Here is a 72,089-nt window from a genome sequence, read left to right on the forward strand (position 1 = left end):
TAAGTTAGGGTATACTTTAAACAAAAGAGTAGAACTGGAATGTTCCTAACACAAAGGAATGTTAAATGTCTGAGGTGATGGATACCCCAATTACCCTCATTTGATTAATTCACATTGTATGCCTGTATCTAAATAACGCATGTACCCTATAAAGGTATATAACAATTATATATCCATAGTAATAAAAAATTTAACAAAATATGTTTATCACATTTTATTCTTTGCATCATACCTTTGCTACTCATGTTTTTTTCTTTAACTTTAGAAGAGTATTTTGGCCAAGAGAACAGGTAGACCGACTCCTTCCTCAGTGACTGTTCATTTTCTGTTTACTTTGATATTTAAATTCTATCAGAGAAATGTACATTTTCTTTTAATTCATTTTTTTATATATAACACATTTCTGAAAGTTAATGGAACGACCCATTTATCCTATGTGAAAATGTATTTTAGAATCTATAATAGACTTTATTGAGAAATACTCTAATTACCCTAATCAATTTTACTTGGACAAATCTGAATTTGCTAAAATAAATATTACATTATCTTTTCACTACTGCACCATTATCATCCTCAAAAGCTTATATTAAAATATATTTCCAGATAACCTAGTTGTGGTTGCTATATATAAAATTTGATTAGACATAATTACTGGCTATTAATGAAAAACTATGATTAGAATGTACAGGAAGTCAGAAATTTTGTATTGAAGTTTTTCCATGGTTTATCAATATGGGCAGATCATTTAGACCAAATCACTCATCCTCACATATGAAAACCAAATTTAAATAAATTTTTAAATCTTTAAATTTATATTCTTACTTCACATTTAACAAAAATAATCCAGCCTCTAATCTATAAATAATTAGAGTGCCAGAGTTCATTTACCTCTCATTTATATATTTTCATATATAAAAATGTTTTTATAGAAATAGAAGATTAATATTAGATTATGCCAGTGTGGGTGGATTTTTAATTTAGATCTAATGTTCTACATTAGTTCCTTCATTTTAATATGTTTCTACAAATCCTCGGCCATTAATTTCACTTATAGAATTTCAGATCAGAGATTTCAAAATTAGCAAAGCAATAGTATAAATTCTTTTCCCTGAAAACTACTGAGCGCGTGAGAAATAATACAGAATGAGGAATATAAATAAAGCCCAAGGTGGAGAAAGATTTTTAAATGAACATGAACTCAGAGAGAGGTAGCAATTTGATACAAATGCTGTGAACCCCCAGAGGGAAAAAGCAATGTGGAATTACCATTAGGTTTCTGAGAATGTGGAAACTTTATTTCACATGCCAGGGTATGTGAAGCAAAGACAAGTTCCCAAATGTGAAACTGTCTGGCAGGCACGGAGTTTTATTTTTAAAAATATTACAACTCTTGGTTAAAACTTTAGCCATTTCAAGACACAAGATGGATTTTTTTTAAAAAAAATCCTATAATAAAAATATTGATTTGTATTCATTCAAAGTTTGATTCTATCCAGAAAAGTTAAAGAAAAACAAATAGCTAGATAATTCAGGAAAACACATTTGCTTTTGACAGACAAACAATAAAAACCATTTCAGTTTTAAATTTAAGTATATTGCAAGGCTCTTACTGACTGAGGAACAGAATGGCATTCTCAGAATGAGAATGGGGTGGAAGAGGGGACAAATGCCTCAACAAAACATAAAATACCAGGGAACAACTGTGGCTGGAAATGTGCCATCTCTTTGAATGAATGTGCTAGTCTCCTTTTTTCCCGTACAACAATGTGGTTTTTCCATTATAAAAATAAAAAATAAAAATACTTTCAAGTGAACTGAAACATTACTCTGATGGAAACATAATTTTCAGCTTTCTCCATCATATTAAAAAATGGATGTGAAACAATGTTTTAAAGTAATATCCTGCTCATATGATCATTTCATTTTTATGTTTTAAAAAACATCACATTAATTGCAATGATATTTTTACTGATTTTTAACTCATTCTTATTTTTCCATTGTTGTGTTCAGTTGTATTCATCATTTCTATTTTTACCCCGCATTCAAATTTTAAATCTCAAATATACTAGCTACTAGCAATATAACTAATATGTATTAAAATAACTATCGGTATGGGAACTTCAGATCTGTGCTAATGACTAATAGAAGATTGTATTGACAAATCAAGGAACAAAACAAGATGCACATAATATTTAGAAATTGTAGAGAATTTTGATCTTGAAACTACTTATTTTTTGCATGTATGATTTTATTTTAATGTCTATATTTGGTCTTTAGAGTTGAAAGAATCATAGCTAATAAAGCTGGCATAGTAGAGCATTTATGCAATTGATAATCTCATGCTCTTATAAGTCACACATCAAGTCACTAAGGAACAGAAAATTGTGTTTCTCCCAAGATACGGAAATTCTGTGAAACAAACATACAGAAACATCTTCCCATAAGTGCTGTGTGGTTGCCAAGGGACCTGGCATTCTGTCTCATCTTCTGAATTTTACATGGGTCTCTTTTATTCCTATCTTGAACTCTCTCAAACATTGATACTACTTTTAACTTTTTCAATATGGCCTATTTTTTTGTTTGTTTTATTTTATTTTTTTCTTCACATCTTCATTTACCTCTAGCTCTGAATTTTCTTTCATTCTTTTTATTTTTTAAGTTCTCATTTGGGATGTTGACTTTTATTTTAAATACAGCCCTCTGTTCTGTAAACCTTGACTTTGTAATTCACCATAGTAGATGTATGCTCTCTGGATTTGATGCTTTTTTACCAACTGGCACGTGAACACATTCCCCATCATGATCAAATTCCCCATCATGATCACATTCCCCATCATAATCACCCTGCTAGAACCCTTGCTCTACCTACTTACTGGTATCCCTCAATTCCCACCTATGGGCTTTGCTAGTGCCAACCTTGTTCTGACATTCACAGACAAGACTTTAAAGTTTTATCCCCATGACATCATGAGCTAATCTCTTCTCTCCAGATTAAATATGCAACACAGATTTAAAAATAAAATATTTCTGCAGCATTCTTAAGACCTACACAGCATGAAAAATAATAACATTGCTTTTCAGATCTTTTTTCTCTGTTGACCAACAAAGCTCAATTGAGAGGCGATATATGAATGTTAATATCCACAGTTATGGGCCAGGTACAGTGGCTCATGACTGTAATCCCAGCACTTCTTTGGGAAGCCAAGATGGGAGGATTGCTTGAGGACAGGAGTTCAAAATCAGTCTGGGCATGATAGCAAGACCGCATCTCTTAAAAAAAAACAAAAAAGCCAGGTGTGGTGTGGGGCATGGTGGTGTAAGGGTGCAAGCCTGTAGTCCCAGATACTACTCAGGAGGCTGAGGTAAGAGAATCACTTGAGCCCAGGAATTTGATGAGGTGTAGTGAGCTATGATCAGGCCACTGCACTCTAGCCTGGGTGATGGAGCAAGACCTTGTCTCTTAAAAAAGTAATATATATACATTAATATATAATATCCAAATGTGTTTATATACACACATACATGTACATATATATACATATATACACACACATATATTTATATATTCCCCCCACAGTTATGATATTTGGGAATTCTCCTTAAGTATTAGACTTTGTATAAAATTAATCAGAAAGATTAAGAGCCTTGGTAAATAACATATTGTAATTTATCCTTTTATCACAGGACTTCTCACTTGTGAATAAGCAGGCCATGTTAACATTTATCTCCAAGTTGTAATACTCTAAATGTTCCACTGCACATCTCCAGGATATGCAGTGTATTACAATGAACTGTTCCTTAAATGTTCCAAGGATCCAGGATGCAATTTCATTGTCCACAGACCTGGTCAGTTTATGGTTCCACCACACTGGACACAGCTCAGGCCTGACCCGTCCACCAAGATACTGCAATTGGTGTTGCAGTTGGCATTCCACCTCTTTATTCTCTGAATTAAGAGGAAAGTGTTATTATCCTTGATGGAATAAGGAAGAAGATCTCATAACAAAGCTGTTCAAGCCTCAGAAATTTATAGTGGTGAGTGCTACAGGTTTTGCCCTCTCCACTATGGCCAGCTGAAATGTCTTTCAAAGCCTGGGCTTCAAAAAACACTTTCTCACAGAGATTTTGCCATAAAAAATTACAATTCTATCAGGTCATTATTGTCAGAGACTTCTCACTACCATTATTACTGCTGCCACTTCAGATATAACAGGAGATCCTCTGAAATTACAATTGAGGATGCAACCTCTGGCAGGAGTTTGCTGTGTGGAGCATACTCCAGTTTCACCTGCCTTTCATTTGTCCAGTGTTTGTAATTATTACCCGTGGCGAGATAGGTGAAGGGAAGATACGCTGTCATTATTGAAAAAGAATATAATATAATATTTTGAACCCTCCTTCCCATTATCCTGTCATACACACTCAATGGCTGTGCCATATTCTAGCTTATTGTGGGAAAATTCTTTTACACCTAACAGTTTTCTACAGATCCAAGATTTGCTTCCAAAAAATGTTTATGTAAAGTAGTCTCAATCTCTCCTTTACTTTTACAATTCTATGTTATTTCTGTTCATACGTTCTTTACATCTCATTGATTTTCACAGCTAGCTGCATTCTTCCACTATTAAGAGCTGTCCAAGTCTCCTTCTTTCATGGTGTCAGACTAGCATCATGTTGTGAAGGCTCTTTCCACCACTCCTGAGCCCTCTCCCTTTCACTTTTGCAGGCATTTACCACAATAATACTCTTTTAGATCTAATAATATCTTGATAGCTTCTAGGATGACATGAAAAATGTTGGTACTGAGAGTGGTTCAAGAAAGAAGTCAAAAGATGGATTTGGGAACTGGCTTACTTGCCGCAAGGAGAATCCAATCCTGAGTAAAATATGGGGTACAGGTAGTCCTTGGTAAAAGTGATGACTCAGTTGCTTAATATTTCACTGGTAGTGTGTTAGTGGGGGAATAACTTTGTTGGTATGGATGTTGGCTACATTGCAACTATGTTTGGGGAGGGAGTTGAATGTGGAGAAGGAAAATCTGATGGGCAAATCTGCAAATGGTGCTCCCATCACACTTTTTGTGGAAGCAAAAGTAGTCCTAAGTGAGACTGTATACAGATTCTTGTGCAGCGCCTATGACCTTATCAGCTGGTCAGGGTCAGCTGGAAGGAAAAAAAAAAAAAAACCTGTAAGATTGGATATGAGGATGTCTGGCATAGATACAAGTGAGTAGAATCATGGGAGTGACCACAGAAGTGGAAATATTTTTGTATCTCACATTAATACCTATCAGAATGCAACTATCATGAAAAAGCTACCAAAAAAACCAAAGAGGAAAAATGACTTACCCAGTAGATGTTAAGATTTTGTTCAGTATACGACCCCCAGAACCAGCTCAATAGGCACATGAATAGCGTGGACAGGGTGGCAGAAATGGAGGGTACACATGGCCCAACATGTTCTCCTATGGACCAACACTGATTTAATCACTATCACCTCTGAATTTCCTGACAGTAAGAGAGACTAAAGCAGAGCCCTGAATGTGGCATTATTTCTCAAGAAAAGCAACTTACCAGTCAGTGCTAAGTTAACTATGTTGGACCCCTTCCGTCCCAGAAAGGCCAGTGATCCATCCTCACTGGGTACAGGTTTTATATTCTTGCCTATAGACACTAAGCCACTACCGGTAACTGGGGGGTGATGGAATACCTGATCTATGACTGTGTAGAACCCTGTAGAGCAAGGGCTTTCTGTTGGGCTTCTTAGCCTCTTTCTTGCCAGTGTCAAAATTCAGCAAATGCTTACAAAGTGAAAACAGCAACAATAGTGTAGGGCTCACTTCACTGTGTCTGCCCTCTTTCTAGGACCTCGAAGCCTGTCTGCCTTGGCAGCACTGAACACAAATTTTTATCTCCAGGCAACTTGGTGCTTCCAATTGTTCTGCTAGTTTCTCTGCTCCTTGTTGATGGCCCTTTGCCTTTTTTTTTTTTTTTTTTTTCCCCTTCTCACACAGAAACAGACATTGCCAAATGCCCTAAAAATAAAAGTGGCTTGTAGAATGACGACTGTTGCTTTGTGGTTCCCTCCTCTCTGGAATCTTGGCCCCTCTAGTCCTGGTCATCTCAGTAGCTTCCAAATTCTTTCGAACAGAATTTTTCTGACAGTTTATCTATACTTCTGTTTTATCTCAGTGGTGGCAGTGGGGCATTAGAGAGCCACAAGATAAATCTTCCTAGATGAAAATAGGAGCACCCCATATGGACTTAAATAAAACTCTAAGGACCAGATGTCAATAGTTGCTTTACAAATTATTCATTTAGAAATGACATTTGTAATTTTTGCAATAACCTAATATCAATGTCCAATTTTCTATGTAATACTTCTTTGAATCATCTTACTTTTTATTTCCATGAATAGAAAACCAATGTCCCTTGACAGAAACATGAAGTAATAAGACAAAAAATTAATTCATTAATTAACACTTTTGAGCTCACAATATGTGACAGAAAATGTGTTTGAAATTCTTAATGAATAAATGTTATATCATTAAGGTCTAATAACCCTCAAAAGTAAGTATCATTACTTACTAAGAAAACTAGAGCACAGACAGGTTAAGAAACTTATCTTGGTTAGCTGAGGTTACCAAACTAATCAGTATTAATAGTAGAGCCAAGAATTAAACCAAAGTGGTCTGGTTTTAAAGCTCAAAGACTTAACAACTATTAATATATTTTATTACAACAGTGTAAATATTTCAGTGATATTACATTTTTGTTAAATTCTATTTCCTACCAAGAGATAATGGAAAGTCTTAGAACAATGTTAAAACATACCAGCAACAAACTGATATTTTATCCATGGTGCATTAAAAAAGATTGAAGGAAAATTGGAAAAGAAATAGTTGTTTTATACGATTCATGATACTTAGTGCTAAGCCTGCCTGCTAGCTTATATCATCTTATGTATACATACGTACCTCAGAAAACACTTTTGTAACCAATTAGTTTTAGCAAAACTGCTTATATTATTTGACTTGCCTAAACAAATCAAGAGAAACATATGCTTTGCACACAAAAAAAGAAAATGTTAAAGTTCCATCAGAAACACTCCAGTAAAATTTCCACTAAGATTTCGATTTTACTTCTTATGTACTAAAAACAATAGAATACTGACTTTCCCCTTTAAACATCTTTTTGGTTATTTGGTATAAATAAACAAATTCTCATCTTTGTGGTTTTTCAGGATAATGGGATTTGCTAGTATAGGATAAAATTAATACAAAATTTTAAAATGTATCTAAATAATGGTGGGAAAATGGCTTTAAAAAAAGATGCTACAACTCCACAGTTATTAGAATGGGCAAAATCCAAAACACTAACACCAAATGCTAATGAGGATGTGGAGCAACAGGGACTCTCACTCATTGCTGGTGGGAATGCAAAATGGTACACCACCTTAGAAGATGGTTTGGCTGTTTTTATAAAGTTAAACATGTTTTTAACATATGATCCAGATATCAAACTCCTTGATATCTATCCAAAGGAGTTGAAAACATGTTCACATAAAAACCTACATGCATATGTTTATAGCAACTTTATTTATAATTGCCAAAACTTGGAAGCAATCAAGATGTCCTTCAGTGAGTGAATGGATAAATAAACTGTGGTACATCTAGACAAGGAATATTATTCAGGACTAAAAATAAATGCATTATCAGGCCATGAAAAAACGTGGAAGAGTCTTACGTGCATATGACGAAGTAAAAAATGTCAATCTGAAAAGGCTACATACTACATGAGCCCAAACATACGACATTTTAGAAAAGGCAAAACATCATAGTCATTAAAAAGATCAGTGATTGCTAGGAGTTAAGGAGGGAGGGTGAGATGAACAGGCAGAGCACAGAAAATTTTGAGAGCAGTTAAACTACTTCGTATGATACTGTAATGGTAGACACTTGTCATTACACATTGGTCCAAAGCCACAGAATATGCAACACCAAGAGTGAAACCAAATGTAAACTTTGTACTCTGGATAATAATGATGTGTCAATGTAGATTCATCAATTGTAACAAACGTGCCACTCTGATGGAGGATGTTGATAATGGGGAGGATACGCTTTGTACGGCAACAGGGTAGGTGGCATGTGGGAAATCTTTGTATTTTCCCCTCAATTTTGCTGTGCACCTAAAACTTTTCAAAAACAATAAAGTTTATTTCAAAAGATTTTTTTGTATTTATTTCAGTTTAATTATCTAGGATGGCTATAGTAATTGAATTAATCACACAATTTATCAGATTTTGCCCTAATTTTTTTTTTTTTATTTCATCTTATTGTTATGGGGGATACAGAATTGCAGGTTACATACGTTGCCTATGTACCGCTTTTCCCCCCAAGTCAGAGCTCCAGGTGTGTCTGTTCCCCAGGTAGTGCACGTTGCACCCATCATGTAGGTATATATCCCTCCCTTCCCCACCCCCCCTTCCCGAGTCAGCACCTTCAAGCGTTACCATTCCCCAAACGGTGCGCAATGCACTCATTATGTAGGCATACACCCATCCCCTCCCCCCACCCCCACCTCAGTCTGATATCCGATTGGTGTCGTTCCCAGATGTGTATTTAGGTGATGATCAGGGAAACCAATTTTCTGGTGAGTACATGTGATGCTTGTTTTTCCATTCTTGGGATACTTCACTTAATATAATGGGTTCCAACTCTCTCCAGGAGAACCATAGAGATGTCGTATCTTCATTATTTCTTATAGCTGAGTAATATTCCATGGTATACATATACCACAGCTTACTAATCCAATCATGTATTGATGGGCATTTGGGTTGTCTCCACATCTTTGCTATTGTGAATTGTGCTGCTATAAACATTCGGGTTTTCATTCCCTCCAAAAAACTAAGACCATATTGGTCGAGTGCTACTAAAGGCTGGTTAAGAACATCAATTAGTTAATACATCTTCATGACAGATATTAGCTGACGTATCATTAGCTTTTTATTCATTTTCAGTGAGAGCAAATGATTGGAAATTGCCTGGTTTGAAATAAGTTTTCTGAGAATCATTTATTTTCAATTTCTATTAGCTACTCCAAAAAAGGCTTTACCCAAACATATCATATAACTATTATTCATGCCTATTTCTCTTTTATTCAGAAGCACCATTTTTATCCAGACACAGTTTGAGAGGTTTGAGAAAATTAAAATATCATTAATTTAATTTTTTTATAAAATGCTTCTATAATGTGATGGGGCTGATGTTTGGATCATTCAATTTATGGGAAAATGTCTGATATATACCCTGATTTCCAAAGCTCAACCTGCTGTCAAACAAAACAGTAATAGCATAGTTCCTGTCAGACAAAGCCTGACTTCATTTTCCAATTCAAATAAATATATCAATATGCATCCCATGAGAATAATTTCAATTCTAAATTCTAATTCTGTGATACAGAGATAATTAGATTATAGCTGGATAGATGATAAGTACATGGACAGATAATGCCTGGGGCCTTGCTGGGAGTTCAATGACTAATAGCATAATGATCTGTTGCTTTCTTACTCAGGAACAATGCACGATTTGAGTGGAACTGAGCAAAGGACAAGTCAAGGTCATCAAATGAAAATTATTGCTACAAAATTCAGAATTCAGAATAAGTTTATCTTTCTTTTGTAAAGTGAGAAGATGGCAATTATGAAAGGGAGGTGAGAAAGGAGACCTTGCATGATGATCTCATCTATCGGGGGTTCGGGATGTCCCCGATAAAGATAGGGTCCCCAGGCAGAATGTGTTGCAAGAGATGAAAGAAACACAGACACAGACACAGAAATAATATTTAAAAGAGTGGGCAAATCAGGGGACCACCAGCACTCTGGTGCCAAGGTGGCAGTGACTGAAACCCAGCACTAGCTTTTTATTCTCTTTGCCATGCTGCAAAATACAATGATCTCATGAGAAAAAATCATGGGATACAATGATCAAAGGTCTCAGGGCTCCCCCCAAAATCACAAGGTGTTCTAGCTAATTTCCTTCTCCTTTCTAGAAGTGAAAAACACATAATTCTTCAGTAGGTACAACTCTTTTGATCAAGGTAAACTAATTTTATCCCAAGCTCAAGCTATGTACATGGATATAAATCTTTAACTTCAGTAGCTGCGACTCATTTGATGAAGAAACAAAGGAACTACATGCTTTCCACTGGGAGATTGGTTTTACATTAACTGAGGCATCGTGGACAGAAACGGAGAGAAGGAATTTGGCCCAGTGTTCTAACAATGGAAGCCTTAAGACCCTTCTCCCGGGCTGACATATTGCAATCTACCTCTATAGCCATGAGAAGTTTTCATGTCAGGCCGCTCCATGGCTTTTCAGGCATGAGATCCCTTAGGCTCTGAGGTTGGAGAATGCTTTGCTGTACTCCCAGATTGCTGACATATGTCCCCCAACTAGGCAATTAACATCTGCCCTTATTTCAGGCTCCTGCTCAGGCAATTCCTTCACCTCCTATCCTCTCATAGCCACAGACATAGCATCCCTGAGTCCCAGTGGTCTTAATCCCATCACTCATCCATATGAAAAGGTACATATGGAGGTTGAAAATCTAGAAACTGACATCATTAAAACTATCTGTGCCCCTTTCTCATTTGAGAAGTCTTCCTGAACCCTTAAGGCGACTCATACTCCAGTGCAATTATCGTTGCTATAAATATATTTTATATGATTTGTTTATACTTAAATTCTTTTGAGTGGTTTATATTAATCTAATTATTGGGGGGTATTAAACACCACATCCTATCATCGGGTATTATTTTTCACTTAAAGTTTAAAGTTGACTAAATCTTCAGTTACCCTAAAAACATTATTTAAGTTTAATACAACATAAAAGATACTTATAGGTATTTAAATGAGAAACCTACTAGCCATTAACAGTAGCTCCCTCTTCCCCAACTTACACTGGCTTTAAATTTCAATTCATTTCAAATTAGAATATTTCCTTGGTATAGTTAACATGACATATCATATATAATCAGATCTATTTATAGATCAATAGAACAAAGTATGACCTACTGTCACTCAAAATTTGATAAATAATTTTATTTTATGTAATAAAGCATAACATAGAAGAGGTAGGATAATTTATAATTTAAATGGTGTTTGGAGTATCACTACACATGCCCAGAAGATTTTTAAATGCACAGCAAATAACTGTTTTATACTTTTTCTTTAAAGATTCCAAAGAGAAAACATGTCCATTGGAGTATTTAAAATATAATAGGTCTTTCTGAAGAAGCTATTTAGTTTGACTCATAATAGGAAGGAAATATTCTAGATTAATGTTCTACTTGGAATAGGCTATGTGTATTGTTTCTGAAGGCCAAATGGACTTTTGGGAAATGTTACCAATAATGGGATGGAATGGTAATGGAGAAAACAAGAGATAGAAAACTTATAGACAGTCACGAGCAGCTGAATCCTACGTATTTGATGTTATAGCTGGGAGCACCGTTTTTAGCTATGGTAAAGCTTTCCACACCATAGAGAATAATAATAGCAGTGTTTGCAAGCCCATTATAATGAAGTGGAATTTTAAAGAAATTCTTTCTGGCTCTTATTTTAACAAGAACTTTCTATAGGCATTCAAGAAATAGAAATTAAAATAATTTCCCCTAACAGGTTTCAGGTGTATTGAACACTATTTCAATGTTGCTGACTACTTTCAGTGTGGCTTTGAATAATTCATGTCCAGATCATTGTTTTTTTTTCAAGGAAGCAGACTTGGTAAAGAAGCCTGTCCTATTCCATTGCTGACTCACTCTAGACCTTCTTCCTTCGCACCTGACAAGTTTGTTTCTAATTGAAATGCATAGTAAAGTTTGTCTGCCCAGGAAAAGAAATGAAAAAAAATAGTTTTAGATAATCTTATTTCAGTTTGACTGCTTAAAATCAAAATAAAATCCTCCTGAAGTTTGAATAAAGAAAAAAGAATAAAAGTCACATTTGTCAAGCAATGTATAATATAGACTTATTTATAGCAAGAAACAGGTTACTATTTTCTAAAATAACTGCTCTTTATAATAGCACAGTTTGTTTTACATCCCAGATGGATGGGTGCAAGAGCAATACATTCAGTACAGAATGTTAATAAAACCATATTGAGCATACTAAAATGCTAACAAAATCTCATATACCTCTTCATTATTCACAATGTAAACATTGAAAAGTTGGAACAAATTTATCAAAACTCATTGTCAAGGGGTACAGGCTTTCGGAGTGTTTAATATTACTCATAGCTTAATGGACTGCTCCTAACACTACACAGCTTTCCTCTGTCAGTTGGCTTCTCCATTAGCAGGTAATCATCTTCACTTCCAAGACAATCTCTTCCTTAACATATCTATTACTATCCATGGTCCCATTGGGCTCCCAGTTACTGGGTCTCAAATCTTGGTATCGTTTTTAACAACTATTTGGTTTTTGCCACTCACATGCAATAAGAAATCAATGCTAACTATTCCATTTCTATCATTTTCTTAAAGATACCCCTTCTTTTCCATTTTTACTGCCATCAATCCAGTTTAGACTTTTACTAACTTTCACCGACCAAACTATGGCCAAGCCAAATCAGGTCCACCACCTGTTGTGTAAATAAATTTTTACTGGTACATAGCCGTGCTCATCTGTCAGCATGTTTTTCACTTTTCAACAATACAGTTGAGTAGTTGTGACAAAGACCATATGACCCACAAAGCCCAAAATATTTACTACATGTCCTCTTCTAGAAACATTTGTCATCCTCTGAACTAGAATATCAGTATGAGCATTCTAACTGGTCTCCTCATCCTCAGACTCTTCTAAAGTAAAGCCTCATGTTATACAGTCAGTGGAATCTCTTTTAAGCATCAACATTCATGATAAGTCTCTTGCTCTAATCCCTGAAAGCCTCATACTTACTGATGCATCAAAACGTAATTCTGAGCCTGCTATTAAAAGCCCTACCTGTGTCCCACATATACTAAGATTAACTTTGTTTTCTTTGTATACATGGCCTTGTACTTCCCAGTTTTGTCTGAAATACCTATTTTTTTTCCCATAGAAATACTCTTTGATGGCAACTACAACCCCAGCTAAAGTAATACCTACTCCAGGAATCTTTTCCCAATTCATCTCATCATGTACAAACTTGCATATTTTCCTCAGAAGATTTTCCTTAATTTTCTTTTCTTTTTTTTTTTTACTTTTTTCTTTTGTTGTAGCCATTTGTCTTCCATCCTCACTAAACTGCAGGTTTAGTGAGGAATCCACTACTTCTCCTTCATCTGCTGTTTGTCTCGGTTTGCTTTCTTGCATTTGTTTATTTACTTAACAGGCATCCGTTTTGCAACTTATATTTCAAGCATCATGCTAGTAAAGAAGGATTCAAAGAAAAGAACAGGTAGTCTCTGCTCTTAAGGAGTTTACTTGTTAGTGTCAGTTTCTAAAAAGTAAACAATAATGTGTAATGAATTTAAAGTAAAGATTTGCTCAAAAGGAAGATAAGACTTCTACCTAAGTCAGACTGGAAGATAAGGGAAGAAGTCTCAGTGAATTTGGCAACTCAGTGGTCTGGAATAGGAACTACCTAAGTACAAAATGATGGAGGAGCATTTTGAGCAGAGAGAAATATCTTGTAAAATAGCATGAGGGAAATTCAGGAAAGAGGGAACGGTTCCACAAATCTGTATTCCAACATGTGTTGGGTATGAGGTATTATAAGGTTTGAAGCCATAAAGGGAAGAAGGAAACAGGTTCTAAAAGTAGACCCCTGAAAGCCGTATTGGGGGATTTAGACTTTATGCTGTAGGCAACAATCAAAAAGCACTTTCTAAAGAACATTAGTGTTGAAAGATGTTAGTAATTTTTAAGAGGAGAAAAAAAGGAGATGATGGTCAAGTATCTTAGGGAATACCTAATGTAATGAAAGTAATTAAAGTCTTTTCTGCAGGATTCGTGCAGCTAACCACCAAGGGGGGATAGATTGTGGAGTGCCTCCCTAATTTATGAAGTGATCATGAAATCATTTTTTGTCAAAACGTCTCCAGGGACTGATATACTTTATGAAACTTTAAAAAACACTACTTTATGTTACAGAACAACATTTTGTCATTTTCCTTCAGGTACAAGGAGAAGATGTATTTGTGGAAACAGAGGAGAGGAAGGAAAATGATATAAGACATTGTTGCAGTAATTCAGGTAAGAATGAGGAGGACATGACAAAGAAAGTGGAGGACAAAGTCGAGGAATATTTAAAAGTAAGTAGAACTCCTGGCCTCAAGGGATCCTCTGGTCTCAATCTCTCAGAGTCATTCTATAATAAAGACATCTGCACTCAAATGTTTATAGCAGCACAGTTCACAACTGCAAAGATGTGGAAACAACCCAAGTGCCCATCAATCCATGAGTGGATTAATAAAATGTGGTATAAGTATATCATGGAGTTCTACTCAGCCACAAAAAACAATGGTGATCTTGTATTATGCTGGATAGAGCTGGAACCCATTCTACTAAGTGAAATATCACAAGAATGGAAAAACAAGCACCACATGTACTCACCATCAAATTAGTATTAATTGATAAACACTTAAGTGCACATATGGTAATAACATTTATCGGGTGTCAGACAGGTGGGAGGGGGAAGGAAGGGATGGGTATATTCACACCTAATGGATGTGGTGCACACCGTCTGGGGGATGGACATGCTTGTAGCTCTGACTCGGGTGGGGCAAAGGCAATATATGTAACCTAAATATTTGTACCCCCATAATATTCTGAAATTAAAGAATAAATATAAATAAATAAATATTGAGATAGGATTTGCTAACTAGATATGAAGACTAAAAATACCCTACACATTTGTTATATTACTTCCTTGCCTAAAACCCATAAAGAGTTTACCATTTCTCACAGAACCATTAAAAGTTCTATAAGGACCATGTATGTCCTGCTTTTTTCTTCTCCTTCATCTCATCTATCATCTCACTTCTCCACTTTTCCCTTCAGCAACCATGGTCTTGTTTGAGCTGCTCTCACTTGCTATGCTTTCTCTGACCTTACTGGCTTTATGTGTGCAATTCCTCACCCTTTTCTACCTTATAAACCAGTTAACTCAATACTCCTACTTCAGATCTTCGCTCAAGTTTCCCTTCCTCTGAAAAGCCCTCCCTGATTTCCCTGATTAAGGTGAACATCCCTTTAAATTCTGTTCTGCAACCAAGTACCTCTCATTCTGAGCTCTTAACATAGCTTCATTTTCATGTTGTGTGTGTGTGTGTTTTTTTTTTATTATTATTTGTTTAATATCTGTCTGAACACCTAGAGTAAAATCTCCAGGAAGACATGGAGTGTTATCAATGCGTCCTCAGTGCAGAGAACAGCTGTTGGTACATACAAAGCTCTATCATGTTTATTTAATAGAATAATGAATTATCTGTAATAAATTAATAAATGGAAGAGGAAGAAGTCAAAGTTATCTCTAAGATTTATTGCTAGGCAACTGAGCACACAGCTGCGTGTTTATTGAGTAGGAAACAGAAGCATAGGGAAATATAGGGAACATGAATACATTTGGGTTTGGGCATAGTATTTTTGATATGCCTAAGGAGTTAGAATGTGAATCTGGAGATCAAGAGAAAAAGTCATAGTTAGCAATATGCAATTAAATCCCTCATTGAAGTTAATGAGATAACCCAAGGAGAATATATCTAATGAAATGAGAAGTTTAATAATGGCACCCTGAGAAATAATTGTGTAATGGATAGGCAGTATTAGAGGGGTCTGTGAAAGAGATTTGATAACACAAATAGGGCGGTAGAAAGAAAACCAGGAAAAAGTATTTGTAAATAAGTAAGGGAACAAGTTTTGAAAATAAGAAAACTTCACAGATGGACTCTGAAGTGCTTCAAGTCTAACCAAACTCTCTGTTGAGTTACATATTGCAAAGAACATATAAATGGAGATAAACAAGATTATATTCATGGCTAGTACATATTGTTTGGATATCTTTAAGATTCTAGAACTTTCTCTCTAGGGAAGAGGAAAATTCAGACCACCTATTAGACACTGAGATTTCTTAATTGTGAGGAATCATATAGATTTGGGAATTGGCAAGGATAAAATGAACTTGGACTGGGAAGCTCCAAGCTTTTTATGTTCCACCTGTGTGACTCAGACTATTTCTATTTCTTCATTTTCTCATCTATATATTGGAGATAATAATACCTATTTTCCAGAGTTACATGGTTTAAATAAAATATAAATGAGGATAGTGATTTCACTGTTTGGTCTATATTATGTTTCATGGAAACCAAATCTATTTTAATACTTTGACAATTAATAAAGGTAAAAAATACAGGCCTAACTTTTCCTTGACAATAACATTCTGAAAACTATTCAATGTACTTTTTAACAGAAAATGCAATAGCAGTGCATTTAGAAAAAAAAAAATTCCAGATCTTTAGCAATATCTATGTGAAAAGGTCAAGAGGATTCAGAAAATCTGCTTTATAAACTCCTTCATCTGAAACAATATAAACAAATATTATAAACATTTTTAAATTAAATTCTTTATATTAATTACCTGTAGACATCCTAAACTGGTGTGAACAATTGTTATCATCTTGCCCCATGTAAATCATTCTTAATATTGTTTGGAAACAGTTTGGAAATATCCAAGAAAATCAAACTCAAGGATGGCTGATAATTCTGCTCAGCATTACAATATTTCTACAGTAAAGTGTTTCATCCACTTCAGAACTCTCCAAAGCACAATCTGCCCTTAATGAATAAATGATTTCTAAAAAGTTTTAAAAATAGTTCTACTCCAATAGTGGCTAGGGAGTTAGTTCTTTCTTAAGTGGTATTATGTGCTATCCAAGGACTAATTTGAAGAAATTAATTAAATGGTCATTACAGATATAGAATGTGGGATAAATATGTTATTAGAAGATCTATCCTGTCTTTTTATTGAAACTACTCAATTTCCAACTAGAATGCTATATTTCCCATATTTTATTTTATTCTGTTATATAGTTATTATTTAATTGCATACATAACATTATTTGAAATCCTTTCTTAATGTGTGGTATATCATATCATAATCATTTAGAAAACATATGTTAAACTGGTTAAGGTCATTTATAAAGATCTGTCCACTACTTGAAATTGTTTTTTTACACTGTGTTCCTATCACAGTAAGTAAAATGACAAATAATTTATTTGAATAAAATACTAAATTGTCTAGAAAAAATACACAAAAATATTTAAACTGTCTTAAATTTCATTTCCAAGCTTAAATAAAACCCAAGTAATTTCTAAATACATTTCTTTATATTCTAATTCAAGATCCCATGTTATACTTGTTAATAACAACATAATTTGAGTCTATAGTAATTTTAATACATATTTGGATATAAATACTACCAATTTTATTTTTAATAAAGAGCTATCATTTCATTCAAGATACACCTTTAATCCCTATAAATTCCATAGGGGAAAATAAGAAAAAATGTTTTATTTATCAATATAAAAATACAGTTTGTGAAAGAGAATTTGCTTTTTGAAAGCATTAAAGATAGGACATTTTCTCAATGAAGTAACCAAGTGACAATTTCTCTACATAATCTGAGTGAAATTAGTGCAAATAGATGATTTGTAACTTTATCCTATTGTCACCATTTCATTGTTCAGACTAACTAGAATATTCATTTCCATCTTATCAATGAATCATACAAAAATTTGTGAAAATACTTTAAGTAGATCTGTATGGTTTAATATACTCGCTGTATTCTTTTACTCATTAAATAAAATATGTGAAAAAGGAAATGTGCTAAGATCATAAAAGTTAAGAAAAGGCAAAAATGGAGCTACTAAAAATCCATACAGTCATTTTGATTTGAGGGCATGTGGCTAAAATAATCAAAATTTCAGTGTTTGGAGGAGTCATACATTGATTAAGGTTTTAGAAGATTCACCTTAGAGGAGTTTAATGGGAAGAGATAATGGCGAAATATTTATGTTTAAAATCAAACATACCTTTGATAGAGAATGAATATTGCCCAAAGTGAGGAAAGCTGGCCAATATTTATGTATAAGACACTTTTAATCCACACAAAACCCAAAAAGACAAGTATATGAATATGATATTTGAATCATTCTGCTCAGATTTGAAAGAAATGCAATTTTAGTGTACCACACAACAACTTCTAAATAACTGCATAGCAGCAAAATTTGTCTTCGTAATTTCCCAGTACTTCCAATACAGACAGTGACTGAAAGGTTATTAACAGAAAATCAGATCTTGTTGTCATCTTTAAACAAGCCATGAAATAAGGACATTCAACATGGTAGATAATTGCTATATGTGAGTTCTATACCAAACGAATAGGTTACTAAGGATCCTAAGAGATTTATATCGCCTTCTGACAAATTATTGTTGTAGTGAAAAACATTAAGAACACATTCTCTCCAAAATAAAGTTTCCATTTAGGCACAATCACAGTTAAGCAGGGCTTAATTAGAAAACATGAATAATTGAACGTGCTGCTGATCTCTCTGAGCAACAAACTTAAGAGTCATGTAGAAGCAAATTCTTGTGAGACAAAAGGGCATGTTGTACTGAATCATTCTCTAATGTGTTCCTCTCTCTGACCACAACCTTATCAGTGATAATTCAAATGAATACCCTCTGAGAAAATACTATAAATATAGGTCTTTAGTTAAAACAGAAAAAACAAACAAACAAAAAACTCCAGGAATCTCTACATAAAGCCAGGTTTCTGAAAATATAATGGAGAAAGGGGGAGGGAGAAAAGGAAAGATACAGATTGGAAATACCCTATGATATTGCAGTCTTCATAGAATTAATCATTCTGGCAACAGTCTTAAAGGCCAAGCTTACAAAAAGTATTAAAACAAAAAATAAAACAAAGAAAAAACACGCTCTCTTTTTCTATTCTGGGCCATGTGTCATCTTCTTGGATTCCCTGTTTGTTCAAGAAAACTAACCAAAGGGGCCTCCTTTCTTTGTATGTTTGTTATTTTATCTACTGCAAAGAGGAATTGCAACCTAGTCTCTAAAATCTACAGCTCCTGCTCCTGCTCGTGCTCTTGCTGACTTTGCAAAGCCTTCCTTGCCCTCTCCATAACCTTCTATAATACTACTCTCTGCTTCTCTCAATTTGCCTCTCCTTCCGTGTACTGTGCTATGCCTCAAGACTCCCAGATCTGAAGAAAAAGACATCAGACTACATCTTCAAAGCCCTAGACTCAGTGAGCTCGCAGAGCAGTTTTTTCTCATTGGTAATGCTAACCCTGACCTGAGCCCATCTCAGTGATACAGGTGTCTGTTGATTAATTTCTCCAAGTTTTCTTGGGTCTCCCAGTTCCTCCACTTGCTTCTTTCAACTCTCTCAGAACAGCCAACTCGATGTTTCCATTTGAAATAACTTTCCAGGGGCTTTTGTTTAGAAAACGGTTCCTCAGACTAGCTTCCGAGGTCTACACTGTCTGTCACCTCTGCAACATAGTCGCCAACCTCAAGGATTCTGGCAGAGCCATTTCCACAGGGTTACGCCTAGAAAAGACTCTGAAACATCTTTTAATTCTCATTCAAGATATTTCAAACACACACAATGAATTCCTTATCCAACCTCCATTTACTTGTAGCTATCTTCAAATATTTTATGAACAAAATTTTCTAAAGGATGACCCCAAATACCTCAATTTGGAGAGGTGGTATAGTGCAATAGTTCAAAACTCAGACTCTCTGATCAGGCTGCCTGATTCCAGGCTTAATTAAGGCTGCTGTGGCTCTACCCAAATGACTTTCAGTGTGTCACTTTAATTCTCTGTGCCTCATTTCACTCATCTGTAAAATGGGGCAATATTTCCCTTGAGTTTATTAAGAATAATAAATGTGCTAATCCCGTAAAGTGCTTAGAAAAATGCCTGCCATACAATAAGAACCATGTTAAATGTTAGCTATCAATATTATTATCACTACCATTGGTAAGAGAAAGCTGGATGTGAATCTTTTATTTTCTCTAATTCCATGAATAATTTTACAAGGATTATAAGCTTTTTGCAGTTTATTTAACTTTTAAGAAAAGAATTGCCAGTTTATGTCCCAAACCTTTTCCAACATTAAAAATATGCATTTCCTTGTGTAACTATGCCTTATAAACTGAAGGAAAGCTACTCTTAAAATATTTAAAATGAAAGTACTTAGAGCTGCCTTACTCTTGAATTACATATTGTCACAAGACAACCTCTTATATATTATAGAATAAATACTTTTTAAATTTTTATTAACTACATATTTTATGCTATTTCATTTTAAAATAAAAATTATATTAATAGATATTTTTCGGCCGGGCGCAGTGGCTCACGCCTGTAATCCTAGCTCTCTGGGAGGCCGAGGCGGGTGGATCGCTTGAGGTCAGGAGTTCGAGACCAGCCTGAGCAAGAGCGAGACTCCGTCTCTACTAAAAATAGAAAGAAATTATATGGACAACTAAAAAAAAAATCTATATAGAAAAAATTAGCCGGGCATAGTGGCGCATGCCTGTAGTCCCAGCTACTCGGGAGGCTGAGGCAGTAGGATCGCTTAAGCCAAGGAGTCTGAGGTTGCTGTGAGCTAAGCTGACGCCACGGCACTCACTCTAGCCTGGGCAACAAAGTGAGACTCTGTCTCAACAACAACAAAAAAAAATAGATATTTTTCTCACATTATTGTTTCTACATTATTATTGATATATGTATTTTTTTTATCTTCAATCACTATTTACAATTATTTTTAGGAAGAAGAAAATGTTGAAATGTGTTGTTTCTTTTTCTATAATGAAATCCTGTGTGGATAGATGCATCTGAAATTTCTTCTCATTTCAATTCATTTCACATGTAATATTACATAGCCTGAAGTATCAACAAAAGCTAAAAATAAAAACACATATTCCTTACCTTGTGATAACTGTGATATGCTTTCTGTAAAGGACAAAAAACCTTACCAAAATAGCAGTTTCAGAAAACAATACCTCAAAGAGAATTATTTATAAAAAACATTATCTTAGATTGGCAAAGAACTATGAGATGGCAAAGAACTTGAGATGTCGAATAATCAAATTTTTGCCTAATATATAAAACACCTATAAAACATGATTTATTTCTAATAATCATTGACCTTTGGCTCAAAAATACCCAGGGTTAGGAGCTCCTTACTTAACAAGGCATCCCATTCCATTGCATTTCTGAAATACTCAAATCGAGTCAAAAGTTACTTCCATGTCATTTCCCTGCATAAGTACTGCTTCTGTCCTCTGGAATAAGAAATAAGTGTGTGACATTAACATGTTTCTCATGATCTGATGTCCAATTTTTAATGATCTTAATTGTTCTTCCCTAGTTATATTCTTCTTTGCCAGTGTTCCTCTGAAAATTTCAGGCAATTTCAAAATCCTTTCTTGTTTTCTTTCAAACATTAAACATACAAAGGTTAATTTATGAAGCACATAGTTGAAACTCAGAGGACTGCATTATTTTTCTTCTTTCTATATTGACAACTTTTATTCTGCTTCTTCAACAATTTGCTTAGAACATAGTAGCAACAAAAACATACACTTAGTACAAAAATTAGAATAATCTATTTTGGTGTGTCTTCAAATCTGAAGCCTGCCCTGAACCTCTTTGATTTCCATATCACCATCAAGCAATATGTTACTGCTTTTAAAGTCCAATCTACTACTCACTCATTTTTATTTGTTGCTAAAATTAGTTTCTATAAATTTTCTATTATTGGGCAAATCAATTCTATAAGGCAATAAAGGTCTTGTGCTTTAATGATAAGATTAGGAAATTAAAAAATCAACGTGTTTAAACATATTTCTCAAAGTCATAAATGAGTATGAAGCATGAGATAAAGTTCTCCCTTGCAGCTTGTGAGAAATCAAGCACATATCTTCTCAAGGATAATTAGAAGCTTCCATCAACAATTCATCTCTGAACGAATAGGCACATACCCCACTACCTTTATCCATTCCTAGAAAAATCACACCTGTAGACTGTATACAGAGATAAATATTTGGGAGAAGTTGCCACAAAGAATGTCCCACTCAGGATTTCAGGTGATTCCTTACAGCTGGAGCAGCATGATAGTGTAGACTTCTCATCTCTATATGGGGGTTGGAGGTGGAAGTTGAAGAATGGTTATAAGTAAGGGTAAGAGCGGAAGGGAAACATACTATTTTTTTTTTTTAATTTGAAATAACTCATGGTCTAGCCAAGTTGATTTTTAAAAAGTGCATGAAAACACCAAAAATCAGTGAATATGAAATTATTGTTAGTGACTAGCAACATTGTTGGAGGAGGGCAGGGCCAGCTCTGTTTAAATGAAGTTAATATAGATGAATCACAAATTATGGAAAGAGAAACAGGCACTTGAATAAGTTTGCATTTTGAAGAACATGTTTTATACATTTAATAAAATGCCCCATAAATTAAGTAATATATTAAAGAATGCAAAAAAAAGCCAAATATTTTATTCAAACCAGTTGTGTTTTATTTCCAAGTTTTATTATATACCATGGTAAAGTGATTTAAAATCCATAACTAAAACTTGACTTACATCAAAAAAGACTATTCTATTCCACTTTTAAATATATTTTAAAGGGAAAAATGTGTATTTTACTAAAACAGATTTTACGTCTTGTATTTGAGTTTTATTCCATGTACTTACAATTATCTGATGAAAGCTAACAATAAATCTGTGGCAATTTAGGCAATGTCAGTAGAGAAGATTTTCAGTTAAAGCAAGTCAAAGCTCTGATGAAGGTTATAACATCGTGAGCTGTAATTTCTAAGTGAAATGGGCAGGCTCTAATGTTACTAACTCAAAGATGATCAGGTATGTATAACACTTGAGATAACTGTCATGTGCAACTTGGAGACCATCTCAACCCAAAATTAGTCAAGGACTTTCGTGAGACCTGGGAAAGAATTTGATTCTAGCTATTGTCTGAGCATCTAGAAAGAGATACGTAATTTAATTGCATAATTTAGAATTAGAGTCCAAAGCTCTTATTCACACTCTAGGAAGGCACAATTGACTCAACAGATAAATGGATCTTTTTAAATTACACTGTATCTGGTATTGAATTGACAATGCTTTACTACTTATTGCCTTTTCGTATGTCATTCTGACTGACTGAGTTTGATGACACTAAATTGGATAATTTCAAAAGGAGCACAGTATAGCTTTTGCTATTCTTATTCAATGAAGAACTGCTTTTCAAGAGGATCATTCAATGTTGCCTTCATGGTCTATAAATACTGCTGAGGGACCGGTCTCACTAATTTCTGATACTCTCTGAGGCATTGTGTGTATATGCAGCTTGAAATTTTTATACTTATGTATGCATTAAATCACCAGAATTTTGTATAATCTATTATTTAATTCCTTGAGATAAAAACTGCTAATTTCTAACAAATACATAGTGGTAAGCACACTGTATATGTATATGTGGTATACTAAGTATACCAACTCCAACAAAATTTTTTTTAATTTTTTAAATTTTTTATTATATTTTTATTTCAGAATATTATGGGGGTACATGCCCTGTGCAATTTCTTTTATAGCTTGTAATATCTTATAACATTACTGAACATAAATTTTTTTGCTTTAGTATATTTCATGTTTCTGCAGTATCTCTTTCTCTCTAAACTGAAGAACAAACTGCGCCCATTGTCACACAGAGACAGAGCCAAATTTCTAACCCACCTTACATGATTAAGAAACTATCCTCTTAAACCAAACAATTGATTTAATGGTCTCAAATTTGTGAGCAATATTGTTTCCTAATGAAAGATCATTATAGTAGGATTCTAAAAGTTTAATTGTGTATGTAGCCTCGTGATCCTATTGCTTCATTCAGTTTAATAATAATTAGAAAATAAATGTATTTAAATATCTAATAAATACAATGGAGTTACAGGCATCTCTTCTCTTAGAAAGAAAGATTTTTTTTGAAGGTGTAAACAATTAAAACTGTTTTTGAGTCCTCCATATCAAAGACCACTTTTATAAAGTAAGGTCTCTAAATGATTATGACATGAAAAGATGTACTGAGTCATTTCATATGAAAACTATCTCAGTAAGTCTTCTTAAATAGTCAAAGGGTGAACCAAATTACCTTTCATGTAGTTCCTTTCAATTAAACCTTTATGAGGACCATGCTGCTTCCCTGGGGTATAAACATGTATCAAGCACAGGGGGAAAGAGATGTGTGAATAATAATGTTTGGGGTATTTTCAGCATCATCTTCCTTGTAGAAATAAAACGCCTAATTGAACATGATTACATAAAGAAACAAACACTTATTTCTAGAAACAACTGGAAGGAAATTCACCAAAATATAAATTTGATTTTCTTTGATGGGATTACCAGTGCATTTTTTGTTCTTGTTTTATATCTTTGTTTTCCAAATACTCTTTATTAAAAATGCATGGCCTTTTCAATGAAAATACATTTTACAGAATAAAGAATAAGATATTATTAGATTTTTTAAAAGATTTGTATACATTTAATTTAATTTCCATTGTATGTTCATGAGAACTTGATATTATCAATTTATAAATTATGAAGAAACTATACTTCAAGGCTAGTAGCTAGAGGCAAAGAAGTAAATATTAACAAAACCCAAGTCTTTTGATTTTCAAGCTATGGATCCAAGGATATTAGCTCTTTTTTGTAAGATAGCATAGTAGTTTTATTCCACTTTGTGCTGGTATAATAGAATACCTGAGACCAGATAACTTATAATGAATTGACATGTATTGGCCCATGGATCTGGGGGCTGAAATTCCAAGATTGAGGGGCAGGTATCTAGTGAGAGGATTCTTGCTCCTCATTCCATGGTGTGAAGTCAAAGAGAGGGAGAGGGAGGAGCAAGAGTGGGCCAAACTCATCCTTGTATAAGGAACCCACTCCTGTGATAATGAACCCACTTCCACAGTAACAGCATTAATTTATTCATGAGGGCAGTGCCTTGATGACACACACACCTCCCATTAGACCCCACCTCCCAGCACTGCCACATTGAAGGTCAAGTTTCCAACACATGAACTTTGTGGGACACATTCAAACCAGAGCGATAATATGAATAGTTAATTTAATTATAAACAAATCGTTCTATACCTTTCACTCACTAGCTTATTGGTGACAAGACGTATTGTGAAGCACATTCATAAGCATGGAAATGTGTTCATGAAAAAGCAGTAAAGCTGCCCTCATTTATGCCTTAACCGAGGTATTAAAGGATCTTAGAAAGAGCAGAGATTAAGAGTAAGCTGGATCTTTTTATTAATAATTTCTATCTTGTTATTCCCAAACTTTAAGTCTTAACCTCTTTGTCTTTAAGAATGGGGCTAAAATCTCTCACTCACTATATATTAGGTCTTATTTGTGACGATAATAGCTAAACTTTGCTGAGTGTTTCCTATGAGACAGGCACTTTGCATCTATGAAAATTATCTAATTAAAATGGCCCTATTGGAATCCTCATATGCAGAACTGTACATTCAGGAGTGAACTGTTTCAATAACTAGGTTTAAGTCTTGTAAATAGCAAGGGAATAGCTGGATCACATCCAGAGAGTCTGGTATTTGAGTTCAACCTCGTAGCAACTATGCATACGGCCTCATATTCTCACGGAATCTTGATTTCGCTTTTTCATCTCAACTGACCTGTTAATACTAATTCTTTGGTTACATGAATGCCACCAGATTTTTATTAACTCCACTTTCTTTGTAATCAAAAAATATCTTCATGCTTTCAGATGTAAAAAGGTTAGTAAATTCAGCAAATTTTCTGGTTTTAGTTGTAAGTATTTCTCCTTTACATACCAGATCTCTATTATTTATCTGCTGATAATTCATGGAAAGAAAGCAAGAAAAAAGAGAAAAGCTTTTTGTTTTTATTTTTTGACTTGTTAATCCTCTCAAAGTTCATCCTGCTAGGAAGCTGCAGGGTACTTTAAACCAGGTCATTTTAACTAAACATAAATACAGCACAAATTGGATGTCCCCTCAGGCCTTTGAACTGACTTTATGCAGTCCTTTGGTTTTATCTATGCATGTCCTTGGAGTAGAGCCAAATTCTCAGCAGAAACACACATTTGCAGGAATAAGACCAGCTGCAGAAGGTTTTGAAGCTATAAGTACTAGCACTTTCTAAAAGCTAAAAAATATAAACGATCTCTAAACTTTAATTACTTCACTTCTCTAAAGGCACATATAGAAACCCCCTACGTCTGTGCCTAAGCTATTCACTGCCATGGGGTACGATGGAAAGACAATTAGCTCTGGAGCTTGACAGGTTTTGCACTACTGGTCTGCCATTTAGTTTCAGCAAGTCAGTAAAGTTTTATTCTCAGTTTTATCATAATTTCATGTGTTTTTTGCATGTTACTGGAATAGAGCAGATCAACAAATAGTTTTATGTTGAAGCTGACCACTTTGTAGTACTGTATTCAGAAGTATGTCCTTCTAGGTATCCATTTGTTTAATACAATTTAAAATATTTATCTCCTTCTATAGCTGTCTTTCCTTTTCCAGTGGATTCTGTTTTCTTTTTTCTTTTATAGCCTTACACTGTAGCTGTGTTTCTAATGACTGCATCATTTTCCACCATCATTATCTAGAAAGCTCATCCTTTAGAGCAAGTAAAGCACTCAGATTTGTAGAGTATTCATGAAAGGCTCTTTCAAACTTATTTAAGCTGAAGTGATACAGTCTCAAGTACCAAATGCCTAAAAGGTCTTGAAAGGTTTTGGAATTAAATGGGGAACAATAAGTTTTTCCCAAGCCTCATTAAAAGAAATGTATTTAAATAGTTCAATTAGGAGAGACAAAATAGATTTGCTCCTTTAAGTGTGACATTGGAAAGAGGTATCTTGCCAAGTAATGTCTTCTGAACTCACTAATATTTATTTTTTATTTATTTATTTATTTATTTATTTTTTTGAGACAGAGTCTCACTTTGTTGCCCAGGCTAGAGTGAGTGCCATGGCGTCAGCCTAGCTCACAGCAACCTCAAACTCCTGGGCTCAAGCGATCCTCCTGCCTCAGCCTCCTGAGTAGCTGGGACTACAGGCATGCGCCACTATGCCCGGCTAATTTTTCTATATATATATTTTTAGTTGTCCATATAATTTCTTTCTATTTTTAGTAGAGACGGGGTCTCGCTCTTGCTCAGGCTGGTCTCGAACTCCTGACCTCGAGCGATCCACCCGCCTCGGCCTCCCAGAGTGCTAGGATTACAGGCGTGAGCCACCGCGCCCGGCCCTGAACTCACTAATATTTATTGAATTTTTACGATTAGCTTCTCTTAGTGAATTCTATAATTATATCCGGTAATATCAATAATCCACCCAAGTTTAGTGGTGTTGTGGATGCATTGTCTTTCCTAAGAGAAGAAGAGGCTGAAGGGGATTGTCAATCCCCTGTGTCCAGAAATAGAGAGGGTACAGTATGCTGCTTCGATGATATGACCACCACTCTCAAGCCTACTTGTTTACAACACACACAAAAATAAGGCAAGTGTCAATTTTGGAAGACTACCAAAAAAAAAAAAAACAAAAAAGTAATTGAATTAAACTACAGAATATTTATATTCTTTTTGGGTTCCTGGGGCTAAGTGAGATCCTGAGAAATGCAGACCTAAATATTCTGGAGGCCTTTCAAATGTGTCCAATGATTCACAGTCATTTAGTAACTAAAAATACCTGAATATTGATTAAAAACTCTGGCTCGCAGCTTTGCTGAGTGTTCTGGGAGTTCATAAAACTCTCTAGGACATGCAAAAGACACCCACAACTGAAACTCTGGGGCACAGAAAAGAAGACCTTCAAAGTCTGATGAATTATATGCCAACTCAAGGCCCTTGTAGTGGCAGACTAGCTCACACTTAGAGGAATAAATCAAAGCATTAATCGGTCTTGTCAGGAAAGCAGGTGTTTTGACTGCCTTTATGGTTCATTTTCATGCAAAAGGGTTGTGGGACACAAAAATCACAAGGGATTGCAAATAAATGGCACTGACAGGATTGATCCCACCAGGCGAGGGGGCCAAAATCAGCCTGTCTTTTCATATTATGAAATATACCTAATAGCAGTGCCTCTTTAAGCTCTGGCTCCACAATAGCCTATTTGTGAGCTCAGCGTTTTTCTTCTCCTTTTTTCTTGTCTTTTCTTTTTATGATAAACTATTCCAGCAGCCATAGCAGGTTTAGAATGTTAAAGAACCATGGTGCACAAGACTTGACAAAGGGATTTTTGTTTTTAGAGGATTTTAAGGACAGGGATATACAAACTGTGTAATTTTGTTCCGAGATGGAAAGGGAGGAGGAGGAGGAAGAGGAGAGGCAAACCCTTCATTTCACCCCCATTTCAAAATTCAGTGATAACAGAAATACCATTTAAAAGGTACGGGAACATAAACAACTCTCATGTATTGGTCTATTTAAGGCTTTATATTTTAAAGTGTGACTAAATTTGGAAAATAATTTTAAACTTGGAAAAAATAATTTATGGTCTATCTGGCATTTTATAGAAAGGCAATTGTGATTTATTATTTCATAATTCTCTAGGTTTTTTAAGTGAATAGTCATTGATGTAGTAAAATATAACTTGAAAAACATAACTAAAATTACAGTTGTGACTTCTCTAGATTTTATGATTATTCTTCTGTATAATAGTATACATTCATTCGATCCAGCAATCCCATTACTGGGCATCTACCCAGAAGAACAAAAGTCATTCTATAAAAAAGACACCTGCACCCGAATGTTTATAGCAGCACAATTCACAATCGCAAAGATATGGAAACAACCCAAATGCCCATCGATTCATGAATGGATTAGCAAAATGTGGTATATGTATACCATGGAATATTACTCAGCTATCAGAAATGATGGCGATATGGCATCTCTTTGGTTCTCCTGGAGTGAGCTGGAACCCATTCTATTAAGTGAAGTATCCCAAGAATGGAAAAACAAGCACCACATGTACTCACCAGCAAACTGGTTTCCCTGAGAGCACATTTGGGATTCACACCAATTGGGTATTGGACAGAGGTCGGGGCTGGGTGGAAGGGATGGGTGTATACCTACTTGATGAGTGCGATGCGCACTGCCTGGGGAATGGACACGTTTGAAGTTCTCTCTGGGGGGGATGGGGTGGGGGGAGGAGAGGAGTGCACACCTACATGATGAGAGTGATGTGCACTGTCTAGGAAATGGACACAACTAAAGCTCAGACTCGGGGGGATGGGGAGGCATGGGCAATGTATATAGCCTGATCTTTTGTACCCCCTTGATGAGCTGAAAAACAAACAAAAAAAAAAAAAAAAAAAATAGTATACATTTGAATAAATTCCAAAATTACATGCCAACTAGTTAATAGCCAATTATTGAGCACTTACTATATGCTGGAAATTACTCTAAGCACTTTATATGTACAGGACTCATAACTGTATGTGGCAAATAATATTATTTCTATAAGGAAACCTAAGCACAGAGAGAGTAAGGAATTTGTTCTATGTCATGTAACTACTAGGCTGCAATTCTAACAGACTGACCCCAGAGCCCTTATGCTAATCCATAAAATTCTTCTGCATCTAGAGAATAACTTATTGCATTTCTTGTTCTCAATATCAACATTAATATTTTGAATTGTTACACTAAAAATACGCCTTTTTGCAATACAGATTTCTTTTCTTAAAGAAAGCAAGTGAAGTAAGAAATGAATTTCTTAAACCAAATTATGTTTTCCACATGGCTTTACATAGAATCTGCAGTTCGCAATGCACAATGGAATCTTATTGGAAAGGTCACATTAAATTTTCTAATATCAATTTTAGGAAAACTTAATAATTTCCCTCTTTTCCTGAATGTTCTAGAACCTATGATTCAGGAATAAGAAGTAACCTTGAGTGACAAAGAAAATTCAAGGTGGTTTGAAGAAAATATTACTCAATTTGCAATCTGATAACAAATCTTGCTTAATCTCTGTGTTACAGGACTAACAAAATTTGTCAGGATAAGATTTATATGTGGACTTCTAGAACTATAAATTTTCAAGTGAATGAAATTAGCCACATTATCTGGCTAGTATATTAGGGCCATGCAGACAATCTGCATAAGTATCTGCTCAAAGCCAGGACTGAGCTTATTGAATATAGATCCCCAGAGCACAGAGTACAGTTGCTTACATAATACAAATGTTTTCTGATATCAGGTTAAGAATACCCTGTACATCCATCACCACAAAAGGGAGGAAGAGTTCTTGAGTTAGAGAAATTTCTCTTGGTTTCAGTATTACTCTAGGTGATTTAACTTTTATTACAATCTTACATTGATTAACCCTCTTTGATTGACATACTGTTTTTTAGAGTTGTAAATACAGCATATACGATCATAGAGCAATCACATTTTACTCCCCTAGACACATTTTGTCTACTTTGGAAAACATTCTGAACTCAGACATTCATAGATAAATCTCAAAGGCCCTCTGTTGAAATTGTATATTAATTGAAATTAAATATTAAGTTTGAATATTAAGGGATTAAAACTGGTGCATTTGTCTGAGAATATGATCCATAAATTGTACCAGATTTTCAGACAGCATATGTTTCAAACAAGTAAGAAATCCTAATTGCAGTAATTTTGTAAAACTCTGCTCTCAATCCATTCATGTGTTGTCAATACAATACCAGTAAGGGCAATCTAACTGTGATCCAGTGAGAAGAGACCACAGCTATTAATGGTAATTTTTTTCTTACTTATGAATAAAAGAGATAGAGATATGATATTTTTACTGTGATAACATATACATATCCTCTATTTTAACCATTTTTAAGTATACAAGTCAGTAGCATTAAGTACATTCACATTGTTCTGCAACTATCACCATTATTCATCTCTAAAAATTTTTATCATCCCAAGATATTATGCTTTTTTAAAAATACTTTGATAGTATTTTCAATTTTAAGTATGGAAGAAATCAACATTGTTTTGGTTAAGGCTCTGATTTCTTAGCTGATTTTAGTATACATTCTTTCTCCAAATAACAATCTATTTTTATGTATGAATTACTTCTGAGATTGTGTTATAAAATGACTCAATATGAACACTTTTATCATTTAAAAATTGTTAACTTACGCTCCATTTAAAATAATCTAATGTGAAAAATTAATATTTTTCTTATAATATTCTTAAGTCAGAAAGATGACTATGGTCATTAAGGAAATTAATCTTTTGATTAAAAGACAAAGGCAAGAGTATAATTTGAAAAGCCTAAGAGATTAACATAAATCTTCAGGAAATATTATTGATGAAGGTTTATCTTTTTCTCTATTTTTTAAAGTTTTGTATTGTTTTAACACCCAATTCAACTAACTTATGGAATGATTCCCTACTTAAAACAAAAAATATTTTTTCATTAATGAAAATAATTATAGAAAATGTAAGATATAGATAAAAGTGGAGTGAAAAGAAAAAACACAAAAGCCTATCCACATCATCTAAAAGTGTATTTACTTTTAGGTGAAATTGTTACAATTTAAAAATATTACATTCTGTATGAAGACTGCATCTTAACTTTTCCATTAACTTCTTGTTATAAACCAAAAACTAAAATTCACATTCACACATTTATGTTAAATTATTTTGAAGCGCACTATGGAATCAACCACGTGAATTGTTTTTTATCATTCATTTAACAAATATTTATTGAGCATATAATGTGTCTTTGCACTCTGATTATTACAGAAAGCATTTTTACTCTCTTTATTGTTTACATAGAACCCAAAATATGGATATAAAAAGAACAAGTCAAGCATTAGCTCACAGTTTGTGATAATAAATTAAAAGGAACTCTGAGAAATGTATGGCAACACATTTATTTCTAAGTGTGATTTAGCATGCTTTCACAGGGTCGCATACAGACACTTGCCATAGTTAATGTTGTTCAGGAATTAGATTTAAAAATTTGCTTTTCTAGAGCCTGTTCCAGAGAGTTGCTTTTAAGATAAAATGTAGCATATGGGAACAACTGTAATGTCTCAGCATTCACTTTTACAGGCAGGCTTTCTGCAGTCAGTTTAGCTTTCTAACTTTATTTTTATATAAAGGCAAATTGATCAGGGCTGTAGGAAACAGAGTTCCTAACTCTACAAATAACCTCTGTAAATAATGCATCTAGGTAAACTCAACTACAAGTTGTGTGTGTGTGTGTGTTTAGAAGAGACATATATTGATTTTTCCTCTATATTTGAACACCCAGATAGTAATATTCATATATTTAAAATATTACTGTTAATGAGGATGAGTTAAAAAAAATCTAATTCATAGCATCCATTCAACTGAGGTTCTGCAACACATCTTTTAGCAACATTAATAGCTAATTTGAAACTAAAAATGCCATATATTGTTACCAGATCAATTATGTCATGAAGGAAAGAATGATCAAGACGAGTGTAGAAACCTATCTATACATGTTTGGCTTTGTTATGGGAAAATAAAAATCTTTTAATAAAAGCAGCATTTCTCTGAGGGGTATTAAAATGTCTTAGGTAGATCACATTCAAGGAAAACTGAACCCTCGGTGCCGTATGCCTGCCTCACTGCCCATTATTGTTGACTTACTGAACCAAGGACAATTTAGATGCTGTGCCATGGGTAAAATAAATGTCCCAAGGTCTAGTTTTTAAATTGGGTCCAATAATAGCCACACGTAGCAGTTTAATCAAAAACATTTAGCAGATTCAGCTACTAGTCTGTGAAATTGAATGTTAGCTGTTGCTTGCCATCCATTTTACCCAGGGCAAAAAAAAAAAAAAAAGAGGAAAAAAAAAAAAGTAATATGTCTTGTGTACTAAAAGGTGGAATCATCAGATCTTCCATTGTGTTAGTTTCTTGGGGCCACTATAACAAATTACCACAAACGTGGTGTCTTAAACCAATAGAAATTTCTTCTCTTACAGTTTTCAAGATGAGAGTGAAGAATCAAGGTGTCAGCAAGGTTGTGCTACCGCCAAAGGTTCTAGGGGAGACCACTTCCCTGCCTTTTGCAGGTTCTAGTGGCTTTAGGCTTTCTTTAGCTTGTAGCTGCATATATACAATCTGTCTTCACATGAACGTCTCCTGTCTGTGTCTTCCCCTCTGCTGGCTCCTATAAAGACACTTGTCATTGGATTTAGGTATATATTTCTTCATAGTATCTGTGTATATATACTATAAAAAAATATATCCCTAATTTTTCATGCTATTTTTATTTTATAACTCTAGATAATATCCTTTAATATATTTTATTGTGTGGAGTCACCTTATAGGTAAGAGTGTCTTATTATGGAGTTTTATTAGTTTTTCATAAATTGTACTGGTTTAAGTTGGTCTAAGAGATGTACCTCTTATCCTAAATTCTGTCTAAAGCCAATAATACTAGAGCAAGTTTCCAATATTTTTTTTTCTTTTTTTGTCTTTTCTAAAGATTAATAGTCTAGTTTCTGAAATAACCATTTAGGAAATGTTAATTTTATGCTAATTCAAAATATTCTCCAAAAATCTGCCCTGAAATAACCTCTTGCCATTTTTACACATTACCTGGAAAAAATAAAATTGCTAAGATTCCCATGGTGGACCTTGCAAATGAAAAGAAAATGCATTAAGCCTATGTTACTAAATCGTCTACAGGAAAGTTTGTTTTTTCTGCTAGAGCTACTTTGGCATACACTTGACTATTCCTTTTAACTACAGAAAGTTAAAAATAACCCTCAATGCACAGAGTCAACATTTTTGCCTTGGTATTTATGCTAGAAGAAAAGAAAATAAACTCATTTAGAAAATAAAGAAATGTTCAGGTAGGTAATGTGGAGCCTACAGTGTGAGTGGTGAGGAAGAGCCATTTAGGAGTGCAAGACTGAGAGAACTGATGGCCTGGAGCTGGTTTAGAGCATGAAATTGAGACTTGTGGTCTTTGAAAATTCAATAAAAAAAAGATAAATGGACAGTGATCTTTTCACAATATCAAGACAAAATATCACCCTATGGGAAAATGTTGCATTTTTAGGATATCTTAGAATTAAAATATGGAGGTAAGAGGACAAAGGTTTTCACAATGATTAGTAACTACCTTCTTCTCTACTGTAGACAGTTTGTATTCTTGAGACATTTATTATCCCATTCTAAAGGCTAAATTCATTAACCTCTACCCATTTTCTTTAAGCAAAAAATAGGTAGGAATATGCATAATGTTTTATCATTTCCTTCAAAATATTGCTGCTTATACAATGCGTAGTGTACTCAAAAAGCAATTAACCTTGGCAAGCAGTGTTCCTTAAGTCAGTGCTTTTCAAATTGTTCTAGCCCATGTCTTATTTTGAAAAACAGACAACAAAAATAAAAATAGTAAGACTTACTCCTCTGTAATCTGCCTGGAAATTTCTAATTATAATAAATATTTTGACTACAAACGAAAGGAAATAAATGGGAAAAATGTGTCTTTTATAACTATGCATGCCCTTTCTGTTAAATCCAAAATCTGTTCTATTTTCCCCTACTCTTCTTACCTGTCCTAACCTGCTATCCAAGGATGAGACTCATTGTGAGAATGCTCTTGCCTGAGTTTCTCATTTTAGGTATACAAATCTAAACTACAACTATAGTTTGTGTTTTCCTCAGTTTAGACATCTATATATAATAATACCAAGAGTGGATTCTGTGGAGTGGATAGAAAGTCAAAGAGCAGTTGAGGCAAATCTTTAAGGCACACCGACATTCCATTAGGGAGTAGAACAAGGGAAGTGGGGAAAAGATACGTATGGAAAAGATGTACCTGGGAAATCCACAAAGACCTTAGAATGTTGTAGTTAAAGGGTAGTGGTGGTTTTAACATATATCCACAACTTCCTTTCGACTTCTTTCTTCAAGAGGTAGAGCCTAATCCTCCTCTTCTTGAGTGTGACTAGACTTAGTGATTTCATTCTAATGAATGGAATAAACTCGACTTGGTTAGGTGCCACTTGGGAGATGAGGTCCTAAGAGGTACTGTAGTTTCCTCACCACTCACTCTCTCTCAGATCACTCATTCTGAGGGCAGCCAACTGTTTTGTTATAAGAAGAGGTCCACTTAGTAAGGAACTGTGACCACAGAACAATTTACTCAAGCATACTAAGAAAAATGCAACATAATAAGAATGGCAGTTCTCCCTCAAATTAATCTATAAACTTAATGTGATACCAGTAAAAATAACAACAGCATATTTTTAGAAACTCTACAAGCTGATTCCAAAAATAAAACTGCAAAAAATACCCAGAAATGTCCTAAAAATAGAGATAGAAGAAGCAAGAAAGGAAGAGAGAGAACTGTTTTTTTAGTCCTATCATTGTAAACTTAGAATAATTAAAACAGCATGATACTGAATAGGCAGGCAATTTATCAACTACCATTAAGCACTATTAGCATTGATTTTTTGCAATATTATTATTAGTTCTCTTAAAAATTTGAAACCAACCAATAGCTCAGCATTATAATTAATTTTTATAAATTTTTAGTCAAAAAATTTTTAAATAAAAAGTACAGTTCAGAACTGTATAGAAAGAATATATTCTCCAAATTGAAGGAACAGTTTATCAACAGTACCTTTAACCCTAAACTAGAACCAAATAAAATGATTAAAGGGTGAAGAGTCAAGGAGGTGTGATTAAAACCAATCTTCTTGTAAAGGAAGGGGGTGATAGTCAGTGTATGTATGATATCCTGAAGAGTGATTAACTTTTGAAGGCATGTTGGCAGAAAAAGGAAAATTGAAAAACCCTCAGAATAAAAATTGTCACTTCTTTTGGAAAAATTGCCTATCCTCAAATAAAATGAATTATTCTGACTCACATTCTAAGCCAGGATCAGAACTATAAACAATTAGTGAGTGAGTGGTTTTAAATTTAGCTGCTTTCATTGAAATTCATAGGGTTAAATATCAATGAAAGTTTTTCATTGCTAATTAAGCATCCCTTCACTTTAAAAGAAATTATGGAGTTGAGAGATTCTGTGGAAGGCTAGATATTTCCCAAGTCATCCATAGTATGTACTCCTTCATCTGGGAAACCACTTTCTTATATGTCATGTTTTTGCTTTTGTCAGATTGGATGCATTAAAACTAAAATGATGATTATAGAGAACATTTTGCTCTTTTTACACATTGTGTTGCTTTTTTAAAAATTTGTTTTTATTTGTTTTCATAAAACACCTCATCCTGTGAGTCATAAACTTTCATCAATGAGTCACTCAATTGGTGAGCAAAGTTTCTGCAAACACTTTTGAGTGGCATCTCTGTTCATTCCATGTGTATTCCCTAACACTCTGTAGGGTGGATTGGATACCTAATGCGTGGTGAAAGCTCTAAACCGACAGGCTGGGAGGTCTGCACATTCTGACATTCTGACATTCTGACAGCTTCTCTGATTGTTTCACTACTATAATTTTGGAGCAACAATCTTATTACTGTTCACAATCTTCATGTGATAGTTCTGGGCAAGTCTCAGGTTTCTCTTCTATTGTGGCTGACATGAAATACTCCAAAAGTACTTTTAGAATTCTGTCTGTTGCATTCATTATCTCTCTCTCTCTCTCTCTCTCTATATATATATACACACACATACATATGCACACACATATATAATACACTTTATACATGTATATTTGGGAGAATTGTTTTGCATACCTACTTTTGCACAATATCTACTACCCTGGTAATGGATGTAGATTTCTCCCCTGTACAACAGGAATCAATTTGGGTTTCTGTCAAAACAAAATTATAAGATTTTTTTCCCCTAAATATCAGAAGGCTTCTTAAATGAAGTGTGTTCTTCAATATTTGTGATAGTTTCTTCAGCCCTTCTCCCCTTGACACAACTCATGGTGCAGAGGTCACATTGATTAGCTGTAAGTAGACACCCTGTTCCCTAAGAACCCTAAATTGATAAGAGAAAGACAGGAGGCTAAGTCACAGACCCGAGTTGCTGCCAATGAAACACCACAGAGAACATTCCATCCCACTGTGGACTTTCCCTGAAGTAACTTACGTTGAATTAGAATCAAATAGATTTGATTCAGGAGAGTTCTACATATTCTTTTCAATTTTTGCTAATTCATCATATTTTCTAAGTTGTGGATTTTTTTCAATTTTATTGAGGTGTAATTTACATACAATAAAATGCACAGATGTTAAATACACATTTTGTTGAGTTTAGACAAATGTGATGTATTAATAATACCCCTAATCAAGACAGAGAACACTTTCTTTACCTTAAAAAATTTCCTCCCTCTGGTTTGCAGGCAACATCCACCCTCCCAACTCCCACCCCCACAACCAGTGAAGCACTTTTCCTGTATCTGTCAGAATTTTGGAGCAAGTGGTCATATTTATTTTAAAAAGATGTTGATTCTGACAGTACTATATCTACCAACCCTTACCTATTGCATTCTGCTCCCTGCCTTCCTCCTTCCTCCTCTAGCCATTAAATATCACTGTGAAGACTCTGCAGAGGATTTAAATGACACTTTTTCCTTATCTGTTTACTTATTCACAGATTGAGTACCTTTGACAGGTCAAAACTGTAGTGGTATCTATAGACGCAAAAAGAGAAAATCAAAATACACTCTCCCTTCGATCCAAGTATTGCGATTCTAGTGTGGAGCTTAGAGAATAAATTGGAAAATTACTGTAGAAATTATGTAAATGAATTATAGTGACATTTTGAAGATGTTAGAACTACTAAAGATTGTGTTGTAGAAACAGCACAACTCACGAAAATACAACGGCCAACATTTTATAGCCTTTTTACTTATGTGGCCATGTGACTCTTTCGAAAGGATGAACTATCAGTGAGAGGGACATATGGCACTTCTGAGCCTGGTCCCTAATGACCCCCTAAGTGTCCTTCTCCATGATCATTTCCTGGTCAAAAATTAGATCCCTTCCAAATTATATGTTAATGACAGCAGAGTTCTCGTGGGACTGATCCTCAAATAACGTCATGAAGGAGGGTTGCTCTCTCAGAAATGCACCTTCACTTAAGACTGGCTGTTATGTGAGAAGAAAGAAACTTCCGTAGTTGAACATGTATTCACTTTGAGTCTATTTTTTGTAACTGTTAGCTTTCCCCAACTAATACCAATATTGACCATAATTTCTCCTTTTTACATAAATCATTTTTCTTCTAACCCGTTTGATAAAATCCCGGATGTGGAAGAATTTTATTTAATTCTTTATGTCTGTACGTGAGCTTATGTACCCTTTTGTAGAAAAAGGATACAAGAAAACAAATTGTTCTTGTTATAAATTCTCCTATAACTTAAAGATTTCCTTTTTCTGTTTCACTTGACCCGTACAACAACCTTGTGAGGTGAATAGTGTTATTACTGTTGTCATTTAAAAATTTTTTATTTTTATAAATTTATACAGTACAAAAGTAATTCTGTTGCATGGACATATTGCATAGTGGCAAAGTCAGACTTTTAGTGTATCCACCACTCAAGTAACGTACACCGTCCTATGACACCCACACTTTTGAGTCTCCATTGTCTATGTCATTCCATACTCTATGTCCATATGTATACATTATTTAGCTCCCACTTGCAAATACAAGGTATTTGTCTTTATGTGTCTGAGTTGTTTCAAATAAGATAATGGTGTTCAGTTCCAACCATGTTGCTGCAAAAGACATGATTTCATTCTTTTTTATGCATGAATGTACATTTTATCCATTGTGTACATTTACCACATTTTGTTTTTACTCTCATCCATTGATGGACATTTTGATCCCATATCTTTGCTATTGTGAACAATACTGTGGTAAACATATGAGTGTGGGTGTCATTTTGATATAATAATTCTTTCTCCTTTGGGTAGATACCCAGTAATGGGATTGCTAGATCAAATGGTAGTTCTATTTTTAGTTCTTTGAGAAACTGCCATATTGTTTTCCATACAGATTGTACTAATTTACATTCCCAATGACAATGTATAAGAATTTCATTTTCTTCACATCCTTGCTAACATCAGTGTTTTTTTTTTTTTTCATCCTTTTAATAATAGGCATTCTGACTGAAGTAAGACAGTATCTCATTGTGGTTTTAATTTGCATTTCTCTGATGATTAGTAATGTTGAACATTTTTTCATGTGCTTATTGGTCATTAGTATGTTTCCTTTTGAAAAATGTCTGTTCATGCCCTTTGCTGACTTTTTAATGGAATTATTTGTTTGTTGTTATTTTTGTTGTTCTTGATTTCTTTGAGTTCCTTGTAAATTATGGATATTAGTCCTCTGCCAGTTGCATAGTTTGCAAGTATTTTCTCCCATTCTGGAAATTATCTGCTCACTCCACTGATTATTTCTTTTGCTGTGCAGAAGCTTTTTAGTTTAATTAAGTTCCCATTTGTCTCTTTTGGTTTTTGTTTCCTGTGTTTTGAGTCTTAGTCATAAATTCTTTGTCTAGACCAAGGTCCAGAAGAGTTTTCTCTAGGTTTTCTTCAAGCATTTTTATATATTTAGGTCTTACATGTAAGTATTTAATTCATCTTGGATTGATTTTTGTATAATATATGGTAAAAGATAGGTATCCAGTTTCATTTTTCAACATAAAACAATCAGATTTCCCAGCACCATTTATTGAAAAGGATGTTTTTTCTCCAGTGTGTATTTTTGCTGATGTTGTCAAATATCAATTGGCTGTAGATATGTAGTTTTATTTTTGAATTCTTTATTCTGTTCCATTCATCTATGTGTTTATTTTATACCAGTACCATGCTGTTTTGGTTACTATAGTCGTGTAGTATAATTTGAAGTCAGGTAATGGGATTCCTCTAGCTTTGTTCTTTTTGCTTAGGGTTGCTTTGGCTATTCAGGCTCTTTTTTGGCTCTATCTAAATTTTAGGATTGTTTTCTCCAATTCTGTGAAAAACGACATTGGTATTTTTGTAGGGATTACACTGAATCTGTAGATTGCTTTGGGCAGTATGGTCATTTTAACAATATTGATTATTCTAATCTATGAGCAAGGGATATTTTTTCCATTTGTTTGTGTCATCTATTTAATACAACTTCTTTCATTGGTGTTTTATAGTTTTCCTTGTAAAGATGTTTCACTCACTCTGTTAAACACATTCCCAAGTATTTTCTGTAGCTATTGTAAATGGGATTGCCTTCTTGACTTGGTTCTTAGCTTGGTCATTATTAGTGTATAAAAATGCTACTAATTTTGTTCATTGATCATGTTGATTTTGCATCCTTAAACTTTAATGAATTTATTTATTAAATCTAATACGTTTTGGTAGAGTTTTTAAGGTTTTCTAGATATAAGATCATATCAGCAGGGAATGGATAATTTTGACTTCCTATTTTCCAATTTGGATGCCTTCTATTCCTTTCTCTTGTGTGATTGCTTTGGCTAGGACTTCTAGTATTATGTTGAATAGGAGTGGTGAATATGGGCATCCTTGACTTGTTCTAGTTCTTAGGAGGAATCCATTCAACTTTTCCTTGTTCAGTATGATGTTGACTCTGGATTTGTCATATATGGTTTTAAGTTATGTTCCTTCTATGCCTAATTTTTGAGGGTTTTTTTTAACATAAAGGATGCTGAATTTTATGCAATACTTTTTCAGTGTCTATTGAGGTGCTCATACGTTTTTTTTTTAATTCTGTTTACATGATATATCACATTTATTGATTTGTTTATGTTGAATCATCCTTGTATCCCTGGTATAAAATATATTGATCATAGTGTATTAGCTTTTTGGTGTGGTATTGGATTCAGTTTGCTAGTATTTTGTTCAGGATTTTTGCATCTATGTTCATCAGGTATATTGGTCTGTAGTTTTCTTTTTTGTTGTTGTGTCCTTGTCTGGTTTTGGTATCAAGGTGATACTGGCCTTGTAGAATGAATTGGAAAGAAATTCCTCCTTGATTTTTTTGCAATAGTTTCCAGAGGATTGCTATTATTTCTTCTTTGTACCTTTGGTAGGATTTAACTATGAATATTTTTGGTCCTGGGGATTTTTTTTTGTGGGGGAGATTTTTTTTTTATTACTGATTAGATCTCACTACATCTCTCTACTCATTCCTGGTCTGTTCATTACAATACAAATGTGGAGACCAAATTTTGTACTTGTAATGTGCCTTATTCAGTCACACTGCCAAAAAGGAGTGGAACTGAAACATCAACTTTGAGATTTCAACTGTATCACCAGATCTAGAAAAAAAATGTTCAAGGAAAAGGGCAAAATATTCCAAAGTATCTGAATGGTCTTTAGAAAAGTGAATAAGAAATAGACATACACACTTCTGTCAGGTCTTAGTTTTTCTTGATTTCCAATTCCTGCTGCTGGCAGAAAACATTGAATGCTTCCAGTTAATGTTATCTTAGTTCTTCCAGGTTTTACTTAAGCATGTTTGGATAATAATTCAGTTTTTAATAATAATGATGATGATGCCATATTTTGTAGTCTTTCTCTCCAGGTAGCATATGGGTTTAAGAAAAAGCATACACTCATTCACATATTCAATAAATAGTTACTGAGCATCTGTAATGGTCTGGGGATTGTTTTGGGCACTGGGGATATACTGATAAACAGAAGAGGGTCTCTTGTCATGTCTATGTCTTCCTGCTGCTTGCTACACCTGATGAAAAGTGTCCATCTGCACTGGTATGATGTGCAGCCTGAACTGGCTGACAGTCATGGACTGATGCTGCAGGCTTTACACTTCATTTCTTTTTTTATCTATTTTGTTTTGTTTTGTTTTTTTCCTATTAGTGTATCACAAACACCCAGAATAGTGCCTGAAACATAGAAAGTCTCAATAAATATTTGTGGAACAAAGGGATGATTACATGCTGCCCCTCTACTCCGATGCCACCCAAAGGGAAAGTGAGGACAAAAGAAAGGAGAAAGAAGCAATGAAGAACTGAGCCAGTGTGGCTGCTGGAACTCTGTAGCTCTCTCCCTTAGGGACGCTTGGCTCATCGACAGGTGGCCCTCTTGTGTATTCACCACCCAAAACTCTGGGCAATTACCAAAACTTTGTAAAGGAAGCTCACAAAATCTACACTGACAGCCTCTAGGCATGAGTTTGCAGGGGAGATTCAAATCACAAGGCAGAGACTGGCAAAATATTTTTCTGGTTAGCATTCATAAAACATTATTAGTTGCATATTTTGGATTTATTACACTGCATGTAACAAGATTTACTGGAAGTTTTGTAGATAATTTAGAATCTAAAATACTGTCTAACACAAAAGCGTACTTCCAAAGGAAAGGTCTGTGTTTTTTCTGTCTAGAATATTTTGTGGTTAGCTATTTTAAGTTGCTGAATGTACCTTTTAATAAAACAGGAATGCACCTGGGGCTTTTAGAAAGCCTTCCTTCATTTAGATAAAAGCACTCTGAAATATAATAGGTTTTATACTACCAACCCTTCCCCCATTCAGGCAAGAAAGAAAGTCTGAATCTCCCATGGGCCATTCATCCATCCAAAGACACTGAGGAGGCAAGATGCTTCCCAAAGGTACACACAACTTGGAACCACTTCCTTCCCTGTCTATACACCTGTGCCACAAGGATCAAGAAACAAGGAATATTGTCCCCAAAGTTTGTTCTGTAGTTTTTTTCTAAAGAGCATTGGCAATGGGAATAAGACACTAACATCTTATACTTTATCCTTCTCAATTTATTCCCCCTTCCAGCTTTATGTTCCCAACAATTAGCTAAGCTATCTTTCTTTTCTGTGGCAAGGGACCTTTCTCACTTACTACTCTATTTTGTTCTGGCACTTCTCTGTGGCTTATGGTAAAATTCCAAGCTCACTTTTCCCAGCCTAATGCTTACTACATAAAGAAAAGTGGAGAAGTGTTTTATATTAAAAAAATGATTTCCTCTCTCAATAGGCCAAGTTTTCTACACTACTGTCTTTCTAGGCACTCAAAAACATTTAATTTAAAACTTAGAACAAATGAAATGACCCTTTGTTCTTGGTGTGAATTTACTCTTCCATTAAACTAATGAATCGAGGAGCAAGGTTTCTTGAGAATAAAAGATATTAGCTTTATAGATCAAAAATATGATTTCTATTACATCAATAACAAAGAAAAGGCAAGAAAATTGTATAAAATCTAGGTGGTTATATAAGGAACTATATACATGTGAAAATTTGGAGAGGAGTACTATAAAATGCAGACAGGAGATGAATTATCAAGGAGGAATACTATTAAATAAATAAATTGAAGAGATAAAATCCAAGAAAGCAAACAAGAATTAGGAGCATCTTGCAGAAGTCATAAAAGGAAATAGAAAAACATTATTTTAAAGTGCCAGAGTAGGATGTGTTATTGCAATTTTAAAAGTCAGAAAGTATGTAAATTTTGGTAGCAATTTTTGTTATGCTGCTTCCCATAAAATTTGTTTAACAGCTCCACAAGTAGTATAAGCTAGCACATAATAAAAATATAATAAATTAATAAGTTATATACACTACCATTTGTACATTTATTACATAGTGCCTACCTATTCAATTATTTTTTGCTTTAGATTATCTTAAGGGTCCCTATTATTTCTGGTATTAAGAGTTTATGTACTTGACCATGACTCTAGTTACACAGAAGAATGAAACTGCAATTTAAGCAATAAAGTTTTTTCAATTGACACATAGTATTCTAGATATCATTCAGTTATCTCAAAAAAGTGACTGTGTTTATCCTAGGAACTTAACTGAACCAGGTGATTATTCAGAGGTCCAAATAGAGCCTCTGATAAAAAGTTTTATCAATTAAAAATTCACTTTAGGTAAGCATATAGAATTATTTCCATCATGTACAGAGAAATACGAATACATTATAAATGATAGCAATCAGTATGGCATGTACTTTCACAACCTAAGGCAGCTTATAAACATAATGTTTTGTGACTTTAACCTGCACTTAATGAATTCAAATATTTGCGCTCTTTTGAAACGTCTACATTATTTTTATTCATTTTAAAGCCTGAAATAAATCTTTAAGACTTTTGTATGGCTGAATTTTAATTTTTATACAGCACTATTGCTTATTTGGAGTTCAGGATATCCTTAATCTTTGATACTGTGATAATTCATTATCAAGATATACTGAATCAGAAAATATCAAAACATATTCAATAGTCTTGAATCAGTTCTCTGAGTTCTTGCAGTATTGAAGCTGCCTTGTCAGACAATGTATTTTTTATCCACACAAGTAATCCAGTATGAAATTACTTGTTTTTTAAATAGATCCACAATTCTTTGAATTTTAACATGTCAACAACTCAAATTCAGTTTAGAATATTTTCTGACAGTCAGTAACAAAAGAATAAAACAAGGAAACCGAGCTGATTTTCATCAATGTGACTTTTTCCATGACTCCACTAAGACAATAAGTTGCTCATCTTTGTCTTAATACTTTTCTAGTGGTAAGTGACAAATTTGCTATGTGTGTGACAGGAGGAGCAAGAATTTAAATGGTTGATAAAGTTATAAACCCCATCTGCTAGATACCAAGAAAGAAATGAATGAAAAATGACAAATAGTGTTAATAACTTGTAAGAAATTGAAGAAAGCTAATTCTAATCATTCTACAAGCAAGTATTTCGGGAGGATTTCTTAAGCAACAGATTTAATGTTGAATTACATTTTTGGAAGACAGTTTCCTTAATTGATGATTACCATTGAAGAACCTTTAAAGGAATCCAATGGGGCTAAAGGGATTAAGAAATAATGAATGGAGAAAGGAATCTTTAAATGCTTTTATGTTTGTTTCAATTTGAGGAAAATTATGGCATCAAATAAGAGGAGATATAAACTTGATGAGAGATTAGCTTGCTATAATAGCACCAGACATCCCAGCTTTCACTAAAAGGATATTGCTGGTGAAAGGAACACAAGTAAAAAGCTGAAATCTTGCACTTAACATTTCCTTCACCTGTGGATCTGGGAAGCAATTCTAAGTGAAGAAGGCTAAGGACACAAGGAGTTAAAGACATGGAATTCTCAGTATACGGACAGTATACAAAGGTTGTGTCGAATATAATGTGGCATTTCATTTACTTCATTATTCAAAATATTGATTTCCAGCTTTGCTTCCTAAATTACTGTTGGCGCCTTAAATTAAGAACAGAGAATTTATGAAAGTCTTTTTCTTAATGATAAAATGTACTTTAGGAAGTCAAATTAAAGGCAAAATGTATTTAAATGTGGTCAGCATTTGTGTATGTAATCTACTGAAAAATAAACTGAAATTTCCTTGTAATTGCAATCCTTTCTCTAAAGGAAAATGTGCCTGTTGAAGGAGGTAATGTATTCTACTTAATGTGGTACTCCTTTGAGAATTCAAATATCTGAGTTTTAGCCACTTTTTGGTTACCTTCCTAGTATTTCAATTCCCTATTAGTAAGTCAAAAAGGGTAATATTTTTTGCCTCTTGGAAATATTGCAAGGATATATTTTTATTCTGCACAACTTTATATAGAATATTCTGAGAAAGTTTTTTATGTAATTTGCAAAATATTCAAACAGTTATCATTTACTTATTCTTTATATTCCAAATACATTTAAATTATTTAATCTAGTCTGAATATGTTTGACTACTTTCATTACCATTACAGGCTTCAAATTCATTCCTTTCCATTGTGTTTTTCTTGTTTGTCAAACCAGCCGAATGTTCCAACCTCTATATTATTTGAAACCCAACCATAAACCACCCTCTCAGGAAGGGTATCTTGCATGCAAAGCTTTGGAACATATAGGTAAGGACAGGACTCTGACTTATGAGCAGTTCCTTAGCTTTACTTTAATTTTCCTTTTATTTTCATTGACAGTAAAATTTTCTGGAGAGTACAATCAAGATATTGTATTATTAGAAATAACAGTAAGAGAAGCTTGGTCATAAATGATAATAGTCATAATAAGAATCTCTCTTACCAAGGCATTCCACACAGAGAGATAACAGCACAATAAATAATTTCTCAACTGTCACACAACAAAGAAAACAAAATTGCAATAACAAAATGTGATTTTCTAAATGTTTTTATACTAAAAATAAAAGCAAAAATATGAGATCATGCACTGGAGCCAAAAGCTAAAAGTGAATAGTTATAGCAAAAGACATTGCAAAAGATAGAAAATGTTTAAGTACTGTGAGAGGAGAGGGGCAGATTCAAATAGAATGGTTTCACAATAAATCAATTATATTTACTACCCTAGGATAGACACTGACATAACTATCTTTGTCCATTAATACTTTACGCTGTTAGAATACATACTGTCATCCATTTAAAGGGAAGATTCCATTTCCTTGAGTATATTTCATATTACAAGGATGGAATTAAATTTATTGTTTACCTTATTTATAAGTAGACAATAATACTATAGGAGAAATATTCTCAAGAACAGGCCAATGTGATGCCTTAGAATAGTAGGGGCCTGGGAGTTAAGAATCATTAACTTTGTCCTGTTTTTGTCATTATCTGTGAAAAATTCATTTGCAATAGTCATCTCCTAAATATTCTTCAAAATACTTCCCAGTCCTAAAACAAAATTTTGCTTCATGTTTCAATTTTGCTGTAAGAGTTGAACTATTGAAGCTAGCAGAGAGCAGTGAAAACAACAATAAAATAGCTTAAAATTTTTAATGATGCATAATTTTTAAAAAGTATTGAAAAAGAAGTCAGATCACTTAATGGAATTAAGTGGATAATGCTTTCATTGGGTTGCTCAGCATATAATTCTTCCCCAACATAACTAACCTAAGCAGTGCCTTTATACTTCATTGTTGAATAGTATATCAGATTCGAACAGTGGCTAGTTTATACATGATTAGGAAAGACATGTTTGTCATGGGAGTAAAAAAATAAAATTTGTTTGTTAAATTACACATAAATATAAGGTACAAATGTATTTTTAAAATACAGATTAAAATAATCACACTTGCATTGTGTACATACGAAAATACAGTATTTAATATTCAATATACACAGACACATTTATGATAAATGCAACTATTTGGCAATGCCAGTTCTTTCAGGGTTCTTTCTGTCTCCCATTTCCATACACATGGAAACAAAAATGCTTCACTGAAATCTCCTAGCTCTGGCGGACGTCTTGAAGCAGTTTGTTAATCTCAGCCACTAGCTCACTGGCATCCATGAGTTCGTGTTTCCCATCGTTGAGGTGGTTGAGCACATTGTCAAAATCATCTTCCTCATAATTTTCAGGGATCTCCTCCATGGCTGGCAGCCATTTTGAAGAAGGCTGCACACTGGAGTGAGTTCCAAGTGGGGGCCCAGGGGTGTTGGTGGGATTTTGAAAATGTGTACTGGCTGCCCAGGCCGCCACCCCTTGTGGATAACCCCCAGTTTTGGCGGGCAAGGGTCCCTTCCGGCGTTCCAGGGAGTTGGACCGATCCACCTCGCTGCACTCAGAGTAGGTGTCCAGGGAAGGGGGTAAGAGGCGCTGGAACACGCTGCTCATTTCCGAGAGCAGAGAGGATGTGCTGGTGTCCCCGGTGTCCTCATCGTTTGGGGAGTCCTTCCCAAAGGTGGAAAAACTCTTCTTCTTCTCACCAGAATCTGCAGGCTGGGTGTCATCCTCGAGACTCTGATGCGGATGCTGCTGCTGGGGTTGTGCTGGGAATTCTTCCCCCGGAATGAACATGTTACTCCTATAATCAGAGGATGGTGAGGGCAGCGGTGGCATCCAGCACTGGTCAGAGTGTCCCAGGACTCTGCACTCCTCTGTGCAGAGCCTCATAGCTGTGCATGCAGAAAACAATGGGAATTTATTATTGTACTTTGCATGACTCCAAATGATGCAAAAAATGTAATTTATGACTTTTAAAAATAGAATGGGACAGTTTTAAACTATGACCATGTTATCCTGTTATTATACATATTAGCTGGACTATAATTTTGGCTTTAATTTGAATACTTGAGGTTTTATAAATTTCAAGTATTATAAAAAATCATATCTGCTGGTGGATTTTTTCATTTACTGATCAAATAAGGAGAAAAGGGTTGCCACTCATGTATTTCTCAGGAATATTCCACTACTCAAATAATGAGAAAATGGATCAAGAACCTACACATGAAAAGAGCTAAGGTGTGAAATAAACGCTGAAAGAAAATTCTAAAAACACAGACTTGTAAGGTAAAATCTATAACTTCAGAATACACCAGATAATTCTTGAGTAATACTTTTGTGTAACTTTCTCAATATTGAGGTGTAGCTACAGCTAGTTTTAATGGAGGCATTGAAAATATAATAAGCTATCAGGTAATTATTAATCTGCCTTAAAGGTTTTATAATTACTTATTGACTTATTACTTTAAAGAGTAGTGAAAAGCATCCTCAACTACTGGGCATCTACAGTTACCCTGTTAGGAAGTCTTCTAAAGGTTCAAAATATATTCATATTAAAATACACGTAAAAGCCATCAAAGGATGGAGGACATGAAAAATCCATTCCCTACCTCCTCCACTCCTAATGGAATGTGAGTGGCCACACTCGTAGGAAAAATGGATGATATGAGAAAAGCAGAAAAATAAAGAGGAAGAGAATCTCTAAATTTGGCAAATACTATAACCAACCTACATGATGATGAGGAAATGCTAAGATGTAAAATATACTCCACAAATTATTGACATTTCAGTGAAAACTAGGTCTCTACAATATCATGATTTCATTTCAGAGCAAACAACAGAATTCAGAAAATGCAAAATAATTCTCTTAGATTTGAAAGAAAATTAGATTGATTTCAGCCATACATACATATTCAGAGCTACTTTTGTAGATCTGGCTACTTAAGAAAGATTTCTCTTCCTCCAAAATTATTGTTAAAAGGATGAACATGGCCAAGTCCCTTTTCAGGGGAAGCAAGTTGTCCATTGCATTTGCTGTGGTATCCACACCACCTGGTAAAGTGTCCGCATAGAGGAAGTATTCACTACAAATTTTCTGAATAAAACATGAAGCAAGTAATGTTGACCTTCTGAAAAGGAGAAGTAATGATCTTTGTTTAAAGGCATAGAATCCCTGCTCTTCACTGCTTGAACTGTCAAGATACTTCTGTTCTTGAACTTCAGCAAGAAGTCCATTTCATTCATTTTTAATGAAAAAGGGGATAACATGAAGAACAAAAATGAGATCAAGCATTGTGAGAGAAAAAGCTGAATTGCTAAGAAACCTAGAAATATAAAGAAGTAGGGAAAATGTGGAGGAAAGTATGAACACCTAAGCTATGTGACTCAAGGGAGGCAGGGAGCAGAAAGGATACCCATGGTGAAGCATTGTGTGATTGTGCTGTGAAAACAGGGTAAATTTAAATAAGCAAGGATGCTTTAAAAGTATATTTACATACCCTGACTTCATGCATTATCACTACTTGGAAATACTTACAAACTGTTTTTTTTTTTTTAATCATTTGATGAGGATAAAACCAAAAGGAGTTTAAAGTAACTGGGATACCTTAATAGCTATGAGGTTTTCTCAGGAGTGAAATAACTCTGGTAGTGGTAATGATTTTTTTTCCTTCTTCATTCCCTGGGTCTCTGAAAATGGAACTGAGATTTGTCTCTACTGTCTTACTTACATCCTGTCAAGAGGAAGGAGAACAGACCTGCTGACACCTCTTCATTAGTTTTCTGTCCTTTAACTCTAGTTTTAGAATTGGGAAGGCCTTAGTTGCTTGATTGATTGTTCAATTGGCTTTGTGTTAATGTTTAATGGTGGGGAAAAAGGAAAATTACATAGGCTTCTAAGAATCCTGACCATGACCTAGTTTCCTAGAGACCTAAATATGATGAATGTATAACCAACAATGCAATGCAACGATACAGGGGTGACTAATACAATCTGAAAGTTCTCAAAAATAATTTTGTTTCTAGGAATTTTTTAAACAGTGAATGCTATTAACAACTCCATCACAATAAGTAAGTGGAGCTTTAATTATAAAATAATAAACTTTAAAATAATATGAAAATTTTAAAAAATTAATGAAAAAGACTAATGAAGAGAAGGATGGCAAAGAGGGAGAGAGAGAGAGGAGTATTGGTGCAGAAAAGAGGATTTCTTACAAATTCATTGATATTTTCAACCTTTTCCCTGGAGACTCAACTGTTTGAAAACATTCTCTGTGTATAAGTAATTCAGTACCACAGATGTTCCATGTTATATCCCCAGGATCAGGTCTTGTTGGCAAGTAGTGCAAGTGGTTAATCTTTCTGTGGCTCCTTAAAAGTCCTGCTAGGTGGTGAAGTTTCCTCTGAAGAGGGAGCACAAGGTGGAAGCCAGAGGACTCTATTTTCCCACTAGAGGGCTATGAATTTTGTCACTGTACTGTACATTATAGGTGGGGCAGGAAGCAGAACATTGAATGTAAGAAGAAAAACGTATGCCTTCTTTCAGTCAAGTCATTAGTCATGGGGTGACCAATCATTATCTATTAAGAGCCTCCCATATTTGAAGTGCAATGATAGCACTCTACCATCAAAAGGTTTAAGATTTAGTTCAGAGTCAAGTGTAGCAAATGAGGTCTTAAATGCCCAGTTAAAATGTCAAACTAGAAGAGGCTGTGGGCATGTCCAGACAAGAAAAGAGGATGGAGGTAGAGGCAGAAGTAGTTAAAGGAAGAGCTACTTAAACTTTGAGAGATGGATAGGATTCACACACACAGTGAGGAGAAGCCAGTTTTCCAGGTAGGAAGGGCACCATGAGCAAAGGATCAGTGTGTTAAGTAAAAAGATGCCTCTGCTTACTGCAAAAGATACAAAAATGGCAAAATTGAGAGTTAATAAGCGAAGAGTGGATTTCATTGGCCTTTGAATGCCAAGATAAACAGTTTATTTCAGTGTTGCTGGGCAACAAGAGTCAAGTATTGATTTTCAGCCAAAAAGTGTAAATTGAAAGGTTCTGAATAGGTAGTGAAAGCTGTACTAAAGAAAGATTTGACAAAGGGAGGAGCTACTAGATAGTGAGTATCAGCTTGTATACTGGTACAGGAAATCAATCATAGAAGAAAGGCTGGAACAGAGCTAGGATACCTGCCATGAGAAAGGACAGAACACAAAATTAAAAAGGAATGTTTGAAGTAAGTACTCACAGGTGGCAGACTGATGAAAAGGGAAATGGACTTACTCAAGAAGAAGGAATATCGTAAGAAACAAAATCAAAAGCCTTTACGAATCATCCTGATGAAGCTAACACAATGGGAAAATGGAGATTTTGCAGGCTTAGTGTTATAGTTCAAAATTGAATGAGTAAGAAAGAAAGTATGTTGACAAACATGAGCCACTAGACAAAAATGCATGCTGATTTCACTACTCAAAATGTAGGATATTTCCGTGGGAATTAATAGAATGAATGACCAGAAATGACCCTGTTGGCAGGCAGTGCTACATAACATAATCTATATTTGTTCATAGTCTAAGGCAGAATAACAGCTGGAATAAGATTTAATTCGTAAAAAATATGCATGCTTTAGAAGAATATGCTGATCTGTGTTAATGGCATTCAAATGTGGACTTACATGTTTTTCTACTTGGGATATTCCCTGGGAATATAAGTTTACAAAGTACAAGTTTTACACCTGAATGTGCTTACAGAAGTTGCTAGGGTGAATAATAAACTAGAATATGTGTAAAGTATCATCAGAATGTTGCTCATAATTAAGAGATCATTATCTTTGTATAAATACTCAATATGCACATTGTAGTCTATACAAGCCAAACATGAATATATCATACGTGGACCAGTGCTGATCTCCTGGTGCTCTGTGCATCCAAGATAGCTCTGACCACACCCCTCACACATGGAGGTAGGTACCTAGTAAGGCAGAAATGCATCTACTGTAATACAATATGTTGTAATGCAATGTCATGCACCAGCAAAATAGCTCTCCCACCACACACCTGGATTAAGTATGATTGTGTAAATATGAAATTGTTTCTTCAAGGGTTTTGTATGTTAAGTAGAGTTAGGAATGATAACCTAAAGGTAAGCCTCTAATTTTGAAAAGAAATATGACATAGATAGAGCTTAAAGTCACTCACTAAACAAGATTCATGTTTTTTAGGTTTTGTCTATGTCTACCTATTATTTCCCTAATGTGTTCATTCCTTAACATTTATTGAGTTCAAGTGCTAGATAACTCTCCTGCTGTGAACCTGTGTGGAGGTAGTAACTTTGAACATATAGGAAAGAGTAAAAGAAGAACCTTGACTTAAAAAAGACTCATGATTGGCTATTTGGATTATACAATTTCAGAATTAAAAAAAGGACGTTAGGCACCATTCTAAATAGGGGAAGTTATTCTCCATTTAATTATGCTGATAAATTTAAATTTCAATGAATACACTTCACACAAATTTAAAAATATATAATACAATATTAATATTATGCCCATTATGTTACTTTTCCATTTTATGAAATGAAATTACATTATTAAAAAGTGAGGATTAATATTCAAAATTTGAGTTCTGTTAGTATCACAGAATCATAGAAATCTCTAGTCACCTTCTCCATTACACAAGAATAATAAAGGTGCCTTTCTTTAAACAAACTCCTGGAGTCCATATATATTCCACTACATTTTCAGAGATTTCTCCTCAAATTGGTCTAGACAGTCTATGAAAAGAGAAAAAAACACGAAAAACACCAAGCATGACTGTGAAAACAGGTTCTCAGGTACCAGTGGCTCTTAATGCCACTAGTAGTCCTTTCTACACATTCCTCCTTCCAGAGATGTAGTATCTAATACTGTAATAACATAATTGAATAAGCAACAATTAATAGTTACATGGAGGGTAGTAAGACTTTTGAACATAAGAAAAATAAGCCACACAACTTATTAAAAAAGAAACTATTACTTCACCTATTCTATAGATTAGTATTTAAGTGTGTGGGGAATGGTTCAAATCTCACCTCTACCAAATACATACTGCCTGATTTGGGATGTATTTTCTAAACTTTATAAGCTTCAGTTTTCAAATATGAAAAAAATATGAATGATCACCACCACTACCAATCCCTATGTCAAAACCTTAAGAGAGGCAATGTAGGTGCAGAACTCCTCATGGGCCTAGAGTGAACCCTGGGACGTGTTTGGTAACACCTACTGCTACTGCTACCCTTAATATTAATACTGCTTTGGATACTGCCCCCACTACTACCATAGTTTATGAGAGATAGTTTCTATTTACAGTCATCCCTCGATATCCATGGGGAAGTGGTTGCAGGACCCTTGTGGATGCCAAAATTTGGGAATGCTTAAGTCCCTTATATAAAGTGTCCTAGTATTTGCATATAAGCTACGCACATCCTCCCATATATTTTAAATCATCTCTAAATTACTTATAATATCTAATACAATGTAATACTATGTAAACAGTTGTTATGCACTATTGTTTTTATAATTTGTATTTTTATTGTTGTATTGTTATTTTTTATGTTTTTTCCCAAATATTTTCAATCAAGGGTTAGTTAATCCCTGGATGGGGAACCCGCAAATTATAGACCGTCTACTGTACTGATTTCTCTTGAATTTCTGTGGCTCTCTGATGCTCTCTCATGTTTATTCCTAAACTCTCTTTTTATCTATATTTAGAATATAGATGTTTGACAGAACTAAAATGGGTGATATAATGTTCTGCCTTTCATTTATCAAATGGCAATCATTGGCTCAACATTTAGTGAAATTTAGAAACACGGATAGCCAAAAGAGCACTTACGTGGGCCTAAGGGTTGATTTAATCTTGAAGTCTTTAGTAACAGAGTTGCTACAATAATGCAGTCAGTTTTTACTCAGTTGGTTCAAAGAGTTTCTACTGCACAATTAGAGGGAAGGGACTCTAAGAAGAAAACGTGGCTCGAAACTTAATAGAATCTCCTCCATCTAACTGTGTACTTATATATCCCCCTCTTGGATCCCGGCTCGTCTTCCACTATGGTACAGACATAAAATGAAAGGTAGCAAAAGACATTCTATGCTTGCCACCTACAAAGATGCATTCTTTCTCCTATTTTTAATGCTTAAAGTATACCATTTCTAGTGTATTTTAGTCTCTGATTTTGTGAGTTTGTTCCCATCACAGGAAATGCATCCTCCAAATTATAGTCCAGTTCACCACTGTGCACCAAAACAGGCTGTCTGAATAAAAACCACCACCCAGTAATTTTGTACAGAGTTGCTCAAGAGTGTTCTATGGCAGTCCTGGATGAGGTAGAAAAAGGAGGGAAGTGGTTCTCTATTCTCTCCCGACCCCTCCCTTCTTGTTCTATTAAGCTCTCATGCTTACTCCTTTTCTACCGACTGCTTTATATGAATTTTAAGAAAATAATGTTGTTTCAGTTTCCATTCATTGCTAAGAGTGTGCAGATTGCAAGTATTTTAGTGCAAAGGACAAATAAAAAAGAAACACAAGCATGAGAGAAATTTTTCACTTTGCTGGTGTTGTGGTAGAACTGAAAATAAAGATTTATCTATCACTACCCTCTTACCTGCTGGAATCCTCCCATCTGTAAGAAACAGGTCGCTGAATCCTTCACCCAGCAGCCTGTCTATAGGAGAATCTCGTCCCAAATCATAATCACTGTCTCCTGCTTCACTGTCACCACGGCCACTGTCTTTCAAGCTAAATTTGTCCATGTCTTGAAGGGCATATCTAGAAAGATAAATCAGGAAAAATATGGTTTTTACTCTTCAGCATTTATGTTGAGATTTAATAGGTAACAGAATAATTCATACCTATAGCTCCTGGAATATTTGTTTCCTCGAAAACTTGGCCTTGGCTGATATTGCCCCTGGTGAAGCATCGAAAGAAGCTGGGAGACCTGCTGGAAAGCAAATAGACAGAACTGATTCCTGGAAACAAAACCCCCAGAACTCACAATCTTCATGCAAGGAAAAGCAGTTACTTGTTATTTCATACTAGGTAACTGAACATGTTATCTCTATTTTATGGATTTGCATATGCTGGACCATGGCAGATTGTGCAGCCAGCTACCAAATATAACTGAAATATATCCCAGAGAGATGTGGATGATCTAATACAACTGACTTTTTTCTTTTTGAAAGAGGACTCCCTTTTAAATAACTGATATATTTCCTTTAAAAAGTGGCCAGTTATAAAAATACATGGAAAATGTTGTAAAATACAACATGGTAATACACATAGTTAAAGTCAGAGAATTTCCCCAAATTGGACAAAAGCAGCATTCATAGAGATGGGATTTTGGAGGCCTCAGTTTTTGATTTTTCAGTAGAAATCAAAGTAGAGAGTAAAGCAAGTCCCTTTACTAATTGGCTTCCCAGTATCTTAATCAGGGAAGTAAAGGGACACTAATTAGATAGTCCTTTGCGTGCTTCACATTTATTTTTAAATATTATACATATTACATGCAAGTAAATTATTTAAGAAAAAACAGTATGCTAATGTGTGCATACTTGCTACATATTCACACTGTAACTTAAATCCTATTTAATTTGCATATTGTTAGTATTGTTACTTATTAATGAAATTATTTAAGAACTAATGAGCACAACTTCTGAACATAGCAGCTGACATTGTCAGTGAGTTAATGCAGTTTATGATCTTACCTCAACAGCAGGAGTGGCGTGGGTGAGTTCCAATGAAAAATTCTCCGGCACGTGGTTTGACGAGATTGTCACCAAACTGTTGAGTGACTGGTGACTGTTGTGACTCTGCCGGCTGCTCATTTGCCCTCTTTCTAAGGTAGGAGATGAAGATGGAGATGATCTGTGATGAGATCTGATGGGCAGAGTGCCATTAATGGTAGGCACCAATGTGATGTCCCCTTTGTGAATCTGCCTGGATGGCCTTTTTGGGTGGTGCTGGTAAGTTGATTCTGCCACCCTGCAGTTGTAGGATCTAGTATCTTTCTTTTCTCGGTTACACCTAGTTGCAAATAGAACCATGATAACCAACAACAGTGCACAAATTGCTCCTAAGGAAATAATTATCATCATGGAGAAATCCCAGGATGCCTGGCTTACTGAAGTCATTGCTGTACTGGTCACTGACTCTGCATATTCAAAGATCGCGCACTTCAGAAGGACTTTGGTATGCAGCTGAGGATTGCCTTTGTCCCGAATAATAACTGAAAGCTCCCATTCTGTGGAGGGAACAGATTCCATGCTCACATTGGTATGGATGTCACATAATCGTGGATCAATTGTGAAGATATTTTCCTCATTACCTCCTATTATGGAGCAGCTGAGTTCAGCATTCACACCAGAGTCTCTGTCAATTGCCCTTATTCTTGTGACATGAAAGCCACTTTCAGCCCCTTTGGGGATGGAGATTTCTGCGGTATTATTTCTCAGTGCAGGCCCTATAACCACAGGGACATTATCATTTTCATCAATGATGGTGAGTACAACTGTGGTATTGCTTACAAGTTGCTTCGGACTTCCTCCATCTCTTGCCTCTACCACAAAAGTGATCTGACTCACTTCTTCATGGTCAAAGATTCTGAGGGCATAGATGGCTCCATTGGATGGGTCAATGGTTACATATGTAGTTATGGAACTTCCTAGGATAAAACACTCCAGAATGGTATATGTCACTTGCCCATTTTCTCCAAGATCAGGATCTGTGGCTGTAACAGTGGTAATATATGCCCCAGGCGAGTTATTCTCCGAGATTACAAATTCATATCGGCTTCTCTGGAATTGGGGTGGATTGTCATTTATATCATTGATTTGAACAGTAAAATGTTTCACTGTAGAGAGACTGGGTGTCCCCTTGTCCTCAGCAATTACAGTCAAACCATATTCAGATCTCTTTTCTCTATCCAGTGTGGCATTAGTCAAGATTAAATAATTGTTTTCATAAGTCTTCTGAAGTTTAAAGTGACCATGTCCATGAAGCTTACAAACTATTTCTCCATTCAGCCCAGAATCCTTGTCCTGAACCCCGACCAAAGCCACAAATGTGTCAATAGGATCCCCTTCAAAAATATAAGATACTTCTTCTTTTCCAGGGGACATGAGGTTGATGTTAATTTCAGGTTTGTTGTCATTAACATCCACAACCTTAATTATAATTTTGCAATGAGCTGGGATCGAATTCGGACCCAAATCTTGAGCCTGAACATCAATCTCATAGGATTTGGTGATTTCGTAATCCACTTGCTTGAAAAGAGTCAAATGTCCTCTTTCTGAATCAATTTTAAAAGTCTCTATAATTTTAGGAGACACATGACTGCTGAAAGAATATACAATTTTCCCATTGGCGCCCTCATCTGGATCAGTGGCATTCAGATCTAGGAGCAAAGTGCCAACAGGGGAGTTTTCTAAGAGTTGTATTATATAAGACTGCTGCTCAAAGGCAGGGCTGTTGTCATTGGAGTCCGAAATGCTTATTTTTAGGATGGATGAGCCGGACCTCTGAGGCACCCCCATGTCTGAGGCAGTGAGCTGAAGCTCATAGCTTGACTTCAGCTCCCGATCCAACTCTCTGACCACTATGAGTTCTGCGTACTTGGCTCCATCAGTCCTGGTCCGAACCTCGATATTAAAAAAATCATTGGCAGAGAGGGAGTATGTGTGGAGGGAATTTTCTCCAACATCTGGATCAAATGCACTGTCCAGGGGAATACGAGTCCCAACTGCCGCACTCTCAGATATCTCAATAGGTATGAGAGATCTTGAAAACTGGGGAGAATTGTCATTAATATCCAGCACTTCAACTTCAATATGGAAAAGCTGCAGATGCTCTGTGGGTAAAGTGATCACATCAAACTCTATAGAACAGTTCAAGTTTTTCTGGCATAGTTGTTCACGGTCAATTGTAGCTCCTATGCTGATTTCCCCGTTATCCTCGTTTACTACAAGTAGAGGAGAATTTCCCCTTTGCATGGCTCGAAAACGAACAGAAGAAGGATTAGGTAGCTTCAATAAAACATCAGCCACATCCTCTGATAGTCTTGCAATTACCGATCCAACCCTCTGTTCCTCATAAATCCTGTATTTCAAATTCTTGCCCAATGCAACGTGGTTGAAAGACACCGTCAGCAGTGCAAAAACAAATCTAAAGTGCATTTTAGGATTCATTTGGTGCATTGGTCAGTTTGTGAGATTTCCCTCACGGAGCAAGTTAAAAACAGCAAAGCAATCCCCTCAACTTCCTTTGGCAACTTAAAGCTAAGCTACATTTGGCACTGGAAACTTGAAAGCGTCTCTTAATATCACAGCACAGCAATTAATAGCTCACAAACTTTTGTTTTATACACACCGTGTCACGACTTCCAGATACTATCGGCATGGAGTCCAGTCCTTGCATGCGTTTGGCCGTCCGCCTTCTCGCCAGGCAGAAGAGTGTCACCTCCGCGTTTTCCCCCTTGTGGAGTCGGAATCCATCTATTGCAGGGTGTCGGTGGAGTCTGCAGTGGATCTCTCCTGAGCGATTCTTTCTCTCTTTCTCTGCTCGGCTGCAGACTAAACACCCGTGATTGCTGACTCCAGTCTAAAATCTGTACAACTTCACTTCAACTCAGACAAAGCTCTTGCCCGGCGTGTGTTGAATCGCTTCCAGCCAATCAGCGTGCTTCCAAATCAAAAGCTGATGGAGTCACCAAAGCGAGAGGGAGGGCGAGAGTGGAGGGTGGGAGAGGGACGGAGACCGAGACGGAGGAAGGCGGGGGCCGGGGGCGCGAGGGGAGGAGGGGACGAGGGCGGGAGGGTGCTGGGGCGGGGGGAGCCATTCCTTCACGGCTCCTCCCTTCCTCCTCCCAGTCCCCCTCCTCCTTTCAATCGACTGCATTCACTCTCTCCGAGCATGGCATGACAAAGGGGAGACAAATTACAGAAGAAAAACTTTAATTCAACTTCTGGTCGCCTTTATTTCTATGGCACGTTAAATTGCTCTTGTTTTCTTAATTGCCCTTTCTTCTGCCACAAACATGTAATCATCTTGCTTTTCATAGTCCTTAAGTGCTAGTTTAACTTGAAATACCTCTAAGTGCGTTTTGTTTGGGGAGGAATTTAATAAAATTTGAAAACTTGCTTCTAATTATGCCTCTCAGACAACCTCCTTCCTCTCCCCCCCGCCCCCCGAAAATACTTGGGCCTTTCTCCTTGGAGGAGCGCAAGCAGATTTTCTTGGGACTCTGTTTTTAAAGAACAGAACAAGTAAAGAGGTTTCATTTTCTGCTTTCTTTCATCTTTATTCTTTGAAGATAAGAAGAGGGCTATCTTGCACTCATGATTTCTCTTAATTAGCAAGATTTAAAGGAACACCTCAGAATTTGGAACTAATTAACAATATAGTTCTATCTTGCATCACTTCTTTCCTTGAGTTTGGGCAAAATTGTATGTGATATTTCTTTGTCTTGTACTTGAAAAAATATATATTTATTTTGTGGGGAAGACACTGCATGCTTTAGCATGCCAATTTCTACCAAAATGTACTATCTATATACATGGTTGGTCTTCACGATTACTGGGGGGCCATGGACTCAATAGTTTACAAGTCAAATTTCTATAATATATGCATTATTTATGAAAGCACTTTCAGATAGATATTTTTAAAACCCAAAGCTTGTTTACATTGACAAATAAAAAGCCTGAGCTGAAAATTGCATTTTGTGTGCATCAAAATGCTAGGAAATACCATGGGAAGCTTGTGCTCTAACCAGGTCACAGAAACTGATATGGTATTCTTATTTGAAAATATGATTATTTATGATATTCTTGCTGCTCTGCAATTCCTTTTAAGTTTATCATTGTGGCTCTATTCTTGCTGCTTTTTTGGGGGGAGTACCTTTTGCATTCCTCAGCTGTCTTCATCCACTTGCATATTTGCTGTTTCACATAATCTCCCTGTCACTTTTTTCCATTTATTTTCTCCCACTCTCTATTTTGCCCCCCAGAAACATATAAAAAAAGTAATTTTCTGATTTTTCCACTTTGCTTACTCTCAGCAGAGCTCAGCTAAAGTCACCAGAAGATGGTTCTTTCCAAAAAAGAAAACAGAGGAGGCTCAGCGTGAACTCTCCTTCTTTCTCGGCATTCAAAAGCATTTTATAAGCCATTGTCTTTTTTTTTCCCCTCCTGAAACCAGTGCTGTGTGGCAAATTGTGCAGAATAGAAATGCCTATAATGAATGTATTTAGTACTGGGTCACGCTGATGAACATTCTGCCCCCATGAATAATACTGTTTTACAAGTTTGTAGCCCTTTCAAACTGCTGATCCCCAAACCCTATAGGCAAACTAGGAAAACTACCACTAGCAAAGGGGACTTTAGAAACTCACAGCCATCTGGCCTAGATCTCTAACAATCTGAGCCAATAATTATATCAATTCAGGCTTTAGTGAACCCCTTTGCAAACACCAAAAGAGCAAAGAAAGGAATTAGTGACTATTCAAAGTTGGGGTGAGAATTCAAATGTAATCTAATTCCATTAGTTCTAGGAGAATTTTCTTTGAGAAATTTGGTACGTCTGTCCCTCAAAACTTCAAGATCAATGGTTTGATTACCTTAATATAGAGGACAATGTTTCTTATGTTTTCTTCCTGTGCTTAAAAAGTAAAAATAATTTTTTTAAAAAAAATATCCTTCTATTGTTCCTGACAGTGGGCTTGAACAGAAATAATCATTGTGAAAAGAGCTATAGTGTAACTCACTGGTATATTTAAAATAGGTTGTAAGTTAATATATAGTCATAAAGAATGTGTTTTGATGAGTAAGTCTTTAAATAACTTGGAATACTTTCATGGATGATGGCTTTTTTCACTGACAATATCATCCTCACCAAACATTATTTCATTTTCAGTTTGCCAATCTCTCCTGGAGAAGTTGGATGTATCTACTTAAAAGTAGTGAGCTTTTGATTTATCATATACATTAATGTGTTCTATATACTTTGTTTTTCAAAAAGTACAGAATTGAAAATGAATCTTTTCATTGTATTTTTTATCAGTTCCAGCAATTCAAAATTTCCCCATTTGGTATCCCTGATAAGAAAATACTCACCCCCCAACTCCCAGATTGTTTGCTATGTGTGAAAGGTTTATATTAGAAGAGAAAAACTGATAAAGTTCTACTAATTGTCATCTGATGATGACCTGATTGAACTCTCTCCTTCTGGAATTTTACCAAGTCATGAAGAAGTGGTAGATCCCCTCAAACAACTCAGATAACTAGTAAAGGAGACTTGATTGAATGCCCTTAAAGTCTATTCCCCTTTGGTATGGCAGCTTTTGTTGACAAAGACAAGGTGTGGTTTCACCTCTTCAGGAAGGTAGCATGGTGAGTGATGTTAGAGAAGGCAGCAAAGTGCTCCTGAGCTCCTGGAGGAGAATCTTGGGTACACCCACCCTGCTGTGCATACTTTCTCTATAAAGCTCCTTTTACCACTTGGGCCTAATTGGACTGAAAATTGCTAAACCTAGAGAGAATCTATCACCTGGCATTTGCAATACATCTTATCACCTCTATTAACACTTTCTTTATGCCCTTTATTTTTGTTACTTTTGTTTTAAGGAAAATTAAGCTTTGTAATTCTGAATTTTAATGTTTTTTTTCCCCCATTGAAGAGGAAGGGAAACCTAGAACTCAATTGTCAGCTTCAAATTTCTCTCCATTATGTGAAGAAAAATGTCTCTTTTGGTACTGGAATACAAAATTAAAGCCACTAAAACTTCTTACAAGCAGATGGTCATTTTGTTTTAATATTTTTTAGCTATTAATTTATATTTTATTAGAGCATATGAAGTAAAAAATAGGTAGATTAATAAATATTCACTTCCATCTCACTATATCATTTCTTTCTCATCATCAAAAGAATAATATGGGTGTCGCAATCTTCTAATACTTTGGCATAACTTGATAATCTTTCCTCATAGCATTCATTGTGAAATGCCTTGTAGAAGAAACTCATGGTCCTGCTTGATAGTTGGCTGTAATAAGCCTCAATAATTACTATGTATCCTGGGAAAGTAAAGAAGGGCAAAGGTTTATTTGTCAGATAAAGATTAGTAACGTTAGGGAATCCCAATACTTCATATTAAATAACTGCCTAAGATAAAGAGCTTGCTTGACTTTTATATGAGCCCAACAAATAATATATGTTTGTGTGCACCACCAATTGATAGCTATGTCATCCTGGACAAATTATTTACCTTCTCTGAGTCTGTATAATCCTCTGTGAGGTGGACATAACAATAATTGACAATAAAGAATTCTTGTAAGAATTTAAATGACTGGGGTTCTCCAGGAAGGCTGGCCCAGAGTAGACATACAACAAAGATTAGTTTCCTTTTCTAAGCCTCTGTGTGTCTGTTTTCTTCCTAACACTCATTGAAGAAAAAAAAAAAAAAAAAGTGGATTATATCCACAGTACTTGGTGCTTTTCAGACTTTTGGATTAGATGCTTATATAATTTTATGCTGAAAAGATGAAGCTCTCTCCTTTTTGATTTATGAATGTCACCTGTGAACATAATCAACAAAACAAATAGTACTGAACTATGATGATCTTGAAAACTTGCTGCTTCACTGAAGCAAATGCCACAAGATCTACCAAGTATACACAGCCTACCTCCAGACCCTAAGCCATAGAAACATATTTAATAATACAGCTAAAATAAGTCTGTCAGGTGCTTAATTATCTTTTATATTTGGTAGGATACCTATCTGATATTTTCCTGTTTTCAGGTCATTTGAGCTAAACAGCTGTGCTTTTTAAATATCACGTCATTCTCTAGTAGGAAGACAAAAAGATATAATTTGATGTGATATCTTAGCAGTGACAAAGAAAGATAAAACTTGTCAAATAAGATTTTTATTTAAAAGGCACTCTTAGGCCTTTTATCAATCATATTATATCTCTCTATGTTGTTCTCCTTGTAATCCATTTACTAATCTATTCAAGAATATAATAATGAAAAATCACTGAACAATATGAATTCTTTATTGGACTAAATTTATCAACATAAGATCAAGGGTTGTGAAATGAGAATGGATTCCAAACTATGCTTGCACATGTGTAATTGAAATGGACTTTAGTAGAATTCTGATTAAAACTGAATGGGCTAAGTGCCCATAGGAGGCCCACACACCTGGAGGCATAGCTGTGCTGATGCCAGGAGGCAGCATAAGCCATGGGCCAGGAAGAGTTGGAGTCCATGAAATACAGTGACAGATGCTAGGTCAATTTTGTCTGAGTGGGCAATCAGTATTTGGGATGTCCTGCCAAAGGTAATATGCCAAGTACCAGCAGGTGACTTAGGGTCTGGCAAAAGGCGATCTCCTAAGTCCAAACGAAAGGCATCTAGGTGAGCTGATATTCATTTTATGACTTCAGGACTTCTCAACCAGGCAGGTGATGAAATTCAAGATTAAAATGGGGAGAACACAGGCACCCAGATATCCAGTGTTTTGAAAATGAGCACATAGCAAAAGCCTAGTAAAATTTGAGGCTACATCTCAAAGTTAAATTAGATGGTAGTAAGGTGATTTTAGGATTCATCATCTAAATTATTACAGAATCTCTTAAATTCCTTCTTGTCAGGGTAGTATCCTCTAGCAAAAAAACTAAGCCCACGAAAAGAGATCTTAAAATTGAAGCTGAGATTTGTGGGACTGCGGGGAGAAGCAAGCCTGTAAAGGAATTGAGTCTCAGTTCTTAATTGAAGCATTGCTACTCAGTGCATGGGCCATAAAACAGCAGTAGGGGCATTATCTGGAAGCTTACTGGAAAATACAGGATCATTGGATGCCATGGCACATGCCTGTAGTACCAGCGACTTGGGAGGTTGAAGCAAGAGGAGTACGTGAGCCCAGGAGTTGAAATCCAGCCTTGACAACATAATGAGATGCTGTCTGTAAAATAAATAAATAAATAAATAAAAATAAGTTTTTTAAAAAATGAAATACAGGATCTCATACTTCACCCCAAGCCTACTTAACCAGATTCTGTATTTTAATAAGATCCTCTGGCAATTCCCTTGCACGTTAAATTTTAATACACATTGCTATAAAGAGTAAGCTATTGTCTGAAGTGGTAGAAATTCTAACATGAGGGTACTTAAATCCTATATGCTGTGAGATTTTTCTCCTTCAGGGATTTTAGAGACAATTGGCATATGGAGAAGATTACCATAAAAAGGGCCAGAGCTTAGACATCATTAATTCAAGAATATAAGCAGAAGTGATATAGGAAAATCTGCCTATTTAGTTAAATTCATACAAAGAGAAGGGAAATTAAGCTTCCCTCTGGATCCAGTGTTTCATATCAGCTCTCACTCTGTTTATCCATTAGGGAGTAGTTTCCATCAGGAAGGAAAATACTTTTCAGAAAAAGAGATCAACTTGTTTTTGAAAAGCTATTTTTGAAGGTGAAAGTATTTCTAATGTCGTTACATATATGTATATTTGTGCATATGTATATGTTCAGGAATCTCTGGTTGAGTGTTTTGCATCTGTCAAGTACATAAAAATCACAAGTCTGTTTTATGTTTTTTTTATGCCAAAGTTCCTTCATCATTCATCATTACTTTATCATGTGGGAAAGAACATCTTGAGTACACTGTTCATTTAACCTTAAATACTTCCAGCTCAGGATTTGGAAAACAAGTTGAAGTGTGACAAAAATTATATTGCCATGCTTGACTTTTTTTGTGTTAAAATCCATTTCTTGTACAACACTTCTGGATGCTCTTAATAAATATCTAATTTATTCAATCTTTTTTGTGCGTTCCAATTAGGAGTATTCCACTGTTCAAAGACTTTCAGATAAAATTTCTAAGAGTAAAGGAGAACTAATATGGCTTAGACATATGAGCATCTGTTTAAATATCAAAAATCAAGTCAATTATATTTTAGGATATATTAGATTAGATTAAAAACTTTTTAAAGAGGTTTCAATATAGTATGCTAAGATTTAATAAATGATAATTAAATATTCACATCAATTGTGTGCAAAAATTTGCTGTTAGTAAATACAGCTAGGTTACTTGCAACCTCAGGGTCCCATTGCTTATTTACTTAGAATTTGTGAGAAAATTATTCATTTCATGGTTTCTTTCCACCAGTTGAACCACTTTCAACGAGGAGCAATCTAGGATATTTGTAGTGCAGTTAGGAGCAGTGTTACCAAACTGAGGGATGCTTAATTATACAAGAAAAATAAAAAGATCAAGGTATTCTTTCAAAAATCTACTTGCATCAAAAATAATTAAAATTTCATAAAATAAAGGAAATAAATGATTAATAGATTTAGAACATCAAGTAGATACCTAGCTATAAAGTTGATCTCTGGAAATGCATATGCTTACCACTCTTTTTCCAACCTAAAAAGGAAAGAAACAGTTTGCACATACTTTTTTACATAATAAATGTCTGAATGTATATGAATTATATAGAAAATATTTCCAAGGGAACAAAACTGAGAAGAGTTGCTAGACCTTCATTGAAAATAATGCCTATTTCCTACAAGGCACATAGCAGACAACCATTTGTAACCACATAGCGCCTCTTTTATTATCATCTAGTATTTATTTTGAATTTAGACAAGTTAATTTAATTATAGTAAGCTAATCAATTATAGCAGATATTCTTTATCCAAAGGAATTTAATTTTTAAAGAAAATTCTCACTTAGGCAGTAAAGCATTTTAGAAAATATTCCAAAATATAATTAAGAGGGCAAATTTAACGGTTTACATTTAAATTGTGTTGCTAATAAAAAAGATAAAATCTAAAATAGTTACATCTCACCTAGCATTTAAATGTAAGGGTTTTGGAACATAAAAATGGAGGTAATAGTTGCATAACATTATGTGCCCAGTATTTGACATATATATTTTCTTATTTAATTCGTACTATAATTTTAATAATTATATGTTTATAATTATTAGAAACATGGAATGTAAGTAATAAAACCCAGCCAAAAGTGTCAACAGGGCATTTATTATTTCAAAACAGAAGATACACAGAAATAGGACATTTCCAACACCCAAAACAGCTCAATGATGCCATCGTGAACCAGGTTTCTCCCATCATTCTGCTATTTAATCTTCACTGTGCTGGCTTGTCCTCTTTCCATGGGTTCATTCATGATCCCAAGATGGCTGCTACAGTACTAGAAAAATCTCTATCCACTCAGCTAAATATAGAGTTACAAAAAAGACAGTATCTTCTAATAGATTCCCTTTCATCAAGAAATAAAATGTTAAAAAAAAAAAAAAAGAAATAAAATGTTTCTAGAAGCCTCCTACTGACATCCTCCTAAAGGTCACTGGTCAGAATTGTGTCACATGACCATTTTTTCACCAGTCTGTAGCATAGAATGGAATTGTCATTATTGGCCTAGACAAAAGTAGTTTTAGTCTGGAGTAGAGGAACAGTTTCTTTCCTTCACATAAGACAAAGTGCTAAAATATTGGCATTTGGTTAACAGGGTGGAATGGAGAGTGGATGTTGAGTGGAGAACAAGTTGTGTCTGCCACATTAATCCTGGACCATTTTATGTATAAGCAAATTATGACTTACAAAGTTTTACTTCAAATGCAACTAATATACAGTAGATATTGAATTTGTATGTCTTCAAAATCAACTTCTATATAGTAATAACTACTTGTTTCCTAGATATTAAATAAAAAGACTGTCATATTTTTTAATTCTTTTCTCTTCCATAACTGTGAAGCTATGAGGAAAGGAATACACACACACACACACACACACACACACACACATTAAGGTGTTTTGACTTGTGGGAAAATATTTCAACACATACAAAAAAAAATAGTCACTATTTTTTCCTTTGGATGGGACCCTTGAAAATGATAGTGCCACAGGATTAATGAGAGTGATTCCTAGGCAGAAGTGGGGCAAAACTGAGGTGTAAAGGTAGATGTGTACTGGATCTAAATACTCCAGACTCCTTAGGTACGACATCTTCACATATGTAATATTTCCCTAAAATATCTAGAAGGAAATACAATTCAATCATCTGTAGATTAAAAGCTATGAATAGAAAGTCAGTGAGAAACTGAGAAAAGAAGATTATACAGACTCCTATTTATATTATAATCAAAAACCTTCCAAACTTTGAGCAAAAGCCAATCAGGGGACTGACACAAGGGAGTAACATGATGCAGTACAAGAGATACTGACCAGAGATCAAAGACACTCACTTCCCACTCAACAACTCTTTGATGTAGTATCATTGTTTGTACCATCACAAGCCTTCCCAGTGATAAGTCACTCTCCACAAATATTTTCTTGAATAATGAATACTAAATTTGAGAGGAAGACATAAAAAGTACACTGGGATATCCTGCTTACTTTAAGTACTCAAGGGTATATTATTTATTGTGACAGACTTTTCTAGAAAATGCTTTCTGTTGTGGGCTTAAATGAAAGACAGTGACATTCCTGGTGAAGAAACTAATATAAGGCAAACAAATTGTGCTTTGTCTTGCTCAGCCAAAAGTATTGAGTATAATCATCCAAATAAATAACCACAATAAAAAAAAAACCTTTCTTTATATTTTAGGAAACGTGTATAGTGTGCATAGAATTTCTGAATTTCTAACATGAATTTAATGAAATCATAAAACAATATTTGCTTTCTCTACAACTCTCAATACAGATTTTCTTAGACAAAATGGTTTTAATGTGTTCTTCCAGTAGTAGAGATATAAAAAAACAAATTTTAGAATGCCCCCTCTTTGTCCCCAAGGCAGTTCACAAAAGCACAATAAAATAATTTAAATGATCTTTAAACTTATAGAAATCCCTGATTTTCAAAAAAAAAAAAAAGACAATGTAAACTTATTTGAGCTTTCTCACAAATAATCAGCAACTCCAACATTTGCTATGGTTCTTTCTATTTTGCTGTAACTGACAGTGTTTTAAATTCAAAGGTCTCTGCTAGAATTGGATTATGATTATTATGCAGGAGCATATTCCAGTATAAACAGCTTGCTTGGCATTTACATATTGCTCCCATATGCTTCCATATCTGACTTCTCAGTAAGTCAGAAGCACATATTTTATTGTTATGAAAAGAACACAGTTTTTTATTTACTATAGAATCTTGGCTCTTTACAAACAGAACAATCCAGCACCAGAGAGCTTATACAGCCAAAACCTGAATTTATAATAATGATATAAACTCACTCACGAAGCATGTAAATATTTTAATGTAAAATCTGTGCTATGAACACGAGATCATCAAAGGTTTTCTACAATGAATTCAGAAATTTCAGCCTAACTAATTGCTTTTATAATAATGAGGGTCAACTAGCTGAACAAAAAGCAAGGACTTAACAGCTTTTGTTTAACCTAGACAGACACAGGGGGCCTCTCTCCTGGGGTGCCGCACACAGGACAAATCTGCCACATCTGCAGTAGCCATGTCAATGAACCCTATTTCCTAATACTAGAAATAGCTTCAGTATTTTCTACAAGAAGTACAATGCCAAGGTTTCTGAAAACCAGGAATATACATACATTCTCAAAAGTGAAAGTAACTAATAGTTTCTTACAGTTTCCTGCCACTCTATTGTGCTCCTAGAGAGTCCTATAAACTGCCATGTGCAAAGCACTACCACACACCCCTAAATGGCCAGTGTGCGACAGTCATTTTTAATTTATCTTGACTTCATTCTGATCATTCATTTAACTAAAACAGGACATTCTGACCTTCCTAGTGGTAGATATCTAGCAAATTAATATTACTAACTGATCCGTGGGCATCTACTCAAGCTCAATAAAAACAGGTCATTCACAAAGCATTTTGGTCTCAGATAATTCTAAATGTCAAACATTGTTATTTTTATTTAAAAATGAATGTGTATAACAACTCTTAGTTCTGAACTTTTTCTCTTTTGATTTTTTCATAGGGGGAAAAAAAAAATGCCCCCTTCCCTTAAGGTCATCAAAAACCATATGGTCTTGTAAATCTTCTGTGGAATAAACAGCCTCTGGGGAGAAAATGGCAGGCACGGTTTATCAAAAGAGTATATATCATATACTGAACACCAGTCTTTCCATGTATGTTTTTAACTGTTTTGGATGCAGATATTTCTTCATAAAGAATCAGATGTTCCATTCCTCCAGTCTGGCCAAACCAATGCCACAAAGTCATTGCAAAAGACAGCAAACAACTTTGTTATTGTAATGGGCTTTTTTTTTTTTTTTCTTTAACAATAGGTCTAGCAGGTGGCATGTGGCTATGGCTGGGTCTATCTCCATCTCCAGGGTGCCAAGATGTCCCTCAAAGTTTCTGTGGGAGGAATTTGTTGGTGGGATTTGGATTGTAAAGGCACGCGAGCATCTGCTGCCTCCCTGGTCTCATTACCATTCACACAATTAACTCCTGTGGCTCTAGGCTCAGCAGCCAGAACGAAGGACTCAATTTTACTACCTCTTTGACAATGCTCATTATCATTCATCTGAACTTAAGAGTTCCCAGGCTTTCAACTCAGTGGAAAGTTTTCTCAGAGAGAAAGAGATCACACACAGGAAAGCACTAATCATGAAGAGTGAAGGAGAAAAAAAAGAGAGAGAAAGAAAGAAAGAAAAAGGCTAGGGACCTAAAACCAACACCTGAAAGCAACTGAGGTTCTGGAATGTGGAATTTTTTTTTCATTTTATAATAACATACAACATCATTAAAGACTGCATCATATTTCAAAGGTCTATGTTTGGTCTTTTAACATTTTCAGTTAAGGACCTATGATCAGTTAACAATAGTTATTTCTACGGTCTTCATTGATTCCAGATCCAGTTTTGCATCTTGTAGATGCTTTGGCCAAGACTAAAACTGTCTCCAAAAAAAGAGTTTTGAGTAATTTTCAGGAGAGATTACACAGAATGTTTTGCTATGCAAGGAACGAAAGATGCATAAAAGATATGACAAATTCAGGCAAGTCTATATTTTTGAAGCCTCAGCAGTCTGATTAATCACTGTTAAATTGCATAAATATCAGAAATGCTACCTGAAAATTAAAGCTGTACCATATCTTTGCCCACTATACCTCATAATAAGTATTCATAAACTGCAGCTATTAACAAATTTATGTTGGACAAGACTGAGGTGATAATATATGACTTTTTTTTTTCCTAGCTGAAATAGAAGTCTGCCATTTATTGGCATGTAGGCTACAAAGAGACTAAAAGAAAACCTCCTTCCTTGTTATTAAATAAGTGATATAAAAACTGAACATTCTCTTTAAAACCTAATTTTGAAAAAGAAGCATTTAAAACTCAAATGAAACTCAAATGCTCAAATGAAATAAAGCTTCTTTGTTTGAAACAATAAAAGAATGATTAAGGTGTTAAAAACTGTAGAAGCAGTTCTACGTGGTAAAATTTGTACTTTTATGAAAAAATTATGTCTCGGAAGAGAAAGTTTACAAAAGTATCTCTCTTCAATAAGTAAATCTTCAATGAATACAATTAGGAAAAAATTATAATATTTGTGATACCACTATTGAAAATGTTGCATTTTTTGAGCTTTATATTTTAATAGAAATGGGAAACAATTTTATTGATCCTGATTATATGGCTTTCCTTTGAATTCCATAAGTCAAAACTTACAATTTCATTAATTATATGTTTTAAATTTGCATTACAAATAATGACTTTTCTTCAAGATCATACAGTTTGTTTTAAATTACCTAATTGTATATGCCATTCTGTACTTCTCCTCAAAATACAAATTTTCTTTAATTAAACATAGGAAAAAGTAAAATAAATGCTGGGATGTGATATAATTCAAACTCACCAATGTGTGGATGGATAAAATGAATTTTATTGTAGATTTTCTAATGCTTACAGTTCGTTATAATTCATGTGTGGAGGATAGGTAATGTGTAGTTGGATCAAGAGAAAATGCATTGCTCCCAGGTTTCTTAGACAAAATAAAAGTGGGTATCTAAGTCCCTTATATCTTTGTCTTGATATAAGTGATAACACTCCATTAAGAAACTCTATGCACCTAGAATTTGTTGACAGGTTAGAATAAAACACTCAAAGTTATTTCTGTTATGCTAGAGGTCTGGGGTATAAACATTTACGGTTGCTTACAATACTCAGAAAGACTCTCACAGTAAGGATATAAAACCCAAATTCTGACTGCTCTTTACAGAAGTATGTTTGCAGATTTTTCTAAAAGTTGCATCCAAGGAAATAAAATTTATGTTGTTACTTGTTTCTGGTACCCATATGAAATGCTATCTGGCTCACAACCCTCATGCTTCTCTTTCTCCCATCCAAGACCAATTGAACTCCACCCTTTCTATCCATAGAGTCCCAAGTTTTGCCCCAGTATGTCTGCAATCAACCTTGCCCTGAGTCAGGAAGGATGTATGAATGTTGGTGCTCAGCAATAATAGATGCTCACACTAGGCCTGTTTCCCAGGTTTAATTAGGCTTCTTCGTTAAACCTAATGTTTCGTCTCTGCTTGTTGTCCCGTTTTAATGGATGACCTTCAGATACTCTTTGGTTTTGCTAGTTTTATTCTGCCACAATTATAACTCCAAGTAATCCTGTTCCAAACTTTTTTGACTGTTGCCTTTATATCAACTGGTAAAATTCTATGATGCGGACTCTATTTTGGAAATCTCCCCTGGAATCTGTATTGTGTGTACCACCTACCCTGAGAGTCTCAAGGATCTCATATTACGCTTTCAAATGCTCATTGAGTGATGGTTTGTGGTCTGCAGTCAGACCCTCTGATGTTCTACTCACTACATTGGATTTTCTTTCAATGCTTCTGGATGAGTCTCCAGCATTTGCTCTGCTCCTGCAATAGACTTTGTTTATAGAGTCTCTTCCTTCATGGCTTGGTGCAATCATATGGTAAACCGAGCCTTGCTTGTCATACTTGCCTATGTCCATAACACAAACAAGCTTTTAGCAATATTTCTGTTTGTTAATGTACTACAGAAAATGTAAACTTCTTAGAAACTGAAA

At 34.9% G+C, this 72,089-nt stretch overlaps 1 protein-coding gene across 2 annotated transcripts; it reads right to left on the reverse strand.

Moving 5' to 3' along the window:
* Positions 1 to 45,165: 45,165 nt before the first annotated feature.
* PCDH18 (protocadherin 18) lies at positions 45,166 to 58,637 on the reverse strand. Of its 2 annotated transcripts, none has more exons than XM_069493228.1 (4): positions 55,739 to 58,637; positions 54,887 to 54,972; positions 54,640 to 54,803; positions 45,166 to 47,899 (listed from the first exon to the last, which is right to left on the reverse strand). In XM_069493228.1, exons 1-4 carry the CDS (start codon positions 58,223 to 58,225, stop codon positions 47,232 to 47,234), a joined length of 3,405 nt encoding a protein of 1,134 aa, XP_069349329.1. In that variant the 5' UTR covers positions 58,226 to 58,637; the 3' UTR covers positions 45,166 to 47,231. The 2 variants fall into 2 exon arrangements, with proteins under 2 accessions (XP_069349329.1, XP_069349328.1); XM_069493227.1 differs by having other exon boundaries at positions 54,887 to 54,975.
* Between the last annotated feature and the right edge of the window lie 13,452 nt (positions 58,638 to 72,089).

This window comes from Eulemur rufifrons, chromosome 18 (assembly GCF_041146395.1).
Source record: "Eulemur rufifrons isolate Redbay chromosome 18, OSU_ERuf_1, whole genome shotgun sequence".
Classification (NCBI taxonomy): domain Eukaryota; kingdom Metazoa; phylum Chordata; class Mammalia; order Primates; family Lemuridae; genus Eulemur; species Eulemur rufifrons.

Coding starts and splice junctions, on each gene's coding strand:
- PCDH18 (XM_069493227.1), bottom strand. CDS start 58,225: ATGCACCAAATGAATCCTAAAATGCACTTTAGATTTGTTTTTGCACTG. Junction 54,804..54,886: donor AAATATTCCAGGAGCTATAG/GTATGAATTATT, acceptor TTATCTTTCTAG/ATATGCCCTTCAAGACATGG. Junction 47,900..54,639: donor AGATGGGAGGATTCCAGCAG/GTAAGAGGGTAG, acceptor CTGCATGCACAG/CTATGAGGCTCTGCACAGAG.